Below are 72,089 nucleotides of genomic sequence, written 5' to 3'. Positions count from 1 at the left end.
CCACGTAAAACATGCAAACAACAATTAGAGGACGTCTAACTTGTTTTTGCAGGGTATGCTATGTGATGTGATATGGCCAAAAGGATGTGATGAATGATATATGTGATGTATGAGATTGATCATGTTCTTGTAATAGGCATCACGACTTGCATGTCGATGACGTGACAAGATGATCATGGAGCCCAAGATGGAGATCAAAGGAGCTATATGATATTGGCCATATCATGTCACTATTATTTGATTGCATATGATGTTTATCATGTTTATACATCTTATTTTCTTAGAACGACGGTAGTAAATAAGATGATCCCTCATTAAAATTTCAAGAAGTGTTCTCCCCTAACTGTGCACCGTTGCTACAGTTCGTCGTTTCGAAGCACCACGTGTTAATCGGGTGTGATAGATCCTTACGTTCACATACAACGGGTGTAAGACAGTTTTACACATGCAAAAACACTTAGGGTTAACTTGACGAGCCTAGCATGTACAGATATGGCCTCGGAACACAGAGACCGAAAGGTCGAACACGAGTCGTATGGAAGATACGATCAACATGAAGATGTTCACCGACGATGACTAGTCCGTCTCACGTGTTAATCGGACACGGCTTAGTCGACTCGGATCGTGTAACACTTAGATGACTAGAGGGATGTCTAATCTGAGTGGTAGTTCATTAATAATTTGATTAGATGAACTTAATTATTCTGAACATAGTCAAAAGGATTTTGCAAATTATGTCGTAGCTCACGCTATAGTTCTACTGTTTAGATATGTTCCTAGAGAAAAAATTAGTTGAAAGTTGATAGTAGCAATTATGCGGACTAGGTCCGTAAACTGAGGATTGTCCTCATTGCTTCTTAGAAGGCTTATGTCCTTAATGCACCGCTCAGTGTGCTGAACCTCGAACGTGGTCTGTGGATGTTGCGAACATCTGACATACACGTTTTGATGACTACATGATAGTTCGGTAATGTTAAATGGTTTAGAGTTGAGGCACCAAAGACGTGTTTTGAAATGTCGCGAAACATATGAGATGTTTCGAGGGCTGAAATTGGGATTTCAGGCTCGTGCCCATGTCAAGAGGTATAAGACCTCCGACGGTTCTTCTAGCCTACATACTAAGAGAGAAAAGCTCAATTGTTGAGCTTGTGCTCAGATTGTCTGAATACAACAATCATTTGAATCGAGTGGGAGTTGATCTTCCAGATGAAATAGTGATAGTTCTCCGAAGTCATTACCACCAAGCTGCTAGAGCTTCGTGATGAACTATGATATATCAGGGACATATATGATGATCCTTGAGATATTCGCGATGTTTGACGCCGCGAAAGTAGAAATCAAAAGGGAGCATCAATCGTTGATGGTTAGTAAAACCACTAGTTTCAAGAAGGGCAAGGGCAAGAAGGGATACTTCATGAAACGGCAATTCAGCTGCTGCTCTAGTGAAGAAACCCAAGGTTGAACCCAAACCCGAGACTAAGTGCTTCTGTAATAAGGGGAACAGCCACTGGAGCAGAATTACCCTAGATACTTGGTAGATAAGAAGGCTGGCAAGGTCGATAGAAGTATATTGGATATACATTGTGTTGATGTGTACTTTACTAGCACTCCTAGTAGCACCAGGGTATTAGATACCGGTTCAGTTGCTAAGTGTTAGTAACTCGAAATAAAAGCTACGGAATAAACGGGGACTAGCTAAAGGTGAGCTGACGATATGTGTTGGAAGTGTTTCCAATATTGATATGATCAAGCATCGCACGCTCCCTCTACCATCGAGATTGGTGTTTGCGTTGAGCATAGACGTGATTGGATTATGTCTACCGCAATACGGTTATTCATTTAAGGAGAATAATGGTTACTCTGTTTATTTGAATAATACCTTCAATGGTCTTGCACCTATAATGAATGGTTTATTGAATCTCGATCGTAGTGATACACATGTTCATGCCAAAAATATAAGATAGTACCACCTACTTGTGGCACTGCCACGTAAGTCATATCGGTATAAAACGCATGAAGAAGCTCCATGTTGATGGATCTTTGGGCTCACTCGTTTTGAAAAGTTTGAGACATGCGAACCATGTCTATTGGTGTATATGCATGAAGAAACTCCATGCAAATGGACCGTTTGAACTCACTTGATTTTGAATCACTTGAGACATGCAAATCATACCACATGGGCAAGATGACTGAAAGCCTCGTTTTCAGTAAAATGGAACTAGCAAGCAACTTGTTGGAAGTAATACATTTTTGATGTGTGCAGTCCAATGAGTGCTGAGGCATGTAGTGGATATCGTTATGTTCTTACTTCACAGATGATTTGAGTAGATGTTGAGTATATTTACTTGATGAATCACGAGCCTGAATTATTGAAAGGTTCAAGTAATTTCAGGGTGAAGTTGAAAGATCGTCGTGACAAGAGGATAAAATATTTATGATATGATCATAGAGATGAATATCTGAATTACGAGTTTGGCACAAAATTAAGACATTGTGGAAATTGTTTCACAACTGATACAGCCTGGAACACCATAGTGTGATGGTGTGTCCGAACATCATAACTGCACCCTATTGGATATGATGCATACCATGATGTCTCTTATCGAATTACCACAATAGCTTATGGGTTAGGCATTAGAGACAACCACATTCACTTTAAATAGGGCACCACGTAATTCCGATGAGATGACACCGTATGAACTATGGTTTAGAGAAACCTAAGCTGTCATTTCTTAAAAGTTTGGGACTGCGACGCCTATGTGAAAAAGTTTCAGGCTGATAAGCTCGAACCTAAAGCGGATAAATGCATCTTCATAGGACACCCGAAACAGTTGGGTATACCTCTTGTCTCAGATTCGAAAGCAATAAGGGATTGTTTCTAGAATCAAGTCCTTTCTCGAGGAAAAGTTTCTCTCGAAAGAATTGAGTGGGAGGATGGTGGAGACTTGATGAGGTTATTGAACCGTTACTTCAACTAGCGTATAGCAGGGCACAAAGAGTTGTTCCTGTGGCACCTACACCAATTGAAGTAGAAGCTTATGATATTGATCATGAGACTTCAGATCAAGTCACTACCAAACATCGTAGGATGACAAGGATGCGTACTACTTCAGAGTGGTACGTAACCCTGTCTTGGAAGTCATGTTGCTAGACAACAATGAACCTACGAGCTATGGAGAAGCGATGGTGGGCCCGGATTCCGATAAATGGCTCGAGGCCATATAATCCGAGAGAGGATCCATATATGAAAACAAAGTGTAGACTTTGGAAGAACTACTTGATGGTCGTAAGGCTGTTAGGTACATATGGATTTTAAAAGGAAGACGGACAATGATGGTAAGTATCACCGTTAAGAAAGCTCGACTTGTCGTTAAGATGTTTTCCGACAAGTTCAAGGAGTTGACTACGGTGAGACTTTCTCACTCGTAGCGATGCTAAGAGTCTGTTGGAATTATATTAGCGATTACTGCATTATTTATGAAATCTTGCAGATAGGATGTCAAAACATTGTTTCCTCGATGATTTTCTTGAGGAAAGGTTGTATGTGATACAACCGGAAGGTTTTGTCAATCCTGAAAGATGCTAATAAGTATGCAAAGCTCCAGCAATCCTTCTGAGGACTGGAGTAAGCATCTCGGAGTTGGAATGTATGCTTTGATAAGATGATCAAAGATTTTGAGTTTATACAAAGTTTATGAGAAACTTGTATTTCCAAAGAAGTGAGTGGGAGCACTATAGAATTTCTGATAAGTATATGTTGACATATTGTTGATCAGAAATGACGTAGAATTTCTGGAAAGCATATAGGGTTATTTGGAAAGTGTTTTTCAATGGAAAGCCTGGATTAAGCTACTTGAACATTGAGCATCAAGATCTATAAGGTTAGATCAAAACGCTTAATGGTACTTTCAAATGAGCACATACCTTGACATGATCTTGAAGGTGTTCAAGATGGATCAGTCAAAGAAGGAGTTCTTGCCTGAGTTGTAAGGTATGAAGTTAAGACTTAAAGCTCGACCACGGCAGAATAGAGAAAAAGGACGAAGGTCGTCCCCTATGCTTAAGACGTAGGCTCTATAGTATGCTATGCTGTGTACCGCACCTGAAGTGTGCCTTGCCATGAGTCAGTCAAGGGGTACAAGAGTGATCCAAGAATGGATCATAGGACAGCGGTCAAAGTTATCCTTAGTAACTAGCGGACTAAGGAAGTTTCTCGGTTATGGAGGTGGTAAAAAGAGTTCGTCGTAAAGGGTTACGTCGATGCAAGCTTAACACCTATCCGGATAGCTCTGAGTAGAGATACCGGATGCATATAATGGAGCAACAATTTAGAATAGCTCCAAGTAGAACAGTTATTTGGAATAGCTCCAAATAGAGCGTGGTAGCTACATCTAGGAGATGACATAGAGATTTGTAAAGCACACACGGATCTGAAAGGTTCGGACCCGTTGACTAAAACCTCTCTCACAAGCAACATGATCAAACCTAGAACTCATTGAGTGTTAATCACATAGTGATGTGAGCTAGACTACTGACTCTAGTAAACTCTTGGGTGTTAGTCACATGGCGATGTGACCTGTGAGTGTTAATCACATGGCGATGTGAACTAGATTATTGACTCTAGTGCAAGTGGGAGACTGTTGGCAATATGCCCTAGAGGCAATAATAAATTGATTATTATTATATTTCCTTGTTCATGATAATCGTTTATTATCCGTGCTATAATTGTATTGATAGGAAACTCAGATACATGTGTGGATACATAGACAACACCATGTCCCTAGTGAGCCTCTAGTTGACTAGCTCGTTGATCAATAGATGGTTACGGTTTCCTAACCATGGACATTGGATGTCGTTGATAACGGGATCACATCATTAGGAGAATGATGTGATGGACAAGACCCAATCCTAAGCATAGCACAAAGATCGTGTAGTTCGTATGCTAAAGCTTTTCTAATGTCAAGTATCATTTCCTTAGACCATGAGATTGTGCAACTCCCGGATACCGTAGGAATGCTTTGGGTGTATCAAACGTCACAACGTAACTGGGTGACTATAAAGGTGCACTACAGGTATCTCCGAAAGTGTCTGTTGGGTTGGCACGAATCGAGACTGGGATTTGTCACTCCCGTGTAAGCGGAGAGGTATCTCTGGGCCCAACTCGGTAGGACATCAATCATATGCGCAATGTGAACCAAAGAGTTGATCACGGGATGATGTGTTACGGACGAGTAAAGGAGACTTGCGGTAACGAGATTGAACAAGGTATAGGGATACCGACGATCGAATCTCGGGCAAGTAACAATACCGCTAGAAAAAGGGAATTGTAATACGGGATTGATTAAGTCCTTGAACATCGTGGTTTCGTCCGATGAGATCATCGTGGAACATGTGGAGCCAACATGGGTATCCAGATCCCGCTGTGGTTTGACCGGAGACCGTCTCGTCATGTCTGCATGTCTCCCGAACCCGTAGGGTCTACACACTTAAGGTTCGGTGACGCTAGGGTTGTAGAGATATTAGTATGCGGTAACCCGAATGTTGTTCGGAGTCCCGGATGAGATCCCGGACATCACGAGGAGTTCCGGAATGGTCCGGAGGTAAAGAATTATATATAGGAAGTGCTATTTCGGCCATCGGGACAAGTTTCGGGGTCACCGGTATTGTACCGGGACCACCGGAAGGGTCCCGGGGGTCCACCGGGTGGGGCCACCTGCCCCGGGGGGCCACATGGGCTGTAGGGGTGTGCCTTGGCCTATATGGGCCAAGGGCACCAGCCCCAAGAGGCCCATGCGCCAAGAGTAGAGAAAAAGGGGAGAGTCCTAAAAGGGGAAGGCACCTCCGAGGTGCCTTGGGGAGGATGGACTCCTCCCCACCCTTGGCCGCACCCTTCCTTGGAGGAAGGGGCAAGGGCTGCGCCTCCCCCTCTCCCTTGGCCCTATATATAGTGGGGAAAAGGAGGAGCAAACCAATCTAAGGCCTGGCGCCTCCCTCTCCCTCCCGTGACACATCTTCCTCCTCCCGCAGCGCTTAGCGAAGCCCTGTTGGAATCCCGCTACTTCCACCACGCCGTCGTGCTGCTGGATCTCCCTCAACCTCTCCCTCCTCCTTGCTGGATCAAGGCATGGGAGACGCTCCGTGCTGTACGTGTGTTGAACGCGGGTGCCGTCCGTTCGGCACTAGGATCATCGGTGATTTGATCACGACGAGTACGACTTCAACCCCGTTCACTTGAACGCTTCCGCTTAGCGATCTACAAGGGTATGTAGATGCACTCTTCTTTCCCCTCGTTGCTGGTTTCCTCCATAGATAGATCTTGGGTGATACGTAGGAAATTTTGAATTTTGGCGTCATTAGGCAAAGGTAGCCCCAACGATGTGAGTATCATATCAACGCACAATGTATATATGCATACACTAATTTGAACAATTAATTCGTTTGTGAATCTTACTAACGTATAATTTTCATGTATGCAATGTAGACTAATGCTTATATTGGAAAGGTGACAAAAGAGATTGCAGCTAATGTGGATCAATTGTTGAAGCTTGAGGTGACAAAGGTTCTTGTCAATAACTTGCACCCTATCGGTTGCACGCCATCACACACCCGAACCAACAACTACACCACGTGTGATATTTTTGGAAACTTGGGTGCATCTATCCACAACGATAATCTGAAACAAGTTATGACATCAAAGAAGAATGTCTACATCATTGACGTGTACACCGCATTCGCTAATATTGTGGATCATGCAGCAGGTATGTATCTACATTCATTCAAAAGTGTCTCATTATTTTAGAATTATCTTAATCTAATTAGATGGGTTTGATTGTGTACTTGAAATACTTTATCTGAACATTTTAAATTTCATATGCATTAATGTAGGTAAAGGCTCAGAGTTGTCCAAACAATTCAAGCGCAAACTATCGCCGTGCTGCGAGAGTTTGAATTCGAAGGGTTACTGCGGACAGCAAAACAAGTCATCCGGGGAGCTTCTGTACACTGTGTGTGACAAGTCAAGTAAATTTTTCTATTGGGACGATATGCACCCGACCCATGCAGGATGGGAGGTTGTGATAAAACAATTGGAAAAGCCCTTCAGGGAGTTTGTAAATCAAGCCTAGGTAGCTGGTTTTATATATCTGTGTAGAGCGTTGCATCCATGATGACAACCTTCTGATTTATTTCATAGTTTCGAGTATTTTGAAGACGGGATTTTCCCGATTCCATGATGAATATTATATTGTATTTGCATATTCTTTTGTGAACACATGGACATAACTCTATACCCCCGCAACTAGACCCGACAGTCCGATTGGCGGGACCGATAGCTTTTTCTTCAAACAATCCACGATGGTTCACTAGCATATGGCCATCCCGGAGTGTCCTTTTTCCAAACATCTAAACAGTAGTTCACTAACCTTGGACTAAAGGTTACATGCGGTTGACTCGACTGATATATCTATTGTATGGGCTTGATTTCTAGTTGCTACCTTCAATCCTACAAACCTACGTACCCAACATTGATGCCTGAACACATCCACCAACTAAGGGTGTAAAGTAACTTGTTTTCGTTACAAGTCTGTACATGTATGCGTATAGACATAGTCAGCCTCCTTTGATTTCAACTGCATTTCAGTCCATGGTTCCTTCATTGATGCACATAGACAATCATCAGTAACTTGTGAGATTGGCTTAGAGTTGGTCCACCCCCTTTAATTAGGGGTAGGTAAAAGGATGCATACTTACTTCGACACACGCCGGAGACAGTCTTCGATTGAGCTAGTCATATAAATTTTCCCCCAATCTCACGATGCTGATAAGTTGACGGTACATTTATCGATCCATGGAGGCGATCAAGCTCATCCAAACGCTGGCTAGAGACAGTGATGATCGATTGATGGTTATACTCTGAAAATCTGAATGATGAATGAATATGGAGCCATGGGAGGATGATATATATATATATATATATATAAATTTTCCCCCAATCTCACGATGCTGATAAGTTGACGGTACATTGATCGATCCATGGAGACGATCAAGCTCATCCAAACGCTGGCCAGAGACGGCGATGATCGATTGATGGTTATACTCTGAAAATCTGAATGATGAATGAATATGGAGCCATGGGAGGAGGATGATATATATATGGACGATGACCCCACCTCCCTGGTGTCCAGGACAAATGATCGATGTACGCCCCAACGAGACACTCGATGATGTTCTTCATTGCTCTTCTCTACAAGTCGCATCTTCTTATTGTGCCCCCCCCCCCCCCCCCCCCCCCCCCCCCCCCCCCCCCCCCCCCCCCCCCCCCCCCCCCCCCCCCCCTCTATCTGCTCCCTCTCATGCACACAACAACTGCCCACGCTGATTAGAAGAGAGGCAAACAAAGTGGCATATAAGCTTGCTACTCTGAAGGCATACCAAAGGGGTAAGGGTCTGCGCTTTATCTGTGGAGAAAAATGGCGCAAGGACCATAAATGCAACATTACTGTGCAGCTACATATTATGCAGGAGATGCTATAATTTTGCTCCTCAGAAGCAGCCGAGTCTGATGACAGTGAATATAATTTGATGGTGTTGTCAGCAGAAACTCAATCAGATAAAAACACTCATACAGGTATGAGGTTGGATTGCACAATGACTGAATGTTGCTAGACTCGAGCAGCTCCCATTCATTTGTCAGTTCGAGACTGGCTCAGCACTTACCTGGTAGAACGCCATTGTCCACGCAACAGAAGGTTCGAATTGCTGGGGGGAGACAATTATTCTGCACCCATATTATTCCATCTTGTTAATGGACTACAACTGGTCATCAACTCAAGTCCGATTTCAAGGTTTTACCTCTCAAATTGTAATGGACTGGCTAGGCGCCAGAGGAAATATGCGAGTAAATTGGGAACAAAAATGGTTGTCCTTTGATCATAAAGGAACATAAGTTTGCTTGCAAGGTCACCCACTAGAAGAATTTAGTGCTGCAGAGTGGTGGAAATACATTTGCTGCAGGATGAAAGTAAAGAAATAATTCTGGTCGAAATTCAGGCTATTTTGGAATAGTTTGGTCAGCTATTCTCAGAACTAACTGAATTGTCTCCAAGAAAGTCAAGTGGCCATCATATTCCCCTCATAGAAGGTTCTAGACCAGCGAACATCATGGCGGCGTCAGGCCCAGACAGGCCGGGCCGCCGCTTGGGACGTGGGTGAGATATCCTTCAATGGCTGTAGCGTACAGTACCACTGTAGCAGACTGTAGCCACAAGGCTGCCTGGGGCGTCAGTCGATTCTGGCTCCGCCATTGGCTATACTCCTGAGCTTAAGTCTGAGATTGAAGATTGAAGCAAAGATTGTTGAAATGTTGCGCACAAGGGTCACTTCTGTCAGCAACAGTGCATTCGCATTCCCTATCATCATGGTTAGGAAGAAAGATCAAACATGGTGCCTTTGTGTGGACTACCGTCACCTAAATCTACTCCCTCTGTGTGTCAAAAAACTTCTTAGATTAGGGGACGGAGGGAGTAATTACCATGAAGTCCAAGTACCCTCTGACAGTGATAGATGAATTGTTGGATGAGATGGTCGGCGCTTCATGGTTTTCTAAGCTCGATTTGTGTACTGGATATCACCACTCTGCTTGGCGCCGGGAGAAGAATACAAGAAAGCTTTTCATACTCATAATGGACACTATGAATTCAACATCGTGGCTTCCGGGCTAACTGGATCCCTTGCAACATTTCAATCAATGATGAATACAACTCTTGCTGCAGTACTTCGCAAGTGCGCACTTGTGTTCTTTGACAATACTCTGATCGAAAAGGTGTGGTAGCACCCGGGGGTCCTGACACCCCTTTATCTGTCCGTTCCCCTTTGCTAAGATTCGTGCGGTTGTCTGTAAAATTGCAGAGCGTTTGCAGCAGCAGCATGCTTTATCAGGCGAGTTGACCGAGCTAATAGCCCTGTCTCTACACGCGAGTAGGTCGTAGCCTCACTGTTCATCGTTGGAGCTACTGTAATACCCTTGTCTCGACAGGAGTGCCAGGCAGCCCACTGTTGTCAAGAATCAAAAGCTGTGCTCGCATGTAGCAGACCTGACTTTTTTGCATGATCCCATCCCGTGAGTAAGTAAAAGGTGAGGAGAGAGGTTGTGAAGGATGGAGAGAGGTGAAAGGTGAGGAGAGAGAGGATAAATGGCAGGGGAGGAGAGAAAAGATGAGAGGTTGTCAAAGAGAAGAGAGAGAAAAGCTGATACGTTCCATCAGAGAGAGCGTCTGGGAGAGCTGAGATTGGCTGATACGTGCACTGTTCCTGTACATATGTTGCAGCGAGCCAGGTTTGTTGTGCCGACCTGACCCATGTAGGTCCCAGTGGAACTGTGCACTCACATGAAGCCTCTGTAAAGATTAGCAAACCTAGCGCTCACGTGTAGCCCTGTAATCACTGACCGGTCCTGTGCATGGTTCATATCACGAAGCATGCCAGCCCATGACGAACGGTGTAGATAAAGGGGTGTACTGACATCCGGGAGCTAAAAGTCCAGTCTCTACTCTGATTCACAGTGCAACCTTCGAAGAGCACCTAGTCCATGTGCAAGAAGTGTTGCAACCGCTGTAACAAAACCAGTGGAGAAATGAAAGGATCTAAGTGTGCTTTCGCACAGCGCGGCACATCTAATCTGGGCTTCATGGTATCTGAGAAGGGTGTCCAGGCCTATCTATCCAAGGTTTCTGATGTGCAAAATTTGCCAAGCCCTAGCAATCTGAAAGAATTGCGGGTTTCCTAGCTTTATCAAGGTATTATCGCAAGTTTTTGCATCAGTATGCAACCAACGACTTACCAATCTTCTTTACAAGGACACGCCCTTTGTTTGGTCACCGGAAGCCCAAAGTGCTTTTGAATTACTTAAATCTGTCTTAGTGTATGTGCCAGTCCTAGCTCTCCTAGATTTTCCTCAATTTGTGGTGGAAACTAACGCGTGGGACACGGAAGTGGGAGCTCTTCTTCTTCAAGAAGGCCATTCCATAGCATATGCAGGAGATCCTATACACATTTACGAGGATAATGATCAAGCTAAAGAGCTCCTCATTCATTTGGTTGTCGCAATGTAGAGTGATGGCAAACTTTTCTTGCAGGATGGACTAATTCACTACAAAGAACGAGTGTGGTTACCTCCCAAAGATGCAAGTTACTCGAAGCCTTACATTCCGGCCCAATTGGTGGCCATTCAGGTATTCCCATCACCTTGTGCAAAATCAAGAAATTGTTTTATTGGAATGTCATGCAAGCTCAAGTCATACAGTTTGTGCAAGAGTGTGTTATCTGTAACCTGATAGTGCACGTTATCCTGGACTATTGGAGCCGTTGCCAGCTCCTAAACAATTTTGGTAATTGTTGACCATGGATTTCGTGGAAGGATTGCAACGATCTGGATGTTTCAACTATGACCTGCTGATGGTTGCTAACTTGTCTCGTACGCCCATTCCATTGGCTCACAACATTCATCCACAGTTTCTATAGTGGCAACAGCTTTCACGGATAATATTCATAAACTTCATGGCATGCCTGAGTCCATGGTGCTGATCGTGACCGCATTTTCACAAGCTTCACATGAGTTCGCCACATCATCCTCGAACCAACGGGCAGTCTGAACGTGTCAACCAATGTTTGGAGGCGCACTTGCGCTTTTTCTCTCATGATTGTCTTGTGAAGCGGGCACAATGGTTGTCACTAGCAGAATATTGGTACAACACCAGCCCTCATTCTCCTTTGGAAGGCAAAAAGTGTGGTTATAGGTAAGATTCAGGTAAACTCCAAGGCAATTCAGCATATCGCTTGTCAGAAGCATGTGAAGTTTCAGATCTGGATTCCTGGCTTCAAGATCTTGCAATGGTCCTTAATTAGGCTGTCACAACTCACAACAACACCTGGAGTGTGTCCATGCTCGCATGAAACATCAAGCAGACAAGAAACACTCTAATCATCATTTCAGTGCGGGTGATTCCTTCCTCAAACTGTAGCCTCATTCAATCTTCGGTGGCGCCATGGGCACACCACAAGCTGTTGTTCAAATTTTACGGACCTTTTGAAGTGTTGAACCACGTGGGAGCTTCTGTTTATCGTCTTCAACTTCCTGAACAGACAACCGGATTCATCCTGTTCTGCATGTGTCTCAAGTTCAAAAAGCGTTCGGCCCGAATTGCAAAGTACAGCCTGAGCTTCCTCCTCCTGATACTCAATTTGCAGTGCTTGTTCGCGTGTTGCAGTGCCGCCGTGGTCGGTGAGGAGCTACAAGAGTTGCTCATGGGTTAACACAATGGCCAGACCAACCGGGGACATTGGTAAGCTGGGAAGACCTCAAAGAGCTCCAGAAAGTTTCCCGCTTGGGGACAAGCTGGTGTTCAAGGAAGGGGGAGTGTTAATATTTCTACTGATGACCAAGATGCAGAGGAGGAGGCTGCCGTCTCAGAACCACCTGTCAGGCGTAACCGCACAAAGTCGCGGCGTTACAGTCAATGGCCTGGGGAGTGAATTTGAACTCCACCAGAGCCGATTCCCCAATCCTACTCTGCTCCAAGTCCTAACAGATGAGTCAGGTCAGGACGTGAGGGCTAGATGGACCGTGTATGGCATTCATCTCGCCGGATCACGGAGGCGGGGACCTCATGCTATGCAAGATCCAACCGGCCGAGGTCAGCCTCCATCAGCTCCAAGAAGAGGAAGGCAGCTGCACACGATTGACCAAGAGTCCATGACCGACCGACACCGACGTACACCCACTGCTTGAGGAGAGCCTAGATCCGGACATGCCAACAACCACCAGAGATGAAATCATTTCGACGTGGCAGAGTTGGACTTGGACTACCTCCCCACTGAGATCTCAGTGAAGGCATAAGACTGATTTGGAGGCGACCCAAGCACGGTCGCGCCGCCATGCGCACAGATTAGCAGCTCAGTCGGAGGAGAACGCCGCCAAGGCCAGGCACATCACCGCAGACCACCGGATGGATGCCGACGAGCTTGTCATGTCCTGCTCCTGTCAATTGCTTGCTTGCCCAGAAATTACCAGTCACATTCATCTCTATCCCTGTGATATCTAGACAAATCTAAGACAAGAATTTTGGGACGGAGTACTTTGCTTCCAACATATCCTTTACCGAATGGGCAGCGTCTCAAAATTGTCCACTCCCTCCGTTCCTAAATATAAGTCTTTTTAGAGATTCTTACGAGACTACATACGAAGCAAAATGAGTGAATCTACACTTTAAAACATGTCTATATATATCCGTATGTAGTTTGTATATAAATCTCTATAAAGACTTATATTTACAAACGGAGAGATAGATGCTATTTAGTTACTCTGAAATAATGTCCTTTTCAAAACAATTCAGGCAGAGAACCAGCAAGGGTAGAAAAACGTGTCTTGAGAAACAGAGTACTTTCGATTGCTTTCTTGTACCCGAGGCAAACATGTGAGTGATCGTTATCATACTACTCAAAGATGAAATGTTTTTCAGATGATCACCAATTTACAACAAGAACACCATTCATCACAACAGTTTGATCACTCCAATAGCTTTGCATTATAGAGCTGTGCCTGGCGCTATCCTGAGATCCAAGTGCATGTACCAAAGAGCTAACAGCCATCTCTTGGATTGGACCAAAAGATCCCACCTAAAGCGGAATGCACTTCTCCGACGTGCCAAACCCTCTGAAGTCCATCCTAGCAACAGCATCATGGTCAATGCCCTCGGCTTCATTCTGGCCAGGCCGCGCTTTCTGAAACCATTTTATATCCAGTTATTACTATGAACTAGCAGGCAGAGGCAGTTGTTCATGAGGTTTGATCTTGAGAAAAACAGCAAAGGTTAAAGGTTGGAGCGAGTTTTGATGTGGACTCAAATCCTGCTAATTAATAAGGTGAATATGATGCACCAGAGAAGCAAGTTGAACGAAAATCCTGATTGTTATTTTTAGGGTAATCTCTTCATAATAAAAGCTTTTGGAATGTACCCTCTCCGTTTCTAAATATAAGCACTTTTAGAGATTTCAACACAAACTACATATGGATGTGTATAGACATATTTTAGAGTGTAGATTCACTCATTTTGCTCCATATGTAGTCACTTGTTGAAATATCTAGAAAGACAAATATTTAGGAATGGAGGGAGTAGTCATCTGTAAATGAAAATAAATTAATCACATGTCAAATTAAAGATGGTGTACAGTGTTGATTTCATTTAAACTGTTCTCCTAATCTTTGCTATCATTTGCAAGTAAAAGTAACTTCAGGTTAAGGCAGATAACAGCCCATCCATTGGTTCTGCATATAATTGCAGGAGTGTAGCACAAAGTTCCAAGGAATACACGACTCTTATCTGTAGCTAAGCAGACACCCAAGATTTTTCCAAGAAATTACTCGTATGACAGTCAAGTTAATAGTCAGCATCAAAAATAATATCACCTCTAAATAAAATACTAACTTCCAACTGATGGAATAGCAACTTCTACGACAAAATATATATCTCTGCAAAGAAAGATCAGGTGAAATTGAAGATCAAAGAATGTGAACAGAAGAACCTGTACCTGTTTTTCTGGAAGCATCAACAAAATTGATAAAACTCTGAGCATCTTATCCAAGGAATATATAAGTAATTTTCATGCATACATGTATGTTTTACTGAATATATTACCGACGAAAATCGTGAAGTTCCTAATAAAACTAGACAAAGTTTGTAAGCAACAATGAAAATCGATTTCATTTCATAGAGAACATGGCAATCAGAGATGTAACAACAGGTACAGAATTGGAAGTAGATCCTCTATGACAAAAAACTCAGCAAGCTTGTTTCTAAAGCAGTAAGGCTTGCACGGCCAAAGAGATTTGATCCCTACTGGCCTATTTGTCTGAAGTCCTCAAGATAACTACCCATGTGCATGTATTGTCTACACAGCTTATACGTTATTTTTCTTGGCCCTCTCGTCAGACGCCTCAATCATTTTTGCAACTCTTTACTATTTTAAATCGCACCTTTTCACCAGGTTAAGATTGAATGCTGCAATGCCTTTTATAATGTTAGAAAATCGCCATGTTACTTCTTGAGTTCTCTTTCCATAAGTATAAACTACCTCTGACTCATACCTGCAGTTGGATAATGTTTTTTCATGACTTCCATATTAAGGTTGCCAAGTTCAAGGTATAGTAATTTGTGTTACTTTTGTTAGGAAGAGCAAGCTACTCCCTCCGTAAACTAATATAAGAGCGTTTGGATCACTGTGATCTAAACGCTCTTATATTAATTTACAGAGGGAGTATATAGTAACTGGCACCGACCGACCTAGACAGTCAAAAGAAAACACCACGATTGGAAGTCCGAATTCAACTCGATTTAGATAACCCTTGGCACGTGTTATCCTCTACACGATATCCTCAATTCTTTCCTGAACAACTAAGTATTGGTTTCTCATGGTCCTGGATCATGAATTTCTAATAAAAAATGAGCTATTAATAAGATTTAATTTAGGAAGCTAAGACTCTAGTTTCTTCAGCCGAGGAACTGTTTCAACTTACGCGAAGGGGAGCCTATGAAATATGATTCTGTTGATAAAACCGGCTGTGGTTACTTTATTTGGCACTGCACCAATGGTTGCTAGATTTTGCTGCATGCCAACTATGTAGCATCAGAAGCTTAACTTGCCCATTACAAAACAATGGGGTTACATCAGGTTTGGCCTCTGCAATCTGAACCAAAACACCACATGTAATTTTAATTATCAGTGATGCTCCCTTTATTTAGTAATAAAAATCTGAAAAAAACATGAAATTAATGGTATACCTCATGCTTATTGCCTTATTGGTATGTAGAATGTATTCTATATCGGAAAACTGCAACATATGCAGCCTGACCTAATTTGGTCTTGCTATAATAAAGTAGACATTATTCTACAAATGCATCAACCACAAGCAAACTTTTATTTTATTTATTTTACTACGATGATACATTCTCTGTAACAAAACGAAGGACTATATGGAAACATTAAATGTTTGAGTGAGTATGAGCCTCCGTACAAATAAAACCGAAAGTACATGAACAGTTAAAAATATCTTCACTCTTCTTTTTCCAATAGCAGGCAATTAAATCTGTTTACTTAGTTGGTTTAATGAAGTCCCACAAAGCAGATCAATTAAGTAGGACAATGGTCCAATGCTTATCCAGGTCTGCTAAAAACAACTTAATATTTTAGGGAGAGGAAGGCAAAATAAATGCAGTAAAATAAAATGGACATGCAGATATCATCTCGACATTTCTAGTAGTTGGTCTGATCCGAATGCAAATTTACAATCAAATTGTAATATGCTTGCATCCTACTGTCATTTTGTGTAATTTGGAATTTCACTTTGTCATCTTATCACAGCTTACTAAGTTTGGCAACATGAATGGGTTAAAAGAAAGAAAGAGAATTAGGAGCATGAACAGTTACAAAAAGAAGGAGGGTTAGCAACATGAATAATGGAGCTGGAAATGGAATGTACCCTTATAACCAACCACCTTTGCATCTATCTGATCTGAGCCCCCCTTTACCAAATATCTTGTAATGTGATAACTGACCTATCTTCTCTGAACTGTAAGTTAGCATATTCTTTGAATTTTGAGTATTGCCTGTTGCATGCTCTACTTTGCTATTCGTAGGTGCAGAATATACCGGTTGGTTTGGGACATGAAGTTTGGCGCTTCCGTTCTCCAAGATGTACACGACGGATGAAATGAATGGACAATCGTTGGGATTGTCCTGCAGACACAAAAGAGCCCTAGTTGGATGGAGGCAGAGAAACATAAAAACAGATGGTTAGTTGTTGTAGAATATGAGCAAACAGATATAGGGCATGAAATAGCAACATCAAGAATACAATACGTGCACATTATTGTGAAGGTTTCTCTGCATTAAACCTGACACTAGACGAATATTTTTCATAACAATAAAAAATCACATTTTGGATTGATACATTAATTCTATTGCAAGATTTTGTATTTTGCTATGAAAGAGAGAAGCTCCTGAGAGAAAGAAGAGCAGCAGCCTTTGCAGTTTGCACGGTCAGGGGGAGAGAAGGAGGTAGAACAGCAGCAACAACTTAACATTTCTGTACACGTATCTGAGAGAGAGATAGTAGCAGCTGCCCAGAACGAACGTGCTTCTGTCAGTGGCGACCACGGGCATGGTAGGTCTGCAGGAGATGGTCCATGCCAATGGCGTCAGGGTTCAAGCAAGCGGATGACTAAGCGGCGGCGCTCCGTAGCAGGGGAGCCCCGACGCGCAGGCAGATGCAACGACCAAATAGCTATATGCAGATACTACATTTTAATGATTACCTGTAAATTTGTTGCATTTGGATTGAGCAAGTCCAAAATCTGCTCATTACATATCTCCAGGAATGAGCATCTGCAAGTAAAACTGAGTTTTTCTCCTCTTCTTACTTCCTTTTCCTGCAAATAGCAATTGAAAAGTTTACCTTAGAGATAGTACACCATCTTCAGCACAAAATTAGACATCTGAATCAACATATCATCAAAGCATGCCTTCTGGATTCTTAAGAACAGATGCCCAAACACTCGAGGCGTAACACATGATTGCTAAAAAGGTACTACCTCTGTCCCATAATATAAGACGTTTTTGCAGTTCTTTTATGCAGCAAAACCTACGCAACATAAACACACGATTTAGACAGTTGACTGCATACAATGCCTTCTGGATTCTTAAGAACAGATGCCCAAACACTCGAGGCGTAACACATGATTGCTAACAACAAGTTGGGGTAGACTAAGGGTGAAACAAGTTGGGGTAGACTAGAGGTGAAACCCATAAGATCTCGCAACCAACTCATGATTCTGGCACATGGATAGCAAGCTTCCATGCACTCTTGTCCATGGCTAGTTCTTCGGTGATACTCCGGTCCTTCAAATCTCTCTTTACGGACTCCTCCCATGTCAAGTTTGATCTACCCGACCTCTCTCGAGTATCAGCACACTTTAGTCGTCCGCTATGCACTGGAGCTTCTGGAGGCCTCCGTTGAATATGCCCCAACTCTATCTCGTATATCATCATTCCAGACCTGGTCCTTCCTTGTGTGGCTTCACATCCATCTCAACATGCGTATCTCCGCCACACCTAACTGTAGAACATGTCGGCTTTTAGTCGACCAACACTCTCTCTCGAAACAGGCTTTTAGTCGACCAATCAAACAGAGTACACGGCCGAACCATACAAGGGCATGGGGTAGCCCTCCAACAATGTCGATCCCAGGCTAACCGAATCACGCACCATGCATGCGACTACGCTACCAAAATAAAGTACAGGAGGAATTGAGAACAACACCACACTAAGCCCTATATCACCTAAGTTCCACGACAACGCCCCCAGGAGGGAGAACGATGCGCTATGCGTCGCCATTGCCGAGTCCCGAACAGAGATAGGTTTTCACCCGGAACCCGGACACGGACAGAGCACCACGACGACGTCTTCAAGAAGATAACGGCGCCCCCGAGCGTCGCCGCCGACGGCGACAAAGCGCGAAGCTTTCGCTTTGCAACTCCCTCTATCACCAGACGAGGTCTCCAGGGCAAGCGCAACAAGCCCAACACTCCAGATCCGGATCAAGGCGACGCCATCGCTGGTGACAAAGAGCACGCCCGAACCACCAGCTGCACGACCTCCCACCGCCCACACGATCAAGAGGGAATGCCATCACCGCCGCCATGGTGCCCACCGGAGAGCCAACCATGCGGACCGCCATCCGGGGCCGCCACCCCGGCATCCATGTCCAAGGCTCCACAAACCGTCCATGTCACGGTGCATCCACCTGGATAAGGGTAAAAGGGAGCTCCTTTCACTCCTAGCCCAGCATCAGTCACGGAGTATGGGTCGACGCCTCCACAGTAGGAGGCACCCACGCCTGCGTCTCCAGCCAGTCCCAATGGACCGGGGGATACACTACCCCGTGACTCCCAACGGCCGTCGCCTAGTACGATCTCACGACGCCATGTCCGTGGCCCTTGACGTCGATCTGCCGGATAGCGTTGCGCAGCCTCGACCACCACCAACGTCCACCGTACCAGCGAGGAGAGGGACCTCAACGCCCACAAGCACCTCTCGGATCGAGCCCAAGCGCACTACCCGGAGCGCAAACTCCAACTCGCCCCGGGCCCCGTACAGATCCGCCCGAGCATGAGCCCCAACTCACAGCCATGCCATCAGCCTAGAGCCAGGGGAAGGAGGCCCGCTGCCACCACCCAGCGCCACCGACGGGGGCCCGACACCCAGCTCTGAGCACCGCCCCCCCACAGACCCACACCATCCATACCCCCGAACTAGGCAACTCTAGCCGCAAAAGCCACTGGACCACCTCACCATGGCACACCACCGCGCCAACCACCTCCAGTAGCTGAGACCACCAGCGACGGCCGGCTAACGCTACCTTAGCCCGCGCCGCCCACGTGCAGCAGGCCGGAGCCCCCCCGATCTGGACCGAGAAGCTCACCACGGCCGCCTCGCGTCAGCATTCCCCGCATGGCCGCGAAACCCCCCCCCCCCCCCCCCCCCCCCCCGATCCAGATCCAGAGAGCCGCCGTCCGGCCGCCAAGGACGCAGACGGACATAGCTGCGCGCATGCGCGTTATCCCGCTCCAAAGGGAAGAGGGCCCGCCGCCACCGACGCTGGCCGGGCTTTACCCGGCGGCGCGAGCTAGCGGCGGCAGGGAGGGGGAGGGTTGGAAGCGGTGGCGTGTGGGTCCCCCCCCCCTCCCGCGCGCGCGCTCGGGGGGGCGGGTTGGGCGAGACTAACTGGCTTTCGTTGTTTGAGCTCAATCTGGTCGGCCAACACTCATGCCATACAACATTGTGGGTCGAATCGCCGTCCTATAGAACAAGCCTTTTAGCTTTGTGGCACACTCTTGTCACACGAAGCTTGGCGCCACTTAATCCATCCGGCTTTGATTCCATGGTTCACATCTTCATCGATATCCCCATCTTTCTGCAGCATTAACCCCAAATATTAAAAGGTGTCCTTCTGGGGCACCACCTACCATCAAGGCTAACCTCCTCCTTGTGCTTAGTAGCAATGAAATCGCACTTTATGTACTCTTTTACTTCTACTAAGTCTAGAACCTTTTGATTCCAAGGTTTGTCTCCATGGCTCTAACTTCCTATTGACCCAGTCCAACTATCATCGCTAGCACCACATCATCCGCAAAGAGCATACTCCATGGGATATCTCCTTGAATATCCTGTGTGACTTCATCCATCACCAAAGCAAAAAGATAAGGCCTGAAAGCTAACCCCTAGTGTAGTCCTATTGTAATCAGAAAGTCATTAGTGTTGCCATCACTTGTTCGAACACTGTCACAACATTATCGTACATGTCCTCGATGAGGGTAATGTACTTTGCTGGGACATTCTGCGGTATCTTATCGTAGGCCTTCCACAAGTCAATGAACACCATATGCATGTCCTTCTTTTGCTCCCTGCATCTCTCCATAAGTTGTCGCACCAAGAAAATGGATTCCATGGTCGACCTCCCAGGCATGACACCAAACTGATTTTGTCACCCTTGTCATTCTTAAGCGGTGCTCAGTGCTTCTCTCCCATAACTTCACTGTATGGCTCATCACTTTAATTCCACCGGTAACTAGCACAACTCTGAATACCCCCTTGTTCCTGAAGTTTGGTACTAATATACTCCTCTCCATTCTTCTGGCATCTTGTTTGCCCAAAAATGAGGTTGAAAAGCTTAGTTAGCCATACTATCGTGATGTCTCCGAGGCCTCCCCACACCTCAATGGGCATACAATCAGGGTCCATCGTCTTGCCTCCTTGACCACAGACTTCTGGATTCGCCGCACAAAACGCCTGCTGGTATCATCGAAAGAGTAGTCAGTTCAATGGTAGAGCTCTCATTCTCCCCACTGAACAACATGTCAAAGTACTCCCCGCCATCTATGCTTAGTCTCGTTGTCCTTCACCAGGAGCTGGTCTGCTCCGTCTTTGATGCTTTTGACTTGGTCGACATCCCTCGTCTTCCTCTCTCGGATCTTGGCCATCTTTAGATTTCCCTTTCCCATGCCTTCGTGGCTAACCGCTGGTAGAGGTCCTCATACGCCCGACCACTTGCTTCACTCACAGCTCGCATTGCGGCCTTCTTTGCCATCTTGTACTTCTCTATGTTGTCTGCCCTCCTATCCAGGTAAAGGCGTTCGATTTGGCACTGCCCCGTCCAATCTTCCTTATCTTATCAAGTCCCTCACTTCTCTGGTTCACTAGTAGGAAAACCCTTACAAGTTGAGAAAGTTGGTGGCGCCGACCAAAATCCGTGCGCCACTAGTATCTTGCATAGACCAGGGCGACGGGTGTGCGGATGATGGCGCTCTCGGGCTCTGGCGATTGCGCAGGTGCCCCGCCTCCCCGTGCTCCGGCGACCGCGCCCTCCTCCGCCTCTCCGGTCCCTCCCGTCCCGTCGACCCCCGGCGTCGCCCCCGTTCCTCTGTCCCCCTCGCCCGCCCCGGCTACGGCCCCGCGCCTCCGCTGGGCGGATTTGGCCGGCGAGGTGCCATTCCCCCCTCCGGCCGGTGCCTCCCCTTCCCTGGCCGCCGCGTCCCGTCGCGCTGCGCTGCCCTGCAGGGCCGGTGACCCAGCCCCCCACGTGCGGGGTTTGGTAATCGGCTCGCGGCCGCCGCAGTCGCTGACTTCGCCCTCGAGCTCGTCTCGGGCGTATGGGCCGCAAGGTGCGCCCTTGGGGGCTGGTGGAGCTCGCCGACGGCGGCTCCGGACCTGGGGCGTGGTCGGCCGTTCCGCGCGGGGCGGCGCAAGCATGTCCTGGCGTCGCCCGGCCGCTAGTGGCCCGCCGGAGTTGGCCCCTGTCCCGCCTGCGGCTCACTGCGTCCTGCCCTCCGTGGCTCCGCCCGTCCGCTCGTCGCCATTTCGCCCCTTCATTGCATCCTTTGGCTCCTCCGTCCTGTGCCTCCGCGTCAGCCACTCCCGACGGCGTGCGTGCCTGACCTCCCCCTTGGGCTCGCCGGCGGCGGCGGTGCTGGGTTTCGCTCCCCAGGGAGAAACCCTACGGGACGCACCTGCCTCCCGCTTGCTGGGCTGTGGCCCGGCGGGGCGTGGCATCCTGGGCCGCGCGCCGGCCCAACCGGCCCGTCCCCCCTCTGGGCCCGCGCCCCTCCAGTTGGGCTGGTTGGCCCCTCCCGGGCCGCGCCCGTGCCCTAGGCCCAATTCCCTGGGGAGATCGATCTGGCTCCCGGGGGGCCTCCCGACCGCTTCATTCCCTCCCTCCGCCGCCACGTTTGTCTCCGCTCGCTCCGACCTCGCTCCTCCCCCAAGCGCATCTGCCGCCGTCCCCCCCTTCCCCGCCTCCCCCTCCTCCACCGCGCTCGGCCATGCCTCGCGACTGGGAGGACGGGACGTCCCGTCCCAAGAGGCGGGCAGAAGACCGCCGCGACCCACCTCGCCCCTCCCTCGACGCCCTCCGCCGCGAGGAGGAGCTCCGGCGCGAGCTCCGCGAGGGCCGCCGGGACGACCGCCGCTCCCCGGCTCGCCGCGATGCTCGGGGTCGCTCCCGTTCCCCTCGTCCTGCCGCCTCGGGTGATTGGCGCCCGCGCCGCCGCTCGCCCTCTCCGGCGCCTCATCGGGGCCGCAGCCCTTCCCCGGCTCGTGCTGCGCGCCCCCCGCGTCCAGGCCCCGGCCGCCGCGCCGGCTTCCCGGAAATACGTGTCGCCCCATGCCTCCGGCCCCTCGGCCCCTGCCTCGGCTGCCACCTCGAGCGGCGCTCCCTCTCGCGGCCGCCAAGGCCCTGCCAAGAAAAAGAAGCGCCGCGGCCATGGCCGTGGCAACCCGCCCGCCCCTCCGTCCTCGGCCCCGAGCACCTCCGCCGCCCCGGGTCCCGTCTCCAACCGCCCTCGCCCCCCGTGTTTCAATTGCGGGGTGCCGGGTCATTCGCAAGTCAACTGTGTCAACCCCCAGTGACATTTGCACGGACCCTGGGCACCCCGCTCTCCTATGCCCGGACCGCCCTGTGTCGTCTGAGCTCATGATGTACGGCCACGGCATCGAGGGGCTTGGGTTCTTCCATCTTGAGGTCCCGGATCTTCCCCCGCCCACCCCCTCCCTTCAGGCGATCGTTACGGTGGTCGACGGGGTGGCATCCCCGGAGATGATTGAGGCTGCGCTCAACCACCTCTACCGTCGCCAGTGGGACTGGGTGGTCACTCCCACTGTTGGGGAACGTAGTAATTTCAAAAATTTCCTACGCACACGCAAGATCATGGTGATGCATAGCAACGAGAGGGGAGAGTGTTGTCCACGTACCCTCGTAGACCGAAAGCGGAAGCGTTATATCAACACGGTTGATGTAGTCGTACGTCTTCACGATCCGACCGATCCAAGCACCGAAAGCACGGCACCTCCGAGTTCTACACACGTACGGCTCGGTGACGTCCTCGCCTTCTCGATCCAGCAAGAGGGGCGAAGTAGTAGATGAGTTCCGGCAGCACGACGGCGTGGTGACGGTGTTGGTGAAGAACAATCTTCGCAGGGCTTCGCCTACGCACTACGAAAACCATGACGGAGGATAAACTAGAGGAGACGGGGTTGCCGGCACACGGCTTGGTGTTTCTTGATGTGTCTTTGGTGCTAGCCCTGCCCCTCTATTTATATGTTGAGCCCTGGGGTGGAAACTTGGAGCAAAAGCCTCCTCAAAGTCGGTTTTGCCCGAAAGGCAAGAGTCCCACTCGGACTCCAGTACCAAACGCCACAAACCTTGGCGTCTGGCCCAGACGCCAGGGTCTCCGGCGTTTGGCCCCCTGGCCTCCGCAAAACTCCTTTTGCACCGACTTATAGCCCTGTGGGCCTGACCCCTTGGCCTAACCATATCATCCAATATATGAATCTTTACCTCCGGACCATTCCGGAGCTCCTCGTCATGTCCGTGATCTCATCCGGGACTCCGAACAACATTCGGTCACCAACATACATAACTCATAGTACTATATCGTCAACTAACGTTAAGCGTGCGGACCCTACGGGTTCGAGAACTATGTAGACATGACCGAGACACCTCTCTTGTCAATAACCAATAGCGGAACCTGGATTGCCCATATTGGCTCCTACATATTCTACGAAGATCTTTATCGGTCAGACCGCATAACAACATACGTTGTTCCCTTTGTCATCGGTATGTTACTTGCCCGAGATTCGATCGTCGGTATCTCAATACCTAGTTCAATCTCGTTACCGGCAAGTCTCTTTACTCGTTCCGTAATACATCATCTCACAACTAACTCATTAGTTGCAATGCTTGCAAGGCTTATGTGATGTGCATTACCGAGAGGGCCCAGAGATACCTTTCCGACAAGACACTTCGATCAGTTTTCTCACCATAAAAGGGTTTGATTCACGGAACGCCACATCCATGCTCACAAATGTCCACCTCTCACAAGAACTCCAGCATTTGTACCCTCTTTGTCCTGAAGAATACCCAATAAAGATACACTTGACTGCCCAAGGATCCAATTTGTTGATTGATGGCCTATGACCACAAACAAAACAAGTGCAACATAACACCTTAGGGGAAACTAGGAATTTGTTTTCTATGAAAACCAACCCACACAATGATTTAATACCTCTTACCCGGGATGGCGTGCGGTTGATCAAGAAGGTGGCCATCATGACAGCTTCATCCCACAGGAACTTGGGCACATTCATGGCGTACGGTTGATCAAGAAGGTGGCCATCATGACAGCTTCATACCACATGAACTTGGGCACATTCATGGTGAACATCACCGCCCGGGCCACCTTTAGCAGGTGGCAATTTTTTCTCTCTGCCGCCCCATTCTGAGGTGTGTCCGGGCAAGATGTTTGATGCAGGATGCCCTTGTCCAACATGAAGGCATCAGTGGCCTTGTTAACATACTCGGTGCCATTGTCAGATCCGAGTGCTTGAATTTTTACATTAAACTGGTCTGGATAAGTACATAAAAAACTTCAAAAGACTGAAACACTTTATATTATGGTTCATAAGATAGACCCAAGTCATCTGAGAATGCCAATCAATGAACATAACAAAGTACTTCATACCACTAACAGATAACACTGGACATGTCCATACATCAAAGTGGATTAACACAAAAGGAGATATGCTCATGATCCCCTTACATATGAGTTTCTGGTGTGTTTAGCAAACTCACGTGCATCACATTGTAACTGTCCACACCACTCATTACATTTGGAAATGCTTGATACATCTTAACAAAAGACATGTGCCCCATCCTACAGTGATGGATTAGGACTCTTGTCTCCTTATCCTCGGCAACTGCAGCCAGCATGTGCATCCCCTCCTGGTCCGTCATGTTGTGGTCCATGTACCACAACCCCCTACGCCTCATTCCAGTTCCAACACTCCTGCCCGTCGATCTCTCCTGGATCAAGAACCCAACCTTGTCAAAAATTATTCGACAATCAATTTGGCCAACCAAAGCACTCAAGGACACTAAGTTCACGAAAAAAGCTAGCACATGCAACACTGAGAATAATTCAATGCTCGGTGTGCAACTGACCGTCCCAAACCTTTGATGGTCTTGACTGTGCCATCTGTTGTGTGAATGTTTTTTTATGTGTGGAAGGGTGTGGAAGATAAGATTCAACTCATTAAAGCCTCCAATGACATGTTGAGATGCTCTAGAGTAAAGAACACATTCAGAGTTTCTTTATGGGTTGTTACTTGATGTGTTCAATCTTACATTCATTTGTATCGACAAAGTTGGCATAGCTGGTAGCAGTCTCATGTCCTCCTGCAGCCTGCTTCCCTTCCGCTAAAGCAGTTACATTTGCCTTGGGAGCATTCCAATGAGCACCCCATGAACAACCACTCCCCTTCGACCACAACTCCAATTTTGACCACCACAACTACTACTCCAACAATGTACCCCGGCCTCCGCCTTTTCCGGACCAATGCAAAACCGGCTGATATACGCTGGTTGACCATAGTTATAACACCCCTCGAAACTTCTGTGGTCAGCCACCCTGTAAGCAGATTCATTTCCATCACACCTTCTCGATTGCAGGCGGACCTCTTCTTGGCACATCGCAACAATGGCTTCATCAAGGGACACAAGATTCGTTGGCGTAGCAACGCAACATGCCTGCTCTCAAAACCTATGTCTAAGCCTTTTAGAAATTGCATCACACACCTGCGCTCAACCCAATTTCTAGCAATCTCCATGGATTCAGCATGCGGAAGCTCAAGGGGGTCACACTGGTCTAGATCCGCCCAAATGTGTTGCATCTAATCCACATACACCATCATACTTTTGTTCCCTTGACAAACAACACGGTTCACGCATCAAAAGCACTCGGCAATGCTTCAACAAACACTGCAATGGCTGGAATCAAAGAGTTTAACATCCAGGCTAGTATCAGGGAGTCTGTGACTCCAATTCTTCCATTTTGAGCTCTCCTTTGCCAAGAACAAATCCCATCAGGCCCTTTGTCTTCAAGATCAACAAGGCCCGCCTCGATCAGCTCAGGTAGCTGCCCACTCCATTTAACTTGACATCATTGGGCATGAGCACGAGCTTGAATACCTAATCTGCGGCCACCACTGAGCATCGTTTCTAGCTTGTTGCACAGCGCATATCCATTCGGTCGATTCACAATCGAGATATTTGTCAAGGTACATGATGTGCTATATATGCATACTCTAATCTGATCTACCCCTTTTCATTTCAGTTTAGCTTTATCTTTGTAACGCCACGGACACACCCGCCGGTGGTCGTTACTCCTGGCGGGATCTAGACTGGCCCCACAGATCAATACTAGTCTTTCTACGCACTTTGTCCTCACTCGTGCGCACCCTGGAGCAACTTCCCGGTCGATCACCCATCCTGAAATTACTCCAAGTTGAGCACGCTTAACTTTGGAGTTCTTTCCGAATGGGCTCCTGAAAAAGAAGGAATTCCTTATTGATATGAGTAGTCTATCATCCCTAATAAGCCAGGCTATCACAATCTTGCTAATCCAAAGAAGGAAAATAACTTAATACATTGCTCTTTCATGTCAATTGCTCATTCCTGAATCTGTCTTGGTGCCAAATAATTCAGATCAAACCCGTTGGCAATATTACATCTATATTAGGAAAAAATAGCTTTCTTTTATTCCCAAACACATGTTGGTTTGCATATGTATGTAATTGGTTAAATAATGTATATCTATGTAATGTTATTGCCAAAGTTATATTTGGATATAGTACACTCTCAGAGCGATTATCATCACTTGCCCCCCCCCCCATGCTTAACTCATGGCTCCGCTCCTTCTTGGAGAGGTAGAAAAGAGGCAAATGGTGGACATTGGTTGCCTGGCCTAAAGTTTGTTGCCTTAATGTTAGTAGTAACTTGCAGATTTGGGACTCAGTTCTGGTTGCGATAGATGCGGCTGATGAGGCCTAAGACATCTTGACTTGACCCACAGACTAGTGGCCTCAGACACAGACTTGGACTCACTAGCTTACTATGCAAGGAAAAGACTAGACTTATTGACGGACTGCTGCAAGGATTACTCTTAACAATTCTCCCCCTAATCCTTGTAAGGAAAAGACTTGAATCGATTTGAACCATCCCAATCCTAGCATGCCGCTCATGGAATTAGAATGTCAGTGAGTTGGTCTGTGGTGCTGATGTAGTTGGCATTGACACTCCCATCCTCCAAGCAGTCCTTGATAAAATGGTATCCAAGTCGATGTGTTTGTTGTGTCCGTAGAAGACTAGGTTCTTGGCCAACGCCAAGGCGGACTGGTTGTCCACCATTAGCTCGACTGCGCAGCTTCTCACCCTTTTTGCAGGGAACTGAAGGGCTTTATTCAAAGGGGCTCCGGCACTGTCAAGCATGAGGCTAGTAACCAAAAACTCAGGGGGAGTCCATCCAACACTTCGTCGCCTCTAGTGTGCAAGCATATCACACATAGGTGGGCCAGAACGTTCACATGTCTCTTTACATGATGAATAGCAAAAGAGGTAAAACTAGACGCTAGCCCTTCAATGTCTAATAACACCGGCGCTATCAGCAAGCACAAAGAAACGGCGTGAGTTCCAGAGATTAACCACTTCAAACTGCCAGTTTCCATCTGTACTCGCGCAAAGCCTCAAAGCTTAGAAAAGACCACACCTTCAAGAAGAGATACTGCCTTGACAACAAGTGGACCAGTGACACCCTGAATAGGCTTACACCAAGCACCCATGTAGGCCAGGACGATCGTGCAACGCGCCCCTACTCCACCCAGTCGTGCATCCATAGACATTCCTCCATCAGAGTTAACCTTTATGCAATCAAACTCAACAGGTCTCCATCCATGACCTGGCAAGGTTCTCGCGTGCTCCCCAGGTAATTCCAGCAGCGACAGTGCCTCCCTGGTCATTTTCATCAAATGCACCGGGTCCAAACTTGCCTTATCATGAGTAATATTGTTCCTAGAGATGGCCGACATAACCGTGATAATTTTTGCACGACCTCATCAAATCTCGGGTCACTGATATATCCGTTGACCAAGTTTCTGCATGGAGCTCCGGAAGCTTTATATGAAGCCATTCCCTAGCCTCCCTCCAAAACATTTTTGCACACGGGCATTTTATCAATGCATGAATCATATCCTCGTCTGCATCAAGGCAGACTACACCATGCCTGCAATGTATCTATGCTTAAGAGTGCTCTCGGCCGGTAAAATACTGCATAACACCCATCACGAGAACACACACACTTTTGGCACAACTTTCAGCTTCCGAAGTCTTGTCCACACCTATTTCTGCTTATGTAAAGTTTTTGTAACCGTCCCTTCCTCTAAAGCTGAATGATCGTTGTGAGTCACTAGAGAACGGTACGCAGATTTCAGTGTAGATCGAATCATTCCATTTCCCTAGGTTCAGCAGAATATTCAGGATTGCATCTGCTTTTTGTGCTATAAAAATTTCCACGACCTTCATTCGGCATCGATCAATTCAGAGACCGAAGATAGGCTTGCAGCTCCAATGTGAATAGATGGTCGTAGAGAAAGAATTCATGGTATCCAATTGTCATGCCAAATAGAGACCGAGGAACAATCCCTGATTCTTTTGATCAAACCAGTCATCAACTCTTGTCTTCCAGCCACGATTGCTCGCCAAGTGGCAGAAGCACACCTGGTAATAGTAGCATCCATGAACTCACTGGATGAAAATATTTGCCTTCCAAAATGCATGCACAGAGGAACTCCGTGAAGCAGCACAAGGTTGTGGAGGAGCAACTCCACCTTGATGCTACAATGTGTACAGCACAAGTGTTGAAGTTCAACTTCAACGTGTTGCGCTAGATATCGCTCTAGAGGCAAATGTAGGCCAATATGGCATCAGGAGTTCAATCCAGAACTCCTAGAGCACAAGATCTACTCCAAGATCTTAGGTAAGAACACCAAGTTCTATTATAGGTAGTGGGGGTACATAGCCTGGTTCCAAAAGTAGAGGTGAGGACCTCTATTTATAGGGCTTTAGGAAGCCTTCACATACTTCTACTTAATAGCTGGAATACTCTAGAAAACATTATTTAAGTTTCACCATTCTACTCATAGCTACTCACAACTAGAAGACTCTAGAAAACAGTAGGTGGGGTAGAAACGAAAAGAAAAGAAAAGACATACTACACTAGAGTGGAAGCATCAGTAGGTAGGGTAGAAACGAAAAGAAAAGGAAAGACATACTAGAGTGGAAGCATCTAGAAGTAGCCAAACAAATCTGACATACGATTTTTTTCCTCATCTAGTGTTCCTCATCATTCTCCCCTGGTTGTTTGGAACTCGCCCTCGAGTTATCTTCATAGAGCGCTTGTTCTCGATGGTAGATAGTCAAGTCCGCAACATTAATAGTGCTGGATCTTCCTCGCGATAGATGCCCATACCTTCGCTACCGAAGTTTCCCTTTAACACCTAAAGGTAGCCTCTCTTTTCGGAAGTATACCATCATCTTATCGCCAGCTTGGAATGATTTTGGCCTCCTTTTGCAGTTAGCAAGTTGTTTATATTTCTGATTTTGTGCTTCCAAAACACAACGAATATCTTCAAATAAGTCAGTGTAAGTATCGGCAAAGGATAATGCTGATTTTGTGTTTCCCCTTGATAATACCTTCACCAAGTCCACTACATGTGTTGGAACTTCAGTGTAGACAATGGGAAAATGGCCCCTTCCCGTGGATCTATGCTTGGAGTTATTGTAGGAGAACTCTGCAAGAGATAAAGCCAGATCCCATTGTCCCTTTCTTTCTCCACAAATGCAACGGAACAGATTACCTAAAAACTTGTTCACCACTTCCATTTGTCCATCTGTTTGTGGATGAGCAGTGCTGGAAAATTTTAATTCAGTGTTGAATTGCTTCCACAAAGTGAGCCAAAATGCAGCAAGAAACTTGCTACCACGGTCTAAGACGATGGACCTTGGTACCCCATGAAATCTGACCACTTCTCGAAAGAATAGATTTGCCACATGATGAGCATTCGTTGTCTTGCGGCATGGGATCAAATGAGCCATCTTAGAGAATTGTCCACGACCACAAACACAGCATCACTCCCTCGTCTTGTTCTTGGAAAGCCCAAGACGAAGTCCATAGAGATGTCCTCCCATGGAGCGACAGGAACATGCAAAGGCATGTATAACCCTGTATCCTGGACTTGGCCTTTGCAGGTTTAACATATAGGGCATCGCGGAACAAACTTTCCAGTATCTCTCTTTAGTTGTGGCAAAAAGTAGCGAGCTTCCAGGTTAGCGATAGTCTTGTCCGACCCACAATGGCCAGTAAGATCACTTGAATGGAGTTCTCTAATTAGTTTGTCACGCAGAGAACTCCTTGGGATGCACAAACGATCATTTCTGAAGAGATAGCCATCCTGCACCAAATAGTCGTCACCTAATGGCTGGCCCCTGATGTGCTTCACCCAAACATGGCCAAAGTATTCATCATCCTCATACAACTCCTTTTGATCCATGCCTGGAAGTTTGGCCTCAAAAGAAGTCAAGAGGCATATGCACGAAAACTCAAAGCATCGAGCACTCGATTAGTTGTCCCAGATTTATGCATGATGAGATAGTTAAACCTCTTTAGATATGCTGCTCATCTTGCTAGCATGCGGTCAACATGCTTTTGATTTCTAAAATGCTTCAAGGATTGATGGTCACTATCAAGAATGAACTCTTTAGGCAGCAAATAGACTTCCCAAGTTTTCAAAGCTCTAAAAACAACATGCAATTCTTGTTGATAGGCACTCCATTTCTGTCTAGCTTCGCTTAATTTCTCACTAAAGAAAGCAACAGGCTTCCTTTCTGGAGATAGAACGGCTCCAATGCCTACTCCACTTGCATCACACTCCAAATCAAAAGTCTTGTTGAAATCAGGTAGCACCAAGATAGGAGCTTGTGAGAGTTTTTGCTTGATCTCATTGAAACTAGCTTCAGCCGCTTCTGTCCATTGGAACTTCCTTTCTTGAGGCACTCGGTGATTGGTGCCATGATAATGCTGAAATTCTTCACAAATCGTCTATAGAAAGTTGCAAGGCCCTGAAAACTTCTTACCTCAGAAATGGTCTTTGGAGTTGGCCATTCTCGGATTGCTTCAACCTTGGAATCATCAAACGAATACTGTCACATGTTATGACGAATCCTAGGAAAAGAAGTTGTGTTCGTAGGAAAACACATTTCTTCAAGTTGACGTAGAGCTCATTTTTCCTTAGTACTTCTAGCACCTTCCGAATGTGATCAAAGTGTTCATCCTCATCCTTGCTTCATCGAAATAGACCACAACAAAGTGGGATAAGAAGGGTCGAAGGACTTGATTCATCAAATGCATAAAAGTACTGGGTGCATTTGAGAGTCCAAATGGCATGACTAACCATTCAAACAACCCTTCCTTTGTCTTGAAGGCGGTTTTCCATTCATCCCCGGGTCAAATACGGATTTGATGATATCCACTTCTTAAATCTAGCATTGTTTACACTCTTGCTCCAACATATCACCCAAACAGGGAATAGAGAATCTATACCTTACGGTGATCTTGTTAATGGCTCTACAATCCGTAAACATGCGCCAAGGTCCATCTTTCTTGGGCGCGAGCAAGGCTGGTACAGCACATGGGCTAATACTTTCTCGAACATGCCCCTTTCGTAGCAATTCCTCCACTTTCTCCTTCAATATATGATGCTCTTTTGGGCTCATTCGATAGTGTGGAAGATTAGGAAGACTTGCTCCCGAAATTAAGTCAATTCTATGTTGAATTCCTCATCAGTGGCAGGCCTTGTGTCTCTCCAAGTATGTTCTGAAATTCTGCCAATAAACCACATACCTTTACTGGAATTTCAACAGTTAGGTGCTCTTATCCTTTTACAACAAGTGCAGCACATAAATATGCCTCCTTCAAGTGTTCCATCAACTCGTAAGAGGTATGGGAGATAGTTAACATAGTTTTCCCCTCCTCCTTAGAGGTATTATCTTCAGTTTTGTTTGGTAGAATAACGACCTTTCTCTTGTTCCAGATGAAAGAGTAAGAATTTTCCTTGCCCTTGTGTATAGTATCCACATCAAATTGCCAAGGTCTCCCAAGAAGAACATGGTTGGCATCCATATCAACTACGTCACACAACACGTTTGAGTGATAATGCTTTCCCAAAGAATGTAGCAGGTTCCATTGTTTGGTGATCCTCATATTCACTCCTTTATTGATCCACCCAATAGTGTAGGGGTTTGGATGATCATGAGTCTCAAGTTTTAAATGGTTCACCAACTTCTCGGAGAGAAGATTCTCGCAGCTGCAACTATCAATCACTAATTTGCATACCTTGCCATTCACTGTGCATTTGCTCTCAAATATTTTATTCCGTTGTGTCGTCAGGCTGTGGTGTAGAACATAGGAGACGCTGAATCACATGTACCACCTCTTCACCTTCTTCTTGACAAACCTTTTGTCCCTCTACATCTTCAGATTCATATTCTTCCTCATCGTCTTCAACATCATTGATAGTAGTGTTAACAAATTTCCTTAGTGGGCAACCGCTGAATATGTGTCCCTCTTTACCACATTTATAGCACTTTGGGCCTTCAATTGCCTTACCCTAGCCTCTAGTTTGCTTCAGGATTGGTTGTTTTTCCTTTGGTGGAGCGGTCTTTTCTTCCACTCTATTAGTGTGATCCCTACACGAGCCTTCGGTATGAGGGTATGGAGCCTTAGTTGTATATCTTATCCTCACAAACCTCTCAGCCTTTAAGGCTAGCTTGTGCTTGATCAATGGACCAGATTTGTTGTGTATCAATCGATCTTGAATAGCATCATTGAGACCATTGGCGTACCTTGCAACTTGTTGGTCTTCAGTTTCAGCAAGGTTGCACCTCACTTATAGCCTTAGAAACTCCTTGTAATCTAAAACAGTCCTATTTCCTTGAGCACAATTTTGGAATTGGATAAATAGGATCTGGTCATAATCAACGGGTAAAAATCTCCCTTTCAGAAGGCTTTTCATTTGCCGCCAAGTTCTTACACGAGGTTCTCCTCTCAACCTGCGCTCTTCTTGAACATGGTGCCACCATGCACCGGCTCCTCCTTTCATCTTGTATGCGATCAAAGGAACTCTACGATCTTCCGAAACCTCCATGACCTCAAAGAAGGTCTCCACTTCATATAACCAATCTAGGCACCCTTCATATCAACATTTCCATTAAAAGTTGGGATCTCAGCTCTCACCTTGTATGTATCTCTTGCATATGTAGGGTTGGGTACTCTCCGATATGCATAGACATCTTCAAGGGCATCATCATATTCTTCACCTTCAGAAGCTTCAACATAAATTGGCCTTCTTGAAGCACGTTGAACACATTCTTGTGGCGGTCTTGCTCCAAGATTACCTCTCCTTCTTTGTTGAACATCTTCTTTAGATGAATCTCCTTCATTGGCAGCAGGGGGAACACCCTTTCTTATCATCTCAACCAGCTGGTCAAATATCTGATTAAGATCTTCATGCAGCTCTTTGATTTGTTGTTCTGCAGCATCAATCCTCTTCTTCAATTGCTCCACTGCTTGCTGCAGCTTGCTCTCAAAGAGAACAACAAGGAACTTGTATGGATCAACAAGGCTCTGATACCACCTGAAGCAACACAAGGTTGTGGAGGAGAAACTCCACCTCGTTGCTACAATGTGTACAACACAAGTGTTGAAGAAACAACTTCAACGTCTTGTGCTAGATATCACTCTAGAGGCGAATGTAGGCCAATATGACAGCAGGAGTTCAATCCAATACTCCTAGAGCACACGATCTACTACAAGATATTAGACAAGAACACCAAGTTCTATTATAGGTAGTGGGGGTACATAGTCTGGTTCCAAAGTACAGGTGAGGACGTCTGCTTACAGGGCTTTGGGAAGCCTTCACATACTTCTACTTATAGCTGGAATACTCTAGAAAACATTGTTTAAGTTTCACCATTCTACTCATAGCTACTTACAACTAGAAGACTAAAGAAAACAATAGGTAGGGTAGAAAAGAAAAGACATACTACACTAGAGTGAAAGCATCTAGAAGAAGCCAAACAAATCTGACATACTATTTTCTTTCCTCATCTAGTGTTCCTCATCACTCTGGGCTTGTTGTGAGCTTCCAGCCGTGCTTCCCAAGCAAGGCTAAATTAAAAAACTCCAAGTTTCAAAACCCCATCCCGCCGGCAACCTTTCGCTTCCAAAGTACTTGTGTTGCGGCAAATGTGGCAGCCACATACACTGCCTCATAGGAGGACAGAGCGATCACTCGATGCTTGAGTGACTGCCAGCTCACCAAACTGCTACTACCTCCGTCTCGGTGAATAAGTCATTCGCGTAGTTCTAGGTCGACGATTTAACTATGTAAATATGTATTATATGAGACAAAAAATATATATTTAGAAACTACATCCATGTAGAAATCTAGTGATATACTTTTCATGACATATAACACATATTTAATTCCTCAAATCGATGACCTAGAACTACGCGAATGACTTATTCACCTAGACTGAGGTAGTACCAAGGAAGAACATCGTGCCACTTGTGCTCTTCCTGGTGGCAATGTCACCGGCAAGGTCATTGTCGCTATAGCCAACCAGTCGTGTCTCTCCAGTCTTCCACATGTAGCCTAGATCATAGTGGTTGTATCGAAGGATGCGCTTCACTGCCATCGGATGCTTCTCTGTATGTTGCTCCACGAAGCGACTCACGAACCCAATGGCAAATGCCAGGTCCAGCCGTGTGTGCACAAGGTAGTAGAGGCTGCCAACGATCCTCCGATACTCTGTGGCAACCACCTTTTCTGTCGTGCACTCACGCCTCAGTTTGAGTTGCTCGATGAGAGATGCGGAATGTACCTGACATAGGCCGATGCCATCGCCGCCATGCTGAACTTCGATTTCCAACACAAAATGACAACAGTCCAAGGTCACTCATCTAGAATTTTGCTTTCATCTCGTCCTTGAAGTTCATCACTGCTCCCTTGGATGAACCAGTGATGATCAAATCATCTGCATAGACTCTAATGAGCAGGATTTCGTCGCCGGTGATGCGCCGGTAGATCACGTGCTCGTGCTCGCTCTGTTTGAAACAAATATCCTTGAGCGTGTAGTCAAGCTTCGCGTTCCATGCTCGTGGCGCCTGCCAAAGGCCATAGAGGGCCTTACGCAGTTGAAAGACTTTTCCTTCTCTGGTGAAGATGAAACCAGGTAGCTGCTTCACGTAGACTTCCTTCAGTTCTCCATTAAGGAAGGGTGACTTTACATCCATGTGGTGGACAGGCCACACCTCCTAGGCAGTCAAAGCAAGCAGCAGCCGATGGGTTCCATGTGAGCCACGGGCACAAAGACTTCATCAAAGTCAATGCCGGCCTGCTGGATGAAACCTCATGCGACCAGTCGTGCTCTATGCTTGATCACCATGCCCATGTGGTAGATCGACAAGCTCCCATGTCATGTTTTGCTTGTCATGCCTCGTCTCTCACAGCTTTTGCAAACGAGCACGGCTCCCCCGTGCTGGATAGTTGTAGCTCGGCATCAAGGTTGCACTATGCAAGTCTTGGCAGTGGTTCTTCTACTCCAATCAAATTCTCGATGGTGCGATAGCAAACTGGTGTATCGTTGTGAGCAACATCGCGTCGATCATCATCATCATCTGCTGGTGGTGTGACAAATTCTGGAGTTGCTGGAGCTGATGCAGGTTATGGTGGTGCGGCAGGTGAAGTACCTCCAGTACCATGTCCTGCTAACACAGGCTCAGCTCCCCTTGAGTTGGACGCATAGTTGGGTGACGACAGATGTACTGGACATCTAAGTTGGATCCAATGTTATAGTGCCTTCTTTTCAGCATATTTCTTGTGTTGAGGCGGTCAGAAAGTAGGGACCACCCAAAAACTTTGATCTAGGGGATGCTTTTGGACTTCCATAGCCAGTGCAAGGCATCATGGGCAGTCACATCTCTGAAGAAGAATTTAAAAAATGCAGTAGTTTTGAAAGTTGACGCACCCCAAACTCAAGTCCAAATGTCGTTTGATGCGGATAGCTCAATAGAGGAGACATCACGTTGGATTTGTCTTAATTCTTCATGTGCCTGGATGGAGAGCGGGAGGTGGAAGGCATCGTTGAGGTTCATTGTGGCCAGAAAATCTCTAACTGAAATGTCTTCATTCATCGTATAGGAAAAGGTTCTCAGGAAGGCTGCATCATAGATATTTGTATTCCAATCATCGTTCCAAAAAAGTGAAGTTTTGCCACAATTGACCTGTACACTCATTATTCCACGGTAGATCGGCATGAGTTGAATGAGATCTCGCCACCAAAAAGATCCACAAGGTTCAACAGCATGGGGGCCGAGCTGTTGTAGTACAAGTCCCGGATCAGGTTTACCCAAGGTATGTCACAGTAATTGCAAAACTTGTGGAGAAGCTTGAGCAAGAGGGCGTCATTCTGAATGCAAAGGTTCAGTACACCAAGTCAACCGCATCGCTTAGATTGACAGACCATATTCCATGCAGCAAGCGAGTTACATCTGTCACCAGAATCAGTTTTCTTCTTATAGAGGCAATGTCTTCGGATTTTGTCCAATTGGGCAAGGATTTTCGGGGGTAGTCAAAGTGTACCCATGGGATAGATCGCTAGAGAAGTAATAAGAGAGTTCATCAAGGCTAACTTGCCACCGTCCGCCATCATGGACATGGCTGCGGTGATTTTACTCCCTACCTTGCAAACCATGGGCGTCAAGTCAAGAACAGATGGTCTAGTGATGCCAAGGGGCAGACCCAAGTAAGTGAAAGCCATGTTGGCTGCATTACAACCAAAAATAGCAGCGATGTTACTGCATTTTTCCGGGGGTGTTGATCGCTACCAGGGTAGATTTGTGAAAGTTGATCTTGAGTCCAATGGATATGGCAGTCAGCTAGGATTTGTCTCAGTCGAGCAGCTTGAACTGGGCAGGACGGCAGGACAACGATTGTGTCGTCCGCATACAGTATGACTGGGTAGCTAGCATCTCCACGTGGCGGGATAGGATGGTGCAGAAGATTACTTGCAAGGGCGTCATTGATCGCAGTTTGTAGTAGGTCCGCCGCAAGTACAAAGATCAAGGGCGACAGAGGGTCACCCTGGACACCGCATTTACATCGGAACTATCGTCTAGGGACTCCATTGAGGAGAACCAAGGATTTTCCCGAAGCAAAGATGCATTCAATCCAATTGATCCACCATTCATTAAACCCCATATTACACATGATTTGAATCATGGCAGAGTATTCAATGGTGTCGAATGCCTTGGCAAAATCCAGCTTCAGCAAGACAATTTCTCTCTTAAAAGCTTGGCATTGGTGAATATATTTGAAAAGCCCAGACAAGGCAAGCATGGATAGATCTCCCACGTAAAAAACCATACTGGTTGCGATGTACAATCCTCAAGATGATTCTCTGAAGCCTATTGGCCAGAAGCTTAGTGATCAATTTGAGGCAGCAGTTGAGGAGTGTTATTGGACGGAAGTAGTTTACGGATTCAGGCGAGTTGATTTTGGGAATCAGGGTGATCAAACCATAGTTTAGGCTCTCCAGATTGAGGGTTCCAAAGTGGAATTCCTCACACGGTTGACAAAAAGTCTTCCTCTGCTTTTGCCAAGAGAGCCCTCTATTTCCCCTAGGCTGCCTGCACTCCTTTGCCCAATGGTCATGATGCCCACAACTGCAGCATGTGTCATCATGTTAGCCATCCCTGGATGTCAGGCGGTGGTCGCCACCCTTCTTCTTCTGCTAAGGTCATCATCGTTGCTATGCACAGCCGCGCGCAGGCCTAGAGGAGTTGCTCCCTTGGCACACCTTCATCTTCTCCAACCACTGCTGCTCGGTGAGGAGAAGTCTACCATGCTCATGCGAAGGCTCCTGCAACTCGAGACGGTCCTCTGCCACCTTCAGCCGACTCGTGACCTCCTCCAATGATAACTTAAAGATGTCGAGGGTCTCGATGGAAAGGGCGAGCTGGGAGAACTTAGGAACAGCTCCCAAGTACTACTCGACAACTTTTTTTTTGAGCATAAACTTTATTCATCAAATGATAGCCAGATCGTTTACAAAGAGATGAAGAATAAAGTCAGGGATGTTTTCCCATACTTCAGACTTTTTAATGCTAATACAATGTTTCGGTATAGCATCCGCTACTGAATTCGCCTCTCTGCTGCAATGATCAAATGAAATATGAGCAAATTCCATTGTCATCATGGAGCATTCTGCTATAATAGGCACTGCTGTTCCCATATATGCATTAGGGTCTGAAATTGCCTCCAGTGCCCTTGTGCTATCAGATTCTAACACTAGCTTTGTGCAGGCCCAATTTGCAGCTAAATTCAGTCCACACCGGATAGCAATAATTTCCACTTCTTCTACGTTAGGAACATGGGGTATTAACTGAGAGGCTGCGCCTAAGAACTGTCCTTGATCATTGCGTGCTATGACACCACAAGAACCTGAGAGATTTTCCGCAATAAAGGATGCATCAACATTTATTTTTACCATTCCCACATCCGGTTTCTTCCATACCTGATCCTTCTTCCGTATAACCTGTTTTGGAGTATTCGCTCGTACAAAATTTGTGGCCAAAACATGTATTGACATTGCCGCTTGTTCTCCTGTCTGGGTAGTTTCCCCCTTCGTATACAATCTCTTCTGCCATCAGATAAACCACAAGGCCACCAATATGAATTCGGGTGTTGGAATGTTATTCACCATCGTATGTACCTGGAGCAAGGAGTCAAGGTTTACCGAGCCCGAGCGGTCCTGAGAAATCACCTTGTTAATCTCGGTCGCTAACCCCAGCTTTTCCCAGATAGCATATGCTCGAGAGCAAGTGAATAGGCAATGCTGGATGTCCTCCAATCCAATATTACACAGCGGGCATTGTGGCAGTAGAGGTATATGTCGACTGGCCAAAACCCCATAGCAAGGCAAGACTCCTTTCAACACTTTCCATCCAAAATGCTTGACTTTCCCTGGTAGCCGTAGCTTCCATAATTCTGTCCATACCCCATGTTCATTAGCACTACCTTGGCTGTTCCGGTTAAAGTGTCGCCCAAACTGGTTCTCAAATTCAATATGATATGCCGATCTCACTGAAAACGTTCCTGACCTTGTGTGGTGCCAAGCTACAAAGTCTTCTACTAGTTCCACATTGAGCTGAATTTGCAATATTCTGTTTGTATCGACCGGCGAAAACACATGCCGAATCAGATCCTCATCCCATTGTCCCGTATGAGGATCAATTATCTCCTCCACTTTTGTTAACATGATGCCACCTCTAGGTGTGATCAATTTCCTAGTTGCACTTGAGGGAATCCACGGGTCATCCCATAAATTGATATGTGCACCAGAACCTACCCGCCAGATACATCCCCTCTTAAAAGTTTTAATTCCTTCTACTATACTTTGTCAAGTAAAAGAAGCTCCTTTCTTCGGACCAGCTTTCAATATGTCTCCACTGGGATAATATTTTGTGCTCAACACTCTTGCACACAACGAGTCAGGGTTTTGGAGTAGACGCCAACACTGCTTTGCTAACATAGCAAGATTAAAGCTGTGAAGGTCTCTAAATCCCATACCACCCCTCTTCTTTGGTACACACATTTTCCACCACGCAAACCAATGCATCTTCCTCTTTTCCTCTCCATCTCCCCACCAGAAACCCGATATTTCATCGGTAATTGACTTGCAGATTCCTTTCGGCAACTTGAACACAGACATAGCATATGAAGGAATTGCTAGCGCTACTGCCTTAATCAGAATCTCCTTGCCTTGTATGGAGAGGATCTTTCTTTCCACCCTTTTAATCTCATGCATACTCTGTCCACCAGGTGCTGGAAGCAGTCACTTCGGTCCACACCAACCAGTGTTGGTAGGCCGAGATATGTGTCTGACAAAGCTTCAGTTAAGATATCCAACGTATCACACACACTTTCCCTGTCATTTACTCTAGTATTAGGACTAAAGAAGATACTAGATTTTGGAGTACTTACACGCTGGCCCGAACTTTCACAATATGTGTCCAGAATTTTCTTCAGTGTTGCAGCATTCTGACTTGTTGCATTCATCAGGATTAAACAGTCATCTACAAACAGCAAGTGTGAAATAGATGGGGCATTTCAAGAGACTTTTACACCTTCCAAACCTCCAATTTCTTCCTCAGAAGACAACATACTAGATAGTCCTTCTGAGCAAATCAAAAATAGATATGGGGATAATGGATCACCCTGTCTCAACCCCCGAGATGGGAAAAACTCCTCTGTTTCAGTATCATTAAACCTGATTCGGTAACTCACCGAAGACGCGCACTCCATGATGAGCTCAATCCACTGTGCATGAAATCCCATCTTTGTCATCATAGCGTGCAAGAACCCCCATTCTACTCTGTCATATGCTTTCAACATATCCAGCTTAACTGCACATATCCCCTTAGTCCCATGGGATTTCTTCTTTATTGTATGAAAACATTCATAAGCAACTAGCACGTTGTCAGTTATTAATCTGCGTGGTACAAACGCACTCTGAGTTGGTGAAATTACCTCTGGCAAGATTTTTTCAGTCTATTAGCTAGCATTTTCGAGATAACCTTGTAGACCACGTTACACAAACTTATAGGCCTAAATTGGGTTATCATTTCAGGACTCTCAACTTTCGGGATCAACACCACATTTGTTGAATTCCATCCCTCTGGTATTTTTTTGTTGTTGATAGCTTCCAAAACTTCCTTAGTGAGCTCCTCACCTATAATGTGCCAAAATCGCTTGAAGAAAATAGCATGGAGGCCATCAGGGCCCGGGGCCTTCATGTCACCGATTTGAAACAATGCTTTCTTCACTTCTTCCTTAGTGTAAGGAGCAATCGGCAGGTTGTTCATTTGTGCAGTAACCACAGGTTTTACTGTGGACAGCAAATCATCATCAATCATCCCTGAATCAGTGTGAAAAAGGCTCTGAAAATACTCAAGAAACAAGGGCTTGAGGTTATCATTACCCTCAACCCAAGAATTATTATTGCTTTTCAATCTCTTAATTAAATTACGACGTCTACGAGCTGAGGCAAACTGATTAAAAAACCTTGTGTTGCGGTCACCACGCCGTAGCCAGTTTGCGCGACCACGTTGTGCCCAATAGACCTCCTCTTGCTCTAGGAGATTCTCAATTATCATTGTGAGATCTTGTTGTTTTGCTTTTACCTCTGCATTATGTGGCTGCTTCATAAGCACCTCAAGCTCTTGTTGAGCTACTCTCAATCTATACCGCGGCCCTTTCAAGACCTTTCTATCCCATGCATGCAGGTCTTTATGAACGGCGTTTAGCTTGTCCTTTGCAGTAGGACATAGGCCTTGAGTGACTGCCTTTAGCCACGCCGTTTTAACGATCTCTTCAACTGCTTCTTCCACTAACCATCGAGCCTCAAACTTGCGCCTGTTCATGGGCCGATCCGCAGCCACTCCGGCCAAGTGTTCAGTATCTAGGCAAATTGGTCTATGGTCCGACTTGCCCATCTCCAGATTACTTAATCCACACAATGGATGCATCTCCATCCACTCTGCATTGGACACAGCCCGGTCTAGACGTTCACGTAGCCCTCCTCTGAAAAACGTAAACTTGTCCCCATTGTATCCAATGTCCTCCAGCGAACAGTCATTCAGCGCATCTTGAAATAATTGCATCCTAGCTTGCTGTCGAGGGGCTCCTCCCTCTTTCTCCGACGAATACAAAATTTCATTAAAGTCCCCAATCGCTACCCACGGGAGGGTGGACTGGGCATGAAGATCACGCAGGAGCCGGTATGTTCTTTCCTTATTATCCCAACTAGGTTCACCACAAATGCCAGTTAGTCTCCAAACTTTTCCATCGTTTTCCTCCACCGAAACATCAATGCAGTGGAATGTAGTAGTCCGGGAGTAGATCCTCACCTCCTTCCAGACTAGCAACAAACCCTCCTTCCTACCATCAAGACTTGGTGCTACAATCTTGTGGTCCATTCCCATCTTTCTCATCAAAACTTCTGCCTTCTCTTCATCCAGATGCGTTTCAGACAGGAAGAACGCATCCGCCTTATGCCGCCTCTGGATATCCAGAAGCGATCGAACTGTCGGGGCACCCAGAAGTCTCCGACAGTTCCAACTAATGAGTTTCATTGCGTCCGGCGATCCTCCCCAGAGGAGGACGCCGATATATCAATTGATCCTGCTGTAACCACTGCCTTTAACCTTTTATGATCATGGATTTTCTGAGGTGTGCTCATCTGCGATTTATCAATCTGCTCATCACTCGTATTCTCAAGGAGCAGAACCTTATCATTAACAAACCCCTCAGGAGGAGTAGCTGATGGATCTGCTGTACCATTTATCTTACCATCCTGTGAGATCAGACGTTTCCTTACACTCAAGCTAACTGTACCTTCTGGTTGTGATTTCTCCTCCCCCACCTCCATGCTTTCATGCTCCTTGGGGTGTCCTTCATTCTGTTTTTCAGTGTTCCAGCCACCTCTGTTCGTGCCACTGCATGGGTTCCCCCGAGGTGCCCCTCTTTGCCGTACCACGATCGTTTTGTTCTTCATAATTCACCAGAAGCCAGTCCCCCCATTCACATGCTGCTCGATCATGAATTCCATCACCGCATTCCATCACAAGATGCCCTAAAAGGCCGCAAAAATCACAGAAGTCCGGGAGTTTTTCATATTCCACTGGGTACCTCTTACTCTCCTTTTAACGTAAGCGGCACAAACCTGACAAGTGGCGTATCAAGCTTCAGGTAGACTCTTGCCCTAAGGTACTTCGAGGGATTCAGCCTTCCCTCGGTAACAACCACTCTGAAGGGAGGGATACCCACTTTAGCCGCTATCTTTTCTGCTACTGACGTCTTCTTCATTAGGCCATCAGGGATTCCCATGATCCTCACCCAAGCCGGAATTCTATCTAACTTGTACTGCCTGACATCAGATATGCCATCATATTCCTCCATTACCACTGCTGCATTACGAAAAATCCACGGGCCACCCCCCATCACACGATTCCAGTCTCCCAGGCACATGAATTGCACCAGGAATAAATTAGGCCCCTTTGGCTTGAAGATCACCCCTTGCGCCGCCGCCCATGCATTACGCAGTGTTTTGAACAGCGAGACATGGCTAAACGGTTTCTGAGTATGAACCCTAAACACTGCAATCCAGCGATTATCCTCTATAATCTCATCCACCTCCCCAGACAGATCAAGCTCCTCTTCCTCCTCCCCATGGAGATTCAGTCCCTGAAACTTGTCCTCCAGAATTGTAGCTCCAGATCGGTCCTGCGAGTTCTGGCCCGAAGACCCGCTCCCGCCGCCTGGAGGAACCCCTTGTCCTCCCGTGCTTGCCATGCGAACCCTTGCAGAGATCGAGGGCGCCGCACACCCTCAGCTAGATCAATCGCAGGGGTCTCCCGACATGGAGATCGAGAGATCTTGCGGGTAGTTTTGGAACCCTAGCGGGGGCGCCGCAGGGGATAAGGAGAACCCTAGGAGAGACCTAGGGGAGATTCGGAAATTCCTGTTTGCTCACACCGTCAACTTGACCCACAAACTTGACTTGACCCACAGACTTGTAATCTAAGACACAGACTTGACTCACTAGCTTACTACCTAAGGAAAAGACTTGACTTATTGATTGACTGTTACAAGGATTACTAACACTTAAAGAGCTCAGAGTACTTGGTATCCATGATCTAAAATCCTTTGGATGGGCACTGTGATGGTTATGGCTGGCCAAGACACAACCGGATAAGTCATGGGTTGCTTTCCCTATACATGTTCATGACTTAGGACCTTCTCTTTTTTTGAATGTTGGCAGGAGAACTGCCAAATTCATTGATCAGAAGAAGGTGTTACAAGAATCCTCAGAGGAGGAAAGCACCAAAAAAACAATGCAAAAAGAAAAGAAAAAAAGGACCCGTCGGCAGCACCACAAACCCAAGCTCAACCATCAATCGTGAACACCATCAGATCCATTGTCGGGATTCTCCAAGGTGACGCCCCCAAGGAGGAAAACGATGTTGAGGACACCGCCGTCACCCGATCTGGCACTGCCCGATCTTAGGTTTTCACCCGGAGATCTCACGTCGTTGGGTAGGAAGGGCAAGCGGCTCCACAACGATACCTCCAAGAAGGACGACGACATCCGTGGATGCCGCTACCGCTGGCAACGATAAGGTCGATGCATGATTTTCATCCGGAGCCGAGCCTTCCACCAACAATCCCAGGATCCGAGGCCACCAGCGCGACGGAGCATCACAACCCCATGCGAACACTACCAACAACGAGTACGCCGAAGCTGCACGCAGGAACTCGGCGAGCACACGCCAACTTGGCCGGTCCACACAGCCGCTCGCAGACCCTGGGCGAGCCAAGCCGGATCTGGCCATCCTCTACCTCCGTGCGCAGAACTGGGCGATCCTCCGCACCGCAGCGCACGAGAAAGGCCAAGGGAAAGCCGGACATAGCCGGTCCGCACCGCAGCGCGCAGAACTGGGCAGGATCCAAACCAAATTGCGCCGTCCGCACCGCGGCGCGCAAGAGCAAGAGTACTCATGTTGGATCTGGTCTGCGCGAGCCTCGTGAACCCCTGGCAAACTGGACGGCGCCACCGCTCAAGGGAGCCGGGCGTGTACACGCTTGAAGGAGAAACACCACCAGCAACCCCGAGCCGGACTTAGGACCTTCTCAATCACCATGACGATGATTGTGCGTGATGGTAATCTACTTTATTGTGGGCCGATAACTAGGCTATAAGGGAGATCAATTGCTGGCTTGGCCCCTAGTCCTTTTGCACTGGTCCGCAAGCAAAGAGCAGACAAGCGCGTCATGAAAGAGGCTCTTTTGGGCAATTGGTGGATTTGGGACATTGTTGGCGACCTCATAGTCGTGTCCCTGGCTGAGTTCTTAGATATTTGGGAGTTGATCTCGGTTGTGCAGCTGCGACCAGGTGTGCAAGATGAACACCACTGGAAGAGGCTCTTTTGGACAACGCGGATTCAAGACAATGTTGGCGACCTCACGATCACAGGCCTGGCTAAGTTCTTAGACATTTGGGAGTTGATCTCGGTTTTGCACCTGCAACCAGATGTGCAAGATGAACATCGCTGCAAGTTCATAGTGTCCGGCCAATTCTCAACCAGTTCGGCCTATAAGGCCTTATTCCATGGGGCTGTTTATTTTGAGCCATGGAAGTTGCTTATTGGGATGTCTTGGGAGCCAAAGAAGTGTCAGCTTTTCCTCTGGTTGGCAGCGCAGAATAGATGATGGGTTGTCCATAGATTGGCATGAAGGGGTTTGCCCCGCCTGAGCCAATGCCCTCTTTGTGATCAAGAGCCAGAGACGATCCAACACATTTTAACAAATTGTGTCTTCTCTAGACAAGTTTGGTGCGTCCTCTTCTGTTGCTCTAGTCTACCAGACTTCTCACCACGCGCCGAGGATAATGTGTTCTGTGCTTGGTGGCTGAGAATCAATTATTTGACTCCGGGAAATAAACAGGGGCTTAACTCGCTGACCACTTTGGGGGCCTGGATGTTGTGGAAGCATCAGAATGTGTGTTTAATGGCGCTACACTAAGTCTCCAGCTGGTGCTCAGACAAATTTTGGAGGGAGGGACACCTCTGGTGCATGGCCGGAGTAAAGGGCTTGGCGCGGCTGTTAGTTGCTGCCACCTAATGGTTGTTTTTGAGGTAGCTTGGCCGTTTCATTTTTGTAACAGGTGCGCTTTTCCCTGGTATAGTAGTGGGGAGATTTGGTGTGTGTCAAGTCTTCCTTGTAAATATTTTTCTGCTGTTTGGTTTCTTAAAATCCCTGCCAGGATTCAGTTCTTCCTATGGTTGTCTTCACAGAACAAAATTTTGACTAGGGATAACTTGAGGAGAAGGGGGATTCCAAAGCCACTAGAATGCAGTCATTGTAAGAAAATTGAACCTGTGAGACATCTTTTCTTTGACTGTGCCTATTAGTTATAAGAATCTGTGATTTTGAATCTTTGGCATCAAAATGGTTCTGCAAAAAGAAGCATGAGTTTTTAACGTAATCTCTGCTGCACTCCTATGGTGTTTATGGCTATTTAGAAATGAGATTCTTTTTAATCGTAGCACCTGGTTGAATCTGAAGCAGGTCTGGCATTTGGTTTTGAGGAACATCCAAATCTGGAAAGTTGTATTCAAATACCAGGAATGTCCAATGTTGGAGGCATATGCATCACACCAGATGGATCTGCTCAGGTGATTGCTGCTGGATATAGGTTGACTAACTACAAGAACATGCTTGATGGACTTTCCTGGAGGGCTTCTTTGGGGTTCTTTGCTGGGAGCTGTCAGCGCTCCCAACCCCACACGCACCAGCCAAGCAGCTGACGAGAGGGACCCAACAGGCAGTGACCCAGTCGCTGCCCCACTGGCTACCAGGAAGAGAAGGCCCAACCCACTCGTCATCGGCCCATAGTGGACGAAGTGAGCCCAGCAGCCCTAGTACTTATTCTGCCCCGACCGAAGAGTAAATCATCCAGTGGATCAAGGCATCGGCGGCGGCTCGAACCCTAGTTCATCTCCACTACTGTTCCTCCCCCGAATTCGTGTATCCGTGCTGTAATCGCCACCGAATATACATCAATAGATCCCTACTCTTACATCTGGTATCGGAGGCCAGACCACCACCTTCCTCCACCCGGATCTGGCGCAATTCGTGGAAACTCGACGCCTTCGCCACGCTCGCTCGCTTCTGGAGGCCATGGATCCGTCGATCCAAGCCTTCCTCGACCGCTGGGAGACCCTCATCGCCGCCAACACCAAGGCCCAGCAGGTGACCGCGGCCAAGATCGACGACCTCCTCACCTGGAAGCCAGATCTGGAACGGCGCGTCGCTGACCTAGGCGAGGCCGTGGCGGCGCTGCAGATCGCGGCATCGACCCCAGGCTCCACCACCGCCAGCGACGCTCGGCATCGATTCTGGTGCCGGGCAGGCGCGGCTCGCACTCCTCACGGGTCCGATGACCGCGGCGGGTTCAACATCTCACGGGGGCTGTCGGGGGCGCCGTTCCAGACGCCCCCACCGCTCCCGGCAAACGGTCAGTGTGACCCTCCTCCTTCTCTTGCGCTATCCCCGTTCGCGCATGCCAGTCAGCTCCTCACCGGGCTCGGGCAGGCGCACCCATCCATCTCTTTTCCGCAATTTTCGGGAGAGAACCCAAACTTGTGGAAAACACTCTGTGAGCAGTATTTCACCATGTTTGGGATTGCGCCTTCTTTTTGGGTACCCATGGCGGCTTTGAATTTTTCTGGTCCGGCGTCAATTTGGCTTCAGTCGATCCAAAAACGCCTCTCTGATTTTGACTGGAACTCTTTCACTGCTCACCTGTGTACGCGATTCGGCCCTGATCGGCACCAGATGCTGATCCGACAGTTTTACACTGTCCAGCAAACTACTTCAGTCGCTGATTATATTGAGAAATTTGAATTAATCATAAACCATTTGAGTTCCTATTCTGACACTATACATCCGTTTTATTTTCTCACTCGATTCGTGGAGGGGCTGAGGAAGGACATCCGGGCGGTGGTCCTGGTCCAGCGGCCACCGGACCTGGACACGACTTGCGCCCTCGCCTTACTACAAGAAGTGGCCGATGGCGCGTTCGGTACATTACCACGGCCACCTGAAGCGATTCCAAGACCACCCGACGCGACTCCAAGGCCGAGCATGGCGCTGCCACTTCCCCCGCCTCCTCCGCGCCCCCCTCCACCGTCAGGGGCCACCGATCGCCGAGGGACGGATGCAGCGCGCGCCGATACGTCCAAGGTGAAGGCGCTGTGTGATTACCGTCGAGCCCGCGGCCTCTGCTTCAAATGCGGAGAGCGCTGGGGGCCCGACCATCTGCCCGACCACAGTCCAGCTTCACGTCGTCGAAGAAATGCTAGAACTATTCGGCGCCAACGACAACCAAGACGACTGCGACACTTCCACTACACCGTGTGACACTGCCATGGCCATCTCACGCTCAGCGCTGGACGGCAGTGTCTCGCCCTAGGCATTCCAACTTCTCGCCACCATGCAAGGGCGAGAGGTACTGTTACTTGTCGACAGTGGCAGTTCTACGTCCTTCATCGACCAGAAACTCGCGCAGCAGTTGAACGGAGCCGCCCCTCTCAAGCAACCATGCCGTGTTCGTGTAGCGGATGGAGGTGAGCTGACTTGTACCGCATCAATTCCAGCCTGCCAATGGTCCTCGCAAGGCCACGATTTCGTCACGGATATGAAGATACTTCCTCTGGGCACTTATGATGCCATCCTTGGCATGGACTGGCTGGAGCAACACAGCCCAATGACAGTCGATTGGAAGGCGAAATACATTCAGTTTCCCACCCCTATGGGACGAGTTCACCTGTTCGGCCACGAAGCCAATTCCAACACTTGTCATGTCATCAACAGTGTCCAGCTCCAGAACCTGCACCGCCAAGGCTCCCTGTTGCATGTCATCGTCCTGTATCAGCTTGAGGATGGAGAGAAAGGCACTTCGACAGAACCGCCTGAGTTGCAACAGCTACTGGTGGAATTTGAGGACGTATTTGGTGAACCTTCAGGCCTTCCCCCGCGCCGTGCCTGTGACCATACCATTCCTCTGGTCCTTATCGCCACAAACCAGAGCATAAGACAAAGATAGAGCGTCAAGTGGCAGAGTTGCTTAAGTCCGGAGTGATCCAACGTAGCCAGAGCAACTTCTCTTCGCCTGCCATTCTCGTCAAGAAGAAGGACGGGACTTGGCGGTTGTGCATCGACTACCGCCACCTCAATGCCATGACTCGTATCAGCAAGTTTCCGGTGCCTGTGATAGAAGAGTTGCTCGACGAGCTCCACGGAGCAAGATGGTTCTCAAAGCTTGACCTCCGAGCCGGCTACCATCAAATTCGACTGGCCGAGGGCGAGGAATTCAAGACGGCATTCCAAACGCACTCCGGGCATTATGAATTCAAAGTTCTGTCTTTTGGAATGGCGGGAGGGCCAGCCACATTCATCGGTGCTGTGACAGAAACATTCCACCCAGTCCTCCGCCACTGCGTCCTCTTGTTCTTAGACGACATATTGGTCTTTAGCAAGACGTGGGCATAGCACATTGATCACCTCAGACAAGTCCTCGAACTGTTGCGCAGAGATCACTGGAAGGTCAAGCGCTCGAAGTGTGAATTCGGCCAACAACAGCTATCTTATCTTGGTCACGTCATCAGTGGAGAAGGCGTAGCCACGGAGCCCAGCAAAATTCGAGCAGTACAAGCCTAGAACACACCCAAGGACGCCAAGGAAGTGCGCCAATTCCTCAGCCTTGCAGGGAATTATCGCCGTTTCGTCCGTGGATTTGGAGTGATAGCCAGGCCTCTCTTCAACTTACTCAAGAAAGGGGTACCGTTCGTTTGGACCGATAACACAGCACAAGCATTTGAGCTGCTCAAGCAACAACTGATTACAGCCCCAGTCCTTGCACTCCCAGATTTCAGCAAAACCTTCACGATGGAAACAGATGCCTGCGACAAAGGAATTGGCGCAGTGTTGCAACAGGATGGTCATCCCATCGCATTCATGAGCAAGAGCCTGAGCCCAAGGTATCAAGGCCTGTCCACTTACGAGAAAGAATACCTCGCGATTGTCGTCGCCGTGGATCAATGGCGACCGTACCTTCAGCACAGTGAGTTCGTCATCCACATGGATCAGAAAAGCCTGATACATTTGGAGGAACAAAGGCTCTCAACGCCTTGGAAGCAGCGTGCATTCACGAAACTACTGGGACTGAGGTACATTATTCGTTACAAAAAGGGCTCAGAGAACACTGCCGCTGACGCCTTATCCAGAGCTCAGTCGCCAGACCTCCTTTTCAGCATCACTTCGTGCCAACCCTCATGGCTCGAAGACATCGTCGCCAGCTATAACTGCAACCCACAGGCGCAAAGACTACTGGAGCAGTTGGCAGTGAAAGAAGACCCCAAAGGACGTTTCTCGTTACAAAATGGAATTCTGCGTTTCCGAGGACGCATTTGGCTGGGTGGATCGACCGAACTTCAACAGCGCATCATGGCAGCTTTTCATGACAGCTCGATTGGAGGGCATTCAGGGTTCCCAGCGACGTTCAGGCGCGTCCGTCGCCTCTTTGCATGGCCAAAGATGAAGACGCATGTCCTACAATACGTGCGGTGCTTCCCAACGTGTCAGCAGGCTAAACCAGATAGAACTGCATCACCCGGGTTGCTCCAGACGCTGCCCATTCCACAGCAGCCGTGGGAAATGATCACGATGGATTTTGTGGAAGGCCTGCCTCAGTCCAGTAAATTCAACTGCCTTTGGGTTATCGTGGACAAGCGCACCAAGTTTGCTCACTTTCTTTCGCTGGCGCATCCATACACGGCAGCAAAAGTGGCCCTCCTCTATATGAACAGTGTGTACAGGATCCACGGATTCCCTGCAGCCATTGTGTCTGACCGCGACCTGGTTTTCACAAGCCATTTTTGGAAGGAATTGTTCAAGCACGCTGGTACAGAACTGCGGATGAGCACAGCAAACCATCCGCAAACGGACGGGCAAACGGAAAGAGTAAACCAGTGTGTGGAGACCTACCTCAGATGCTTTGTGCACGCTTGTCCGACGCGGTGGAGTCACTGGATCCCTCTTGCTCAGTTCTGGTACAACTCTTCCCATCACTCCAGCATTGGGATGTCGCCCTTCAAAGCGGTGTTTGGGCACGACCCGCGACACTGGGGAATCACTTCTACCTCTGAATGCACAGTCCCCGCTCTCCATTCTTGGCTGGACGAGAGGGCCGTGGTACAAGACCTACTTCAGTAGCATCTCAACAGAGCACAGCAGCATATGAAGGCTCAGGCAGACAAACGGCGATCACCTCATACCTTTGAAGTGGGCGACTCGGTTTACCTGAAGCTTCAGCCGTACATTCAAACCTCTGTTGCTCGGCGAGCCAACCACAAGTTGGCATTCAAATACTACGGGCCATACAAAGTCATCGCCAAGATCAATGACGCTGCATACAAGCTGGACCTTCCCCCACACTCACAAGTTCATCCTGTTTTTCACGTGTCTCAACTGCGCCACTGCCTTCGCCCGGGTACGCTGTCCAACTCCACTCTTCCTCACCATATTGATGCGCCGGTCGTGCCCGTTGCAGTCCTCCAGCACCGTTGGCGCAAGAACGGCGCCATGGTCGAGCAGGTCCGTGTGCGCTGGTCTGACGAGGCGGCTTTCGGGGACACTTGGGAGGATAAAGCAGCGCTGCAAGCTCGCTTCACAGCAACTGAGGCTTGGGGGCAAGCCTCGTCGCAAGGAGGAGGGGATGTCAGCGCTCCCAACCCCACACACACCAGCCAAGCAGCTGACGAGAGGGACCCAACAGGCAGCGACCCAGTCGCTGCCCCACTGGCTACCAGGAAGAGAAGGCCCAACCCACTCGTCATCGGCCCACAGTGGACGAAGTGAGCCCAGCAGCCCTAGTACTTATTCTGCCCCGACCGAAGAGTAAATCATCCAGTGGATCAAGGCATCGGCGGCGGCTCGAACCCTAGTTCATCTCCACTACTGTTCCTCCCCCGAATTCGTGTATCCGTGCTGTAATCGCCACCGAATATACATCAATAGATCCCTACTCTTACAGGAGCTGATCACGGTGGGTATGCGACAAAGGGATTCCTGCGAGTGCATCCATCAGATGAAGATGCAATCCACGTGATCCGGGGTTGATGCAGTGCCGTTTGTAAAACCATGTTCTCTTTTCCGCCCTCTCTGTTCCTCCCACTCCCACTCCTTTTGTTGTTCAGATATGTAATAAATCTGTATTGCAAACTCCCCAGGTTTTTTACTTTTACTGTTATTTGTATGGGCTGAATGATGTGAGACCTGGTTTATTTCATATATATGAAATGGAACCGGGGATGTTTGATCCCTGATGATCTAATGCAATGCTACCGAGGTCCCATGCGTATTCAAGCAAAAAACTTGGTTATATTTCATCTTTCAAACTTGCTTTGTCATGCACGTTGTTTCTCTAACTGTAGTTTTTTCTCCTTGCACCCATGGATCAACATTGCGACATCATTCCAGCTCAGGTAGCGGTTTGAGGTCAGGTAGAGGAGGGGGGGGAGAGATTTGGACACCGACAATTCCAGGTTTTCGGTGGTGACAGGGTCGGCCATGGTGGTGGGCGGCCAAGTAAGGTCCTCTCTGATACCAAGACATTGCGCGTGTGGAGTTGGAGGTGGGAATGGACAGGATAGCGAGGTTCGCCCTCAGGCGCACGTAGGGACTCGTCCCCAGCCGCGACACTGTAGGCTCTGAACTCCCAGTTTGGGACAATTCTCTCTGTTTCTTGATTGATAACCCTAATACAACCTATCCTCCCTTATTATAGATCAGAGTGATCACATAAGTTGGAGAGCAAACCAAATCTTGGAAAGAGTAAAGACAACTTCCTAATAGAGGTATATTTCCTAGGGATAAATTAGGACTTCTTGGCCACCAAGGATTGGCCATGTGCCTGCCTACGGCACAGCTGTTGGTGTGGTTACGGACTGTGTGCAGATTTGGGCCTGCAGCTATAGTGCTGCCCCTGATACCTGTCTGTAACAGGATGACTGCTCATATTACCGATTATGCAGCATATTTTCAGAAAGCAATAAGGCAGCTCTACCACAATGGTTTATCCAACTAATAATCTAATTATAAATCGTGAAGATTTTATGATAAAAAAGCAGGCTATGATACTGAATAAAGTGAATCATTCACTGAAGAAAAATGCATAATGCTCTCTTTGATTCATTGAAGGATGCTAAGTAGTTTCCAGTCCACATGAACTCTAGTTCCTAAAAGCATTTACTAGGTTACGTTGCAAACAATGAGTTCATGTTATCATAATTACTAGGTCATTACACAAAATAAAAATGTTACCCTCATGCAGGAGATCAGGCTGTTCTTCAAATAGTCTTGGCAAGTTCCTTCTCATAGCATCTTCTAGCTTCACTCATTTTCACCAGGAACACCAATCATACTTTTTGTTCACCAAAGTGCATGTAATTCAGAGAACAAAGGAAATGATCTTCCACATGCTACAGCAACATAAAGAACAAGGATATATGAGAACGTGGACCCTAAACAACGTGTCAGTCATGTACATTTAAAATAATTATGGTCTCAAGATAACCCAACAAAAGAGCTGCATGACACAGAAGATTTGTCAAGTACTCAGCTACTAGTATCTTTCAACCACCTGTAGAAAACATGCAACTATTTCTTGCTTGGGGAGGGGATTAAGTTAAGAACCAGTTAAGATGGAAGAGGATTTGAATTTTATTCAGTTAGCTGCTTTTGTCAAATTCTCCATGGGATGACATACACAGATGAAGAAAGAAAGATGGGAAGGATACAGGAAAATTCTACTACTCTCTGCATCTCAATTAAGGCATCGGAGGACAGAGGGAAACAACCCTGAGCCACCTGGACCATATTTAATTAGCGCAACACGCTGGGTTGCAAGTTGGTGGCGTGCCGGGAACCAGGTGACCCTACTTTTAGTATGTGTGGGTCATCACGGGCAGCCTTTTTTAGCTGTGGCTCGGCCGATCCATCCAGCACCCAGCCACTTGCTAGATGGGTCTTGAATCCAAAATTAAATGGCCCCATAGAGAATGATGATGTAAATTCAAGAGATAAGTTCTATTGAGTTCCAAGTCCAAACAAGACTGTTACTCTGCACATACAGGAGTAATGACTATTGTTTTATGTGTGTAATATGACTGTAAGGGGAATTGCAATGTCACGTTAAATTCTGGGTTCAGTTAGTTCGACAACTTCTTTGAGAAATCATTCCATACCAGTGAAAATTCATACAAAACCTACAATCCAAACCTCAGCGGAAATCACACATTTCACCACACAATGGTGCAGTCCTGGCACCGGCAATGTTCTCAAGAAAGGAACAATGGGATACAGTACATTATTCAAACTAACCTTTCTCCGGAGGTGGAGCACCGATAACATTGCTATCAGAGGTTGTCAAGTTCCCGGCATCATCTTTATTGGTTGTACCCTTCACCGATTCTTCATTTGGTTCCCATCTTAGGAACATCACCCGGAGGGTAGCAAGACACATCCATGTTTATGAGCTTGTTAGGACCATCCAGAACACCTTCTCCATAATATGGAACCCTAGGTGAAAACAAAGGCGTAAATTTTTCAGTCTATAATTTCAAGGTTATAAATAACACTAGATGACCCGTTGCGCCCGTGGCGCAATAAGTCAATTAGAACTGAGAATGATGTGGGTATTTGTAACCATTATATATGTGAGTACTTGTAGTCTTGCACATAGATTATTTCATTATTGGCCCGAAAGGAAACAACTGCTTAGATAAGTACACAGGAGATCGATGAACATACCATGACAGGGACATGAGATTCTCAAAATGCCATTAGATAAGCACGCAAACAATGAACATAGGAAAACAGTTAGTGCCTAATCCAAACCTTCTTGCCAACAACCAGCACAACATCAGCCACTCCAATAATTTACAATGGGCAACTGATATTGTTAGTATAGATATACTACAATAATTGCATGTTGGTTGATCAGCCAACTGAAAATTTAAGTCTCTAATTTTGAAGAATGTCAAGCCAAACAGCATCCCGGATGACATAAAGGCTTTTGAAGAATGTCAAATCATGCCAGCAAAATGTAATATCTACACAAACAACATCCACCTACATCAACACTTAAAGAGACAATCAACTAGAATAACTATGTAGAACTTGGAAGCATGCTATCAACCTATAGTACGCTAGAAACATGACACAGTCAAAACCATATCTCAGTTGCCTTATATTGTCTGGAACTGACTGTTCTTTTTTATTAGCAACAACATAATCATGCAAGATGTTACTAATAACTGCCGATGACCACAGATTAAGTAGACATTCCCAATAGCTACATACACCATCCGTACCAAGAACTATTAGTAAGTAACGGTTGAATTGTCAAATAAGCACGTCGAATCAGCCTACCAGAGAATTAGAGCATATGATGGCATTAACATTCTGCAAGGATTTTCCTCAAAAGAAAATATTTGGCAAGGATTTAAATAAACCAAAATAGACGATGCAGACTTTATTCCTTGGGGGAGGATCGAAGCGCACCATATAACGAAGGCCATTAGTTGATCACCCAATTATAAAGGTAAGAAACATGTGTGACCTTATATAACAACATTCGTCTCAATAATCTCAATTTCATAGCAAACACTTTCTAGCGAACATGAAAATTACAAAATGTAAACCAGTCATACTACCGCTAAAACCATGATAAACTTTGAAGGGGGATCAGGTTCGGCACATGGAGGCAAATAATCAAAGAGGGCAATAGGGGAGAACTCACCAGAGTAGAGCCAACAGGATAATGAGTACTTCCAGCATGCAGCACCATTGTGAGTAGAACTGTTGCCATCCCCAAACTGGAGAAAAATGAGGTTGTTGTGTAAAAAGGTTTTTCTGCTTGAACAAAGGATTTTGGAGAACCTTATGGCATGAGTCTTGTCTTAGTCATATGTCATGTAGACTTTGTCAAAAACATGTCCTGTAGAAGATTCTGAGGAACTACTTCAAGAGGCATTGCTTTATATTTAATCACCAGAACTAAATATAAATTTCTGAGGAACAATTTGTTGGCTACAACAAAGGCTCCCAAACATATCTGTAAAGGGAAAACTCACATAGGTCTGTGAGAGGCTAGGGATAAGGGAATTATAGGAGCATACAAATTGAACTGTAGTTAAAAAAAAAGATGCTCACAAGTTTGATAGAGGGCGATCTGAAGAAAATACTCTCTATCCTTGCAAGAATAAAGCAAAACCTTTTTGCCGTTTGTTCAAAATAAAATCTATTTTTGGAATGGAAAAGAGAGAGAAAAGCATAAAGGTAATAAGGGAAAACAATTTATTATTCAGTGAAAATGGGGTCTTTTTGGAACAGAGAAGGGGCAACAACACTAAATGTGCATGACCATGAAAATCTGTGGTCTGCCTTCAGAAAACAATACCAAAATCGCAAGTTTATAAACAAAGATTTCTTTCTTTGGTGCAAGAGAAGGGCAAAGCAAAATGATATGAAACGCAGAGATAGATCAATTCTGCTCCAATAATTCTGCTCAATGTGCACAATCTAAATAAGCACTCTCGTTACAGACTGAATCAAGGTAAAGAAAAGGAGAAAGAAAGAGAAAGGTGACGTACATGAATGGCCTCACCTACATGTTTTTCGGTAGACCTTAACAGTGACTGCTTGTGTACTTTCAACAGCATGAGTGATCTTCTTCATTAACTCTCACATCCAGCATACTCTCAAACTGACAATATCGATTATTGGTTTAATTTGCGGAAAGGAGAACCAACAGGGATAGGTCACATGCCCCATCAATAATTTAGCTGCTCTTTTCCTCTTTTTCATGTGTTTCCTTCATCAATCAATCTGCGCAAAAACAAAACATAAAAACTAAAAACCAATATTCACCCGCCATGGTAAATTTTAGTGATTTGCCCGAGTTACCTCTCATGCTGCATCAATCACACATCAATCGCGATGCAAAATAACCATCCAGTACTATAATCAACATTAATGTTTGGAAGAAGTTAAGTACAATTAAGCGTTCCAGTTGATTAGAGTTACAGTGAGTGATACTTGGATTGCCCATTGGCCTGTAGGTGCCACTTAACCAACGTCTTTTTTGTAAATTTAATCACGTAAGGTGCTTCAAGAGGCATAAAATCAGTTTTGAAGAAGCAACCCTATTCTTGTGAAATTCGTATACTCCATAATGAATAGCAGCATGGTGAACTAACACCACACTTATTTTAACTACAAAAAACAGAATCAACACAAAACTAAAGAAAAAAATCATCGCAGACCTTTCAGAGCAAAACTGAGGTTTAAAAGGCCACGCAGGAGATGTTGACTGATGTGTGCCTAAAAATGTTTAAAACTAACCAACAGAGCAAACTATAATAGGAGTATGTGGTGGAAAAAGCTGAACATATCGTGATCATTAACACATTTTGATACACCATCTATAGAGCACCATACCTATACAATGGCTATCTGAAGCAGTAAAAATCCTTCAAACAGTAACTGTTAATATATTCTTCTTTAGCAAAGTATTACATACTCCCTCCGTCCTTCAAAAAGTGTACTTCAAACTTTATTGGAGAGTCAAACTATCTCAAAGTTTGACTAAGTTTGTGCAAAAATATATCAATCTTTGTGAAACCAAATAGGTATATGATGAAAATATATTTTATCATGAATCTAATGCTACTAATTTGATGGCATAAATGTTGATGTATTATTGTATAAATACAGTCAAATATAAAAAAGTTTGACTTTCCAACAAAGTTGGAAGTACACTCTTTAAAGGACGGAGGGATGGAATAAGAGGTTCAGCTATATGTCTATCAAATGATGCAAGGCACAATATAAACTGAAAGAAACATCACATGCTTCAAGGTATACACTGTATCGACCATTAAATAGAGGAGAGGGCCATAAAGAAACACGATAAAGGCCACTCACCTGCTTCTTCTCCCGCCTTGCTTTGGTATATACAGATGAAAGACTCCAATAATGATGAGTTCCTAGTTGAACTGAAAGGCATCACTGTTAGGAGAGAGCAAAACAGTATGCTCTGGGGTAGTATGAAATGATCAAAACCAGTCAGAGCAAACCAAACAAATCTTCAGGTACTTTTGTAGAAATATGAGAGTATCTCATTTGTGCATGGATAGTGAAAACAGTTTGCAACACATGACATGCTGCAAATTTCCTAATTAATCTACTTTTGCTGTAACATGAGAACGATCTGCTAAAGAGACAGAAATATAAATGCCTGATTGAAAGAACAGAAGCTATAAGCACCCTATATGAACAAGTGCAGCCCCTCAAATCTTCTTCAGAAGGTTGTATCATCTGATCAACAAAAGCTTCAACAGCACAGCTTACTGGTAGATGCGGTGGACTATCATAAATAGCACAAAACTGAATCCTTACACGTATATATTATCCAAAATTTCCATTTCGGTTCACACTGCATTTAGACTTTTAGAGGTTGCTTTTCAGTTAGAAAGCGTTTAAGACACAACATTGCAGCCAAGGCTTTGACAAGACCATACAAAGAAGACTTAACTAGACGCACATAGATAGCTAACACTTGGGCCAAAGGAATATTTTATCTGTTTAGCTAGAGCCAAAATGGAAGCAAGCAAGCAGATAAAGATAGATGAGGCAGGAACAATCAAACAACGATAAAAATTTAAAGTAGTTCTTATCCAAGCACATGAAAAATAAACGTTATAAGCGCTCCTAGCAGAAATCAAATAGAAAAGGTATTGACCTAGGGCTTGCAACATCAAATTGAGTGAACCGTGCCGATGCCAAAAGGGTGATCTAAGGTTAGCAGCGAAGTTGAGGCACAATCTACGATATCCATGATATCCACAATCAAAGCCATTAGTTTTCCAAATGAAGTATCTATGGGGAGGCTGGAGGATGGGAACAAACCTACCACATGCCACAGACAACCACTGAATCCTCGTCAAAAAAAAATTGTCGTCAGCATAAGAATTATACTGCCACCCAATGTCATAAACCCAATCATTCCAGGTTGCACCTGAGCATCTGCAGAGCAGTCAAGTAGAAAATATTTGGTTATCTAGAACATAAATTTTAGAGCCATCCATAGGATCCCTTTAAATTTGAAGAAAACATCAATAGAATCTAGCGAAGTTAAGACATAAATTAGTACAATCATCAAAACGACTAATCACAAAATGTGACTTCTTCCTTCACGTTTTATGCATCTTTCAATAGTAAAGTGCATCGGGCAAGCTTGTAACATTTTGTGAATCTTCCAAATATAAAATATATTCAAACATAAGCAGCAGCAGTGCATACTTACGAATTGGAGGACTTAGCAGGCATCGCCCCCTCCACCATGAACAGGTTGGCCGTTTGGATGATCCACTTGAGCAAATAGTAGTGATGGATGTGTACATCACGCCTGCAAGACCCACCACCAGAAATTAACCGAAGTAGAACAGCAAGAAAAAGTAGCAAAAGCATCCCAAAAACACATCAAGATAGCTCACATCATGTCCGTAGACGTAGTCCGCTTCCCAGTTGCTCTGCGCCATTCTGCAACCACAACAAACCTGGGAAAACAAAGAGAAATCAGTGCAGGAGCCAAGCGAATCGAGCAGGAAGTGGCGGGATCAGAGACTTAGCGATCTCATTGCTCTGCTGGTTGTTGTCTCCTCCCTTGTCGCCACGGCCACCCTTGTTGTTGCTGTGAGCGAGGAGGTCAAGTTGGACACCTGCCATGCTCCTCACCGCTGTCCCTGAGCACCACTTCACAAGGAGAGTTCCAAGCCTCACACCTCCTTCCTCCCGCTCTGCACATCACCCTCAGCTACCAACCTCGTCCGCCCAGCTGTGATTATTTCAAGATGATATCGACATGCTATTTCTCTCACATGGAACAGATGGTACATGTTCAGCATCAGTCAGTCTCACTAATCTTTCAGCTACAAAGGCAGAAAAAACAATGGCATGATCAATACATTAAAAAAACTTGGAACAATAATGCTTGTAGTGCTAAAAAACTGTGAAAGTAACAATCGAGGACAAAAGAACAGTTATTTGTAACAACAGCAAGCTTGACAGATGCAAAACGACTACATTCTGAAACTATATCTTTAAAACCAAATTACAAAGGAATAAAATTATCTAATAGAACATAAACATCATGTATCTTTAGGAACAAATTTTTAGAATCCTGGTCTATTAGCATGCCTAGCTGCCAATTAAGAATATAAGCAAAAGACATGTACATTTTTGCATTTGTTATAGCGATACTGAACCCCTTCTGGTCTATCAGCATGATGTTTATGTTCTGATGCTCTATTTATAGCTTGTACAAAAAGGGGTTCAGTATCACTATAAAAAATGCAAAAATGCGAAACCGACCGAAGAACATGTAGCTTAGCTGAATGGGGAGATGATTCCTGACCTGCCGATTGAGAATCCTATACATTCGGCCAACAAACTATCAGGAAGAGATAAAAGAACAGGGAAAGGAGGGATGCTGTTTCTGAAACAATATTTTTACCTGCTCTAAGGAAGGACTCTCCGGTGAATTCTGACCAGACTGATTTGCTACCAATTGCCTCTCTTGTGCTACAGCGCTTCTTTGAGCTGAATAGAAAAACTAACCAGCCTGAAAGTTCAAAAGAAATTTAGGAGAAGCGTTATCATATATGGTGAGCATGGGAAAGATGAGTTCAATTTTGCGTGTTCTTATTTACTACTAGAAAGGATGGCATGATCGTATTGCCAGTCCCCCACCCCACCCCAACATCCACACACATGTCGAACATTGTTTCTCAGCATGGCAAAGAAGATACTACTGCCCATTCAATAACTGGTCTTGAGATCTTACTACTTCAACACACAAATCATAAGTGATTAGCACACAACATTTATGACACGTTTAATCCCACAAGATATAATTTGCACATGATACTAAACAGCAAATGTACACCACACAATAGCCTTAGTTCTCCAAATTCACAATGCCATCTGTGCGCCCCCTACCAGATCCTTCACCTTAACCAGCCAAACAGCACGCAGCAGGCAGATCCTCCACCTAAACCAGGCAAATAGCTAAAATCGATTGCAGGAGAATATGGAGGACGAGGCAGGCCGGACAGTTATTTACTCCGATAATTGCGCTTTGATTGAATGCTTACCACAATACACATATCATGCCAAAATATAACAGGTCCTAACTCTCAAGTATTGCTATAGAACAACACTAACACTAATTTGACTCATTGAACCCTTCAAACGCCAACACACACACAATCAGGCTCACCCCCGAACAAAAGAAAGATAAACACTGCTTGGCAACCGCCTCGTCTTAGAACATCTAATACTGTTCTAAACTCATCTCCCAAACTACAAAACTCAAAAGCCCAAAGCAACTGAGGACGCATAGAAACCAAGGCTGGTCCTAAAGAGTACCAAACTAAAGAGAAGTTTCTTTCGACAATGCCATCCATACAAATGTTTGAGTGCCGCGGAATAGGTGAGGCGTTCAACAGTAGAGCCCTAACCTGATCTTGAGGTCGTGGCTGACGCATTCAAAGGTGTTGACAAAGTCCCCTTCCTTGATAGGATTGGTTCCCTCGTCGGACAGCTGCTTATGTGCCTGATTTACTGGTCCGAAAGGTGTTGACAAAGTCCCCTTCCTTGATAGCATTGGTTACCAACTTCGTGGTTTCTACTTTCTAGGCATATGAACGAAAAACACGTCCCATTATAATATTTTGTACCAGTACATACATGTTGACTAGCAATACCATTAATTTTCCTAACTGTAGTTCAGCACACTCGCCACTGGGTTTAGATAGCTAATAATTTGTAAATCTGAGTACTATTTCATATTAAGTTGCCTATAAATTTATCTGTCTAGTTAATTATCATAGAGGAGGTTTAAGATACGGTTTTATGTTTGGATTATGTTCATTGATACATATGAATTTAAGCAATGGCTTGATCAGTTGTCTGAGGCATCGCAAACTTCAAGCAAGATTTCGTTTCCCTAGCATATACTGCTGTTTCTCTCCATCCTTAGGTCCATGCCACTTGCAACAGAAAATGAGCAACAGTCATGGTTAAAAAGTGCATCCGGAGCTTTGTGTGACGACAATGTGATCTTTTAGGTTTTTATAGAGTACATATGCAACGTGTGTGGAAGTTTACTACTGAATGCTTGCATGCTGTCCGAAATCGACAAATCATACATGTTTATTCTGCTATGTGATGAACAACTTGGTTATATTTACGCTAGTGCAGCAAACAGGGAGATACCTTCATCAAAGGAAACTCCCTCGCATTCTTCTTAAGTTGGAACATGCCAAGGCGTTCGATTTGGTTTCTTGGTTGTTTCTTTTGAAGGTAATGCAACACCAGGGTTTTTGGCCTATCTGGTGTCACCTGATCAGTGCCTTACTCTATACTTCATTTACTAGAGTTTTGCTAAATGGGATGCCCAGAGAAGAACTTGGTTGTTTCTTTTGAAGGTAATGCAACACCAGGGTTTTTGGCCTATCTGGTGTCACCTGATCAGTGCCTTACTCTATACTTCATTTACTAGAGTTTTGCTAAATGGGATGCCCAGAGAAGAACTTCAGCACCAAACAGGCCTCTCTCCCCTATGTTGTCTGTTATTCTGTCCTAAATGCTATCATTCGAAGAGAAAGTGATGCTGGTCTCCTGCAACCACTTGCCCTCGCCCACTCTGGCATTGAGTTTCTCTCTATGCAGATGATGTGATCTTGTTCTTGAGACTGGTTGCCTCAGACATTGATCTTATTTTGGAGATTCTCCGTGTTTTTGGTGTTGCTTCAGGTCTGAAAACTAACATTCAGATGAGCAGTGTCACCCCCATCCAATCCTCCGAGGAAAACATTAATTTGGTGCAGCAGCTCATGCCTTGTGAAATCAAGGAGTTCCCCCTTCAAATATCTCAGTGTTCCCCTCTCCTGAGGCCTTGTTCGTTTAATCCTCCTCCCAAGGGGATTGGAGAGGATTTTGGCTTGTAGGGGATCTAATCCCCCTCAAACCCTGCCATTCCCCTTTCAAAACCACCTCAACCGAACAAGGCCTGAAGGAAATTAGCCAAGGCACAAGTGGAGCCCTTCATTGACCGTATTGCCGATCTTATGCCGGGATGGAAGGCTGACCTCATGAATCGGGGATTTTAGATTGGTCCAAGTGGAACATGCCCTGACCTCCACGTGGTCTGTCTTACTATTTCCCTTGATCTACCCCCGTGCACCATCAAAGAGATTTACAAAATTAGGCGGGGCTTCCTTGGAGAGGTAGAAAAGAGGCAAATGGTGGACATTGCTTGGTTGCATAGCCTAAAGTTTGTCACCTTAAAGAGCTCGGGGGTGCTTGGTATCCATGATCTAAAATCCTTAGGATTGGCGCAGAGGATGTGATGGTTATGGCTGCCCAAGACACAACCGGATAAGTCATGGGCTGCTTTCTCTATACATGTTCATGACTCAGTTAGCTGGTAATCCCTAAGCGAAGAGTGGACAAGCGGACCATGAAAGAGGCTCTTTTGGACAATAGGTGGATGCAGGACATTGTTGGCGACCTCATGGTCGCAGCCCTGGCTGAGTTCTTACACATTTGGGAGTTGATCTCGGTTGTGCAGCTGCCACCGGATGTGCAAGATGAACACCAATGGAAATTCAGAGTCCAGACAGTTCTCAACCAGTTCGGCCTATAAGGCCTTATTCCATGGGGCTGTTTATTTTGAGCCATGGAAGCTTATCTGGAAGTCTTGGGCGACAAAGAAGTGTCAGTTTTTCCTCTGGTCAGCAGCGCACAATAGATGCTAGACTGCCGACAGATTAGCACAAAAGGGTCTGCCCCACCTGAGCCAATGCCGTCTTTGTAATCAAGAGACAGAGACAGTCTAGCACATTTTGACAAACTGTGTCTTCTCTAAACAAGTTTGGTGCATCATCTTCTGTTGCTCTGGTTTACCAGACTCCTCACCACACGCCAAGAATGATGTGTTCTGTGCTTGGTGGCTGAGAATCAATTGTTTGACTCCGGGAAACTTCAAACAGGGGCTTAACTCACTGATCACATGCGGGCATGGATGTTGTGGAAGCATCAAGTGACGGTGTGTTTAATGGTGCTACATCGAGAGCCTAGCTGGTGCTTAGACGAATTTGGGGGGAAGGACACCTCTAATGCATGGCCGGAGCAAGGGGCTTGGTGCAGCTGCTAGCTGCTGCCACCTAATGGTCGTTTTTGAGGTAGCTCAGGTCGTTTTGTTTTTGTAACAGGCACATGTTTTCCCTGTTCTAGCAGTGGGGTGAGTGGGGTGTGTCAGATTTTCCTTGTAAATATTTTCTTTCTCCTTAATGCAATGATACAGAATACAGAGGCCTCATGTGTATTCGAGAAAAAAAACTTGGCTATATTTCATCTTTCAAACTTGCTTTCCATTTCTCATTTTCTCAACATATGTCATGCATGTTGTTCCTCTAATTGCAGATTTTTTTTCTTGTGCTACATACCCATGAAAAACATGCAACTATTTCTTGCATGGGGAGGGGCCTAGGTTAAGAACCAGTTACTACTTGTTTTTGTGTTTGGAGATGGAACAGGATTTGAATTCTAATACCAAAATAACCTTTTTTTTACTGCAATTCTTTAGGGGGGAGGAGGTAAAATTCTCCATGGGGTGAAATATGCAGTTGACGAAAGAAAGATTGGAAGGAGACAGGAAAACATGGTTTTTAAGGCGTCCCTAAGGTGTCGCTTAGGCGACGCCTAAGCGTCAGGGAGCTCCCTGGTCACAAGGCGACGGCCTTGCCTCAGTCATGTGTCTAAGGCATTCGCTTTAGCTCTTAGGGCGTCCAAGTTGTTAGCCTAGGCGCCATTCTGCCCGCCTTAGATAAATCAAGACGCCTCAGGCAGGGGCTGGGGCTTCAGGCAGGAAACAGAGTCCAGCGCGGGAAGAAAAGGGCGGGAACTGTTGGCGGCGGAGAGAGATCGAACCCCTCTCGCGTTTCAGTCCACGCGAGGGATCTCCTCTCTGGACCTTTGGCGGCAGCTGGAGCTGCAGATTAAATCCACCCCACCCTCCTCTCCTGCAGTTTCTCCCCCTCCTCTGCGGCAGATCCTCCTCTCCCTCCTCTCCAGCAGATCCTCCTCCTCTCAAAGGAGTCGCCTCGCCTTATGCCTTAGCGCTTAGGAAGTGAGCCCCCCCCCCCCCTCCCAGCGCCTTGCCTCGCGTTTCCGCCTTAAAAACATTGCAGGAGAACACTAATGATCTGTAATTAAGGCATCAAAGACAGAAGGAAATGACACTGAGCCACCTGGACCATATTTAATTAGCGCAACACTCTGGGTTTCAAGCCACAGATGCTTCACGGAGTTTACGTGGGATCCAGGTGGCCATCCTGGCTACTGATGATTACCTACCGAAGATCATCAAGAAGCGATTCGACTCGGTGGTCATCCTCATTGCTTGGAACCTTTGAAAACAGCGGAATGCTAAGATCTTCTGGAATGTGGAGCAGCAGCGATCCATCCCGGCTCTTGTGACTCACATTCATGAAGAACTCCAGACTTGGATGGCTTCCGGAGCAGTGTGTTTACAAAATTTTGTGAGAAAGTAGCTTCTTAGACTTGTGGTGTGGTGTTGACCTGTGGCAATGGTTGCAATGCAATGTGAAGAGGCTATTCTTGTAACACACTTTGCTGCCTTCCATACAAATATGGTACGCATTTTGCGTACTCTCAAGAGAGAAAAAGGCAGTGGGGTGCCGGGGACCAGGTGACACTACTTTTAATATGTGTGGGTCGTCATGGACAGCAAATTTCCCTTTTTAGCTGTGCGCTTAGCGGATCCATCCAGCACCCAGCAGCTTGCTAGACAGGTCTTAAACCAAAAATTAAATGGCCCCTTACAGAATGATGATGTAAATTCAAGAGATAAGTTCTATTGAATTCCAAATCCCGAACACGACTGTTACTTCGCACATACAGAAGCACAGAACATTGTTCTATGTGGGTAAAATGACTGTCTAGGGGATATTGCAATGCCACTTTAAAATTGTGGGTTCAGTTAATTCGACAACTTCTTTGAGAAATCATCCCATACCAGTGAAAATTCATATACAGAATCTAATGAACAATGCAAAGCTCAGTGTGAATCACACATTTCATCACACAATGGTGCAGTCCTGGCACCGACAATGATCTCAAGAAAGGAAAAATTATATACAGTACATTATTCGGACTCACCTTCTCCGAAGGTAAAGCACCATCAACGTTGCTATCAGAGGTCGTCAGGTTCCCGGCATCATCTTTGCTGGTTGTACCCTTCGCCGATTCTTCATTTGGTGCCCTCTTAGGAACATCACTAAGAGAATCTTTGGGTAGCAAGGCACATCCATGTTTGTTGAGTGTGCTAGCACCCTCGAGAGCACCTTCTCCATAACAAGGAGCCCTAGGTGAAAACAAAGGTGTAAATCTTCAGTCTACAATTTTAAGGTTAGAAACAACATAAGGCCATGAAAGTTTTGTGGCACAGCTACAATTGTTCAATCGTCCATTTTAATGACCAAAGGTGCTATGTTCCGTTCTAACAACGGGCTAGTGTTTGCACAACTTATTTAGTACAATTACAAGGTACCATACAAATAAACGGCACATTTTATAACTGGCAACAGCAGAGACATATAACTCTTCCCAAATAGGATAACATCTATTTACTCCAATAACTGCACTTTGATTGAATGTTCATCAGAATACACGTATCATGCCAAAAGATGACAGGTCCTAACTCTAAAGTATTGCTAGCGAAAGACAATAACACTAATTCGACCCACTGAACCCCTCGAACGCCAACACACACACAATCAGGCTTGACGCCGAACAAAAGAAGGACAAACACCGCTTGGCAACCACCTCGTTGTAGAACATCTAATACTACTCTACACTCATCTCCTAAACTACAAAACACAATAGCCCAAAGCAACTATGGACAAATAGAAACCAAGGCTGGTCTAAGGAGTAACCAACTACGCCCATCCATACAGATGTTGTTTGGACAATGAAAAGGGTGTGTGTGGCTCCCAATAGGCGAGGCGTGCAAGAGTAGAGCCCTAACCTGATATTGAGGTTGTGGCTAAAGCATACAAAGGCGTTGACAAAATCCCCATCCTTGACAGCATCTGTGCTTAGTACTTGTCTGGTCGGCCGAACAGAGTCAGGTCGCGGCTTGCCAGGTCATGCTCGACGATCGACGCACTGTTCCCGTGGACATGGAGTAGAGCAGAGACCGGCCAACGAGAACGCTGGGATGTGCTGCGAATTCCATGGAGAACTCGCCTTCGCAGCGCACAGGTGGTCAGCTCGCCCCGGCCGCCAGTCTCCGTCGAGCATACCCGTCGTTGTCGGCGTCTCCCTCGACGGCGAAGAGGAAGACCACGCGGAAAGGGCCCGCGAGGCAGTCGAGGACGAGGTGGTCGCACCCGTCCTTGGAGGGGAAGAGGTGCGCGGGCGTGGCGGCAGCCGAGGGCCCGCCGGGAGCGGCGGTCCGGGGCGACGAGGGAGAAGGACGAGGCGGCGGTGGGGATGAAGCAGGGGCTGCGCTCGTCCTCATCGGCCCGGTTGTGGAGGAATCCGAGCGCGGGGGGTGCCGGGTGGAGCTCGTGGAGGCGGCGTCGGAATCCCCGGCGCGAGACGCTTGTGGCTCCAGGTCTTGCGGGCCATGGAGGCGCGGAGGAGGCGTACTGGGCCATCGGGCGGAGGGGGACCTCGTCCGGCGGCGCGGCGGCGGCGGCGGCGCCGCTGACATGGTGGTGGCTAGGTCTGGGTGCGGGTGCGGGAGAGAGGGTGGGGGAGAGGGGAGGGGGGAATGGTTCGGCTCAACCAGTTCGAGGAGATCTTTTTTTTCGAGGAGATCTTTTTTACCGTGGTATGCAGCCAGGCTCTGCTGCACAAAAGCGTCGATCAGTGAGAAGAGAAAAATGACGGGGTTCCATCCATCGTCGATACTGCGGACTGAATTTCCTACGCCATTACTACATTTTTCTGAAAGATTTTCCTGGTGAACATTCTATGGGTGTTCTTTTCATACCCATACAAAAGGATTCCCCTGCTGATCAAGATACCCGTACAAAAAATCCACGTGCGCATACATCGTCTCATCGCCAAAATTTAATTTATTAATTACTGTTTCTCCGTCTAAGTTTCTTACAAATGTGGAAATGTTCTTTCTCCATGATCTTGGATACGTGCTGACAAAATTATGTTTTGAGTAGCCTCTCGATTAAAAGAAAAAAAAAACACTTTCTTCGTCCACGAATACAATGCCATCGCAAAAGAAAAATCATCTTGTAATCGACAGCTAACTTTGGCCATTAAGTTTTTGGTTTTGTTTTTCTTTTGAATGACAACTTTAGTAGTAAAAGGTGTCAGGGCCGGAGTGCTTCATGCCACTCGTCTCGCACTTATCGTTTGGGGGAAAATATATGTATATCACTAGAATATATTATTAGATTCATAGTTACCAACCGTCTGGCTTGGTAAGCTACCAACGAAACAATTGAAAGATTTGTAGTTGAGAAAAGTTTTGAATGATATATTTTCTAGACAAGTGACATGTAGTATTTCGTTGGTCAAATTGATGGTTAAAATATAGACCCAAATTATGAGGTGGCCTTGTACACATGGACAGAGGGAGTATGATTTTCATTTATAAATGACGGTTTGGGAGGAACGGGTCCTCTAAATCCGAAGGGGCATGCTGACTAAATGGTGATCCGAAGGCGCTAAATCTATTATCAAAATTTGGATTCGATACAATGTGGACTACTCTTCAAATGAAGACTATAAGGTATATGGAGGCATATGCTTGCAAATGACAAGTGTGACACCCCTACGTATTTTTTCAAAAAAGAAAGATTATACCTCCTAGACTTTGCATCCGCGGATGCGCACCATATAATACGGTTGATGCCAGTCAGCGAGATCAAAATCATCATCAAAGAGATAGACAATAACTACCAGACAATGACAATATATGAAAATTACATACAAGCAAGTCGCCTTCTTCTACGCTAACAACTTTAACAAGGGGGAATAGAATGTTCCTCTTTATAAGCATGTTGGTGTTTGCTTTGATGAGGTGACGTCACTTTATGCACCATGTGATACAGATGAAGAGAGCTCGTTGGAATTATTGGGCCTGGCCCATTTAATATTTCAAAATATTTCCAGTGATTCATAGTTAATTCTAGCGGCTCACGTGGCTCATTCATGTATGACAAGGTGGTGTGGTGCAAGAGAGGGACGCTCAGTCTTCCGAGGAACGCCCTTGCATGACTGCTGGATCCTTATTCATCGTGGCTGCAAACGGCGACAACCCAGACGTCAACCACCTCTTCAGTGACTCGACGAATGACACATTTGCATCCTCTCCCGTTGCTCCGTATGTCATCTTATCCTCTATGTTAGAGTTAGCGGTTGGTTCACCGATAGTAGCAAATCGATATAAATATGGTGCTTGTTTCTTATAATCTCGATCGCATCACTAGCTTCCACAACCCGTCGCTTGCTTTGGCTGTCATCGCTATAATTTTTATTATTCATGATTTATTCGCTGTTTTTTTCTGAAACTTAATAAAGTATGAAATTCCTCAAATATTCAACAGAGCTTTACTTTGATGAGGTGAGGTCACTGCATGGGCCGCCTGGTTGACCGTGAAGCGTGCGAGAGAGCAGGACAGACACAGACGCGTACAGTACCGAGTACGCCCTTGACGGACGGGGTCACGGGAGCGGAACGTGGGTGCAGAGGGAGAGCCAGTAGAAAACTGGCTTCTACGACGTTCGCCGGAGCTGGTTGACTGGTGCAACACGCTACGACGGTCGAGCTGGTGGACCGGCTCCACGTACGGCAAGCTCGTTTTCTCTCGGCAGGCTGATGAACCAGGCCAACGGGCTGAGTGCACCTGCCCGAAGCAGATGAAGAAAATCTACCACAAGAGCGGTTGCCGCATTTTCTGGGATATACTAGTATGTCGCTCGCCGTCGCGTCCACTCCGGCGTCGGCGTGCGCGCGCTTCCCCACGCGCGGCCCTGTCCTGTCTCTTTCACCCACCCTGCCTAGGCCAGCCTCCCATCATGCTAGCTAGCTTTGTGCTGGCCGATGTGCCCAGCCCAGCGGTTCAAGGACGCAACGGTGTCCCGTGACTCGGGCTAGAGCATGGCCGGCACCACATTCACATGCATGCTCTATGCTCTACATCGAGTACTATATACAACTCGCACAAATTGAAAAAACAAAGCTTGGTTAGAGCAACTTTAGTAGACCCTGCAAAACGCCCGGTCCACACAAATTCCGGCGAGTATGCGGGTTCGGGCTAATTTTGCGGCCAGAACAGACAACGCATACGCCCGGCCCGCAAAAACTTTTGCCGCAGCCCGCAACACCCCCCCCCCTCGCGCTATAAGTGTGGTTCCGCGACCCTTTTGTGGGTCCAAACCCTATCCCCGCCGTCGCGAGCCACCCGATTCCCCTTTCTCCTCTCCCAATTTCTTGCTACCGGCGACCCTCCGCCCCGCCTCGAGCCGCCATGTGGGGGCGAATGTGGAGCTCCGGACGCGGCTCCGGCAACAGATCCGGCTGGGAGAGGGACCCGGAGCGCGAGCGGCGCGTCCGGTCCGACGGCGCGAGGAAGCGCGGCGCGCGGAAGTGGACCAACGGCGGGCTTTCGCCGCCGGCGAGCTTCGACCGCCGCGAGACGTTGGAGTACGATCGCCGCCGCGCGTCATTCTCCTCCGCGTGTTCTTCGTACGCCGGATCCTCCTCCTCCTCCGCCGCCGCGGGCTTCCTCCCCGTGAAGAGGGAGTGGTCGGATGAGGAGGAAGAACCGGAGCCGCTGGCGCCGTTCGCCTTCGTCCCGGTGAAGGAGGAGCCCGAGGAGCCCGCTCCGCTCGGCCGCCGCGGAGTCATCAGGCCCGAGGACTACGTCGCGGAGTTCGACGCCGTCGCCGCTGCCATCGCCAAGCGAAGCGTGCGCGAGGAGGAGGAGCGTCGGCGCCACGCCGAGGAGCTCGAAGCCCTCGAGTGGCGGCAGGCGGTCGCCGACAACGTCGCCGTCAACGAGAAGGCGGACGAGTGGCGCCGCATCCGCAAGGAGCAGTCGGAGAAGTACGTCGATCTCTGCAGCTCCGGCGAGGAGGATTGAGCGTCCGGCTTCTCTCTGGCGTCGTACGTTGTCTGCTAGAGTTGCTCTTAAGGGCGTCTCCAGCGCCCGACCCTCAAATCTCTCGTGTGAGTCTGCCCCGCAGAAGTCATCCAATGCGGGACTGTATTGGTCCGCGACGTGATCGGGACATATTTTCTCTCGCAAATCGGAGATAAATGTAGGTTTTTTACAAGAGTCCGGACCGCTCCAGCGTCCGATTCTGACCACCCTGGCCCATCCAAACCCCTCCTTCCTTGCCCGCGCGTGCTTTCGCTTGGCGTCAGCTGCCCGCATTCATGTCGCTGTAGAGCGTGCCGCTCCACATTGAAGACGACTCAGGGCGGACGTGACCTGTCACCGCCTCCTACGTGCCACGGACAGGACGACGTAGCGGCACATGCACAGTGAACGAATGCTGAATCGCGAGGGAGAGTGCACGTGCAGGGCATGCCGAGGAGGCGAGGCGAGGCGAGTGCGGAGCATGGCGACAACGCGAGGAGACACGCGAGATAGTTACATGATACACACGCAAGTTTCTTTCTTTTTTGTGTTTGGCCAGCCGTTGTTCTGCAGCCTTTCTTTTATCCTCGT

General features: G+C 46.7%; 1 long non-coding RNA gene and 1 pseudogene across 1 annotated transcript; one reads left to right on the top strand and one right to left on the bottom strand.

Moving 5' to 3' along the window:
• The window catches only part of LOC125549441, a 17,203-nt pseudogene extending 10,079 nt beyond the window's left edge, over window positions 1-7,124 (top strand).
• Window positions 7,125-13,438: 6,314 nt separating this feature from the next.
• Window positions 13,439-61,970, bottom strand: LOC125546233. Its single transcript, XR_007300503.1, has 17 exons — window positions 61,818-61,970; window positions 60,812-60,919; window positions 60,713-60,728; window positions 59,793-60,227; window positions 59,603-59,704; window positions 59,210-59,322; window positions 58,222-58,292; window positions 56,903-57,123; window positions 56,036-56,111; window positions 54,616-54,813; window positions 53,557-53,714; window positions 17,367-17,480; window positions 16,702-16,807; window positions 16,532-16,611; window positions 15,569-15,739; window positions 14,462-14,524; window positions 13,439-13,776 (listed from the first exon to the last, which is right to left on the bottom strand). It is a non-coding gene; the product is annotated as an uncharacterized LOC125546233 (long non-coding RNA).
• Between the last annotated feature and the right edge of the window lie 10,119 nt (window positions 61,971-72,089).

This window comes from Triticum urartu, chromosome 3, assembly GCF_003073215.2.
Source record: "Triticum urartu cultivar G1812 chromosome 3, Tu2.1, whole genome shotgun sequence".
NCBI classification, from domain to species: domain Eukaryota; kingdom Viridiplantae; phylum Streptophyta; class Magnoliopsida; order Poales; family Poaceae; genus Triticum; species Triticum urartu.
The sequence above is the reverse complement of the archived record's forward strand: the minus strand, read 5'-3'. Positions and strand labels throughout refer to the sequence as shown.